At 43.0% G+C, this 59,265-nt stretch overlaps 1 protein-coding gene across 1 annotated transcript; it reads right to left on the bottom strand.

Moving 5' to 3' along the window:
* Positions 1-29,211: 29,211 nt before the first annotated feature.
* Positions 29,212-55,341, bottom strand: MTHFS (methenyltetrahydrofolate synthetase). The gene is made up of 3 exons (XM_039493278.1): positions 55,055-55,341; positions 51,342-51,603; positions 29,212-29,683 (listed from the first exon to the last, which is right to left on the bottom strand). Exons 1-3 carry the CDS (start codon positions 55,214-55,216, stop codon positions 29,460-29,462), a joined length of 648 nt encoding a protein of 215 aa, XP_039349212.1. The 5' UTR covers positions 55,217-55,341; the 3' UTR covers positions 29,212-29,459.
* Between the last annotated feature and the right edge of the window lie 3,924 nt (positions 55,342-59,265).

The raw sequence follows: 59,265 nt of genomic DNA on the forward strand, positions 1-59,265 counted from the left end.
AACCCCACAAAACATCAGACCACCTTGTCACACCAAGAAATGGTAATAGAATGGTACATAAACATTGTCAGATAAGGAAGATACTATTAGGAAGTCGGAGAGCTAAGAGGGAAAATGAAGAATAAATGGCCAAATATATAAAGAACAATTCTTGAAGTGCACCAAAATGTAGTATTTTTATTGCAATAGAGACTAGAGGCCCCAATCTCTGATTGTGCTAGGCACTGTGAAAATAATAGTGAAAAGACAGTCCCCTAGATCAAATTACTGAAGACTACAGGTAGTGGGCAAATCAAGGAGGAAAAGGAGTTTACAGAAAAGCTTACATCATTTATATGTATCAGTTTTCACTATGGGGGTATGATGGGGAAATCGCTAAATTCTTCACAATCAAAGAAAGTGAGTCACTCTCAGAGGCAAGAGAAATCAAAAGGAAGTGATTGAATGATACACAAAATTAAATTGCAATAAACAGTCAGTACTGAATGGCATTCACCCAAGATCTCTGACAGAACTAAAGAGTGAAGTAACTGAGGTAGGAGCAAAAATATGCTATTTATCATACACACGGGTAGTGCACTGGAGGTTACCCAAGGGAAGCCAATATCAAATCCATCTACAAAAGGATGTTAAGATCTTGAAAACTGTAGAAATCCCTAGATTAGCATGCTGTGATGGGGACAAACAGGCATGGCTTCTACCTAGGTAACACATGCCTCTTGGACCTATTGTAATTATTTCTACAAGTGAACAAAACAATGTCTAAAGGAGAATCAATGGCTATTTATTTAGACCAACAGATATAATTTAGTTAGATTTTCAGACAGCTTTAATGTCTACCACAAAGGGCTATTGAAAAACTCAGTAACAAGAGAATGAGAGGTGAAGTCCTGTTATGGATTAAAAATCCAATCTGTATCAGACCCTATTTGCTAAACAGTAGATGAAGAGCTCGAGGGAAGGGGAGGGTCAGTAGGGAAAGACGATCGCTGGACATATGTGAACATGTTAAGCCAAAATCAGTTAATATGGAGCTTGATCCTGCTCTCATTAAAGTCAGAGGCACTGACTGATTGACTTCAATGGTTTGGGACTGGATCCATGAGGCCTACAGTAGCTCTTTGTAATCTTTGTTCATATATCCCCTTTAACATGTGCAAGGCTACATACGGTGAATAGCAAATAACATGGGTCTCAACACAAGAGAATATTTTTGCATTTCCTTTTAGGATCTCAAAATTTTTTACAAAATTTAATTAATTAATCCTAATAACTCCCTTGTGAGGTAGATCAATATTATTTACTGTGATAGGGTGTACCAACCCCACAGAGTGTCTGACAGGGTTAATGAGAGTCCATGCGTGCAATCAGCCTCACCCTGTGACACCTGCAGTAGGTCTCGAGCCTGAAGGAAGGAGTTAAAAGGACTGAACCTGCTCAGTTAGACTCTGACCAGGAGGGAAAGCAGATCTCTGGTTGTCACCCAGGAAGAGAAGTCCACCTGGAGTCAGGGAGCTGAGGTGAACAGCTGGCAGAGAGAGCTTCTGCGAAGGAAGGTACACCTGCAGTAGGGAGCTCAGGGAACTTGGAAAGAAGCAGCGAGAAGTGATCTTCCCAGGATTCTGCACACTGGTGGAAGGGCCAGCTGAGTCAGGGACTGCCCTGCCAAGGGACTGGAGAAAACTCCCCTCCAGCAGAACGAGCTGGGTGGTAGAAAGTGCTAAGAAGCTCTGCAGTGGCCTGGTGGAAGAGGCTTAGAGAGTGCAAAGCTGATAAACTCAGAGTCCAGGAAGAGGCTGAGGCAAAAGCACAAGACTGGGCAAGGTTGGAAGTGGTTCAGTAAGGCAGACAGGGGCTTGTGTAGTCAAGCCTTGGCTGCCTAGTCAAGGGTTCCTGGATCAGAACCCAGTGGAGAGAAAGGGCCTGGGTTCCCCTACCAGCGCAGTGAGGAAGCTAGAACGGAACCAACTTCTGGCAAGGGGTAAGGACTTCTGTAACCCGACAGCTAGTAGGACTAGTGAGTCCAGACTCAGACTGAAGACCCAATGTGAAGTTGATGGTGTATTATTTGTTGGACTATTAGTACCACAGAAGAGGTGGAACTGTATGGCTACGTCAACACTACCAGCGAGGGGTGTGATTCCCAGCTTGCACAGATCTACTTGTGCTAGCTCTCATCTGAGCTAGCACTTGAAAAATAGCAGTAGCACAGGCAGCAGTGGGACCAAGCTAGCTGCCCCGAGTACACACCCACCTGAACTCCGTGGGTGTGTACGCGGGGCAGCTAACCCAGGCTATCACTGCTGCTGCCTGCACTACTACGACTACACTACTATTTTTCTCATGAGAGCTCAGATGGGAGCTAGCACAAGTATGTCTATGTAATCTGAGAATCACACCCCTAGCTTGTAGAGTAGACCTGTCCTGTGTGACTTGGCCAGGGGGCTGGCTCACAAAAAGCAGCAGACCACCCCAGGCCTGGAATGGCTCTCAGCAGGGAGTGCTAAACGAGGAGAATGGGACTACGCTACACCTACCCAGTATGGGGCACGTGGGCTGGTGAGTCGCATGTTTACATGTAATCTTTGTACAGGCAGGGAATCTGAAGCATCTCAAAGTTAAATGGCTTGCTCAAGATCATATGGTAAATCAGAAGCTCTTGTGTACAGGAATTAGGTAGTATCCCTTTAAATCATTTGTGAGTCCTCTAGCGGCGCTCACTGTGTTCTGTGTTTCAGAAACCAGTCAGTGCAGTATGCAGGTAGTTAGGCCTTGTATGTGGGGATATGTGGTAAACATATTTATCTGAAACCTCACCAAGCCTGGGTATTTTTCTTTCATTGCATAAAGAACAAAAGACACAAGAGTTGCAAAGGCAGCAGTCAAAGCAGCACACCTTGCTCTTAGTCCCATTCCGATAGAAAACACATCCTCTCACATAACTGTATACAGCACCAAGATAAGGCTGCAGCCTTAATGCTTCTTAGCTAAAGAACAGCTGGAAAAACTAATCTGGGAAACATGTTCAAATGGGTCTTTAAATTCATCCCTTTTGCAAATGTTGAATGTGATCCCATATTCACAGCAGATACATATTTAGTGCATGCAAATGTGCTTTTGTACCTGCAAGTCAGGTGACTATACCTAATAAACTTGTGTCTGCAAGTGCATTTTTGCACATACAAATAGCTGACTGTGCAAAATGTGTGGGTGCAACCTGGACAATCTGGCCGTTAACATCATTTTAACACTGACCGATCAAACTGACCTCAATAGAACTACATGGAAGTCATTCAAGGAAGGAATTTGGTCCAGTGTTTGTATGAGAAAACTGTCGGTACTAACACATTGAAGAAAAACAATCTTAAAAGTCAGCCCGTCATTAATCATTATTATTAGTGTTACAGTAGCACCCAGGAGCCCCCGTCATGGACCAGGACCCCATTGTGTTAGGCGCTATACAAACAGAACGAAGAGACAATCCCTGCCCCCAAAAGCTCACAATCCAAGTATAAGACAAGAGACAACCTGTGGATACAACAAACAGACAAGAAGAGCACCAGTAAACAATGACACAATACTGGTCACCATAATAGCAGTGGTCTCGGCAGCTGGCTTGCCTGTCCATTGTCAAGTTATTGTAGGTATCCTGCCAAAGAACAACTGAGGGTGTACTGCCACGTGAGAGATCTGAGGTTGGAAGCGACTCCCAAGGGGAGACACTTGGGATCTGATCCAAATCTCACTGAAATCAGCTAAACCTTTTCAATGACTTCCATGGGCTTTGGATTAAGCCCATTGATTGGGCTGGATTGGGTCAGAGATCCTCAGATCTGGCTGAGGCAAGATGAGCAGAAGGCCCACCAAATGACTACGCGTACACAAAATGTAACTCAAATTTTATAACAATGGTAGTTGCCCTACCTCAGTGTGACCTATTGCAAATTAAACTGTCATTAAAATGGAAAGGACCCAGGCTGCAACATGGAAGTTCACTTAATGTAAAATAGTAATAATTAGAGCTGACTGTAGATGATAACTGGATTTCCGGGCAACTTTCCAGGAACAAAACCAAAACACTGAATATTTTCATGAAAATTGAGTTGTTTTGAAATGTCCATTTTTTAAATAAAAAACCTGAGGTTTCTGATTTGGGAATAGGTGTTGAAATGTGTGTGTGTGTATGAGAGAGAGAGAGAGTAGTCAGTTCTAGTAATAATGCCCATGCTTTTATTTCATATTTCAGAATATACAATTCTTGATCCTCAGACCCTAGAGCAATATAAATGTGATTTGTGTGTGCTGAAGAAATGTAAATGTATAGAGCCTAGCCAGCTCTGTGCTTTCATTTAGAGCTCCTTTGAACCAGAACTAAACTTTTCTTCTCCTTCCAGCTACTACAGCAACACTCCCTGAATGTGGGTGCCTAGTGAAAGCTAAATATGTCTCAGTGATGTTTCTCACATTACATTTGCCCACTTTGAAAAGCAAGAGAGATTTGGCATCTAAATATAGACACAACTAATTAGCAAAACCCAAAATTTGACTGTGAAACTACTTACAATGTTCCCTCTTTCCATATCACCTTCCAGATTAACATATTGTGTGGACAACTTTAACTCTTATGCTATTTTCTAGAGCTCATTGGTTTGTGATGTAGAAGCAAGAAATGGGTCCTCTAGGAGGTATCCAATGGTCACTCAGATGAGCACAGTCCTTTAAATGACCAACATTACAAATTCCCCAAAGCAGTTAGGATTCACCATATTCCCAAAAGTACCATCTCTGGATGGTGGCATTTCTGTAAAGAGATGTAATGACATACGCCAACAGGCGTTGTTCAAATTGGTGATGAAATGTGTAGTTCCACTTCCGCAGCCTCAAGTGCAGCAGTTCCAGGAAGGACAAGACTGCCCCAGGAGCTCACAGCCCCGCCACCCAGAGCATTGCACGGGCAGCGGAGCGAGTGAGCTGAAGTTGCAGGGGAGGGGAAACAGTGGGGGAGGGGCTGGGGCTAGCTTCCTGGGCCGGGAGCTTGGGGGCCAGGCAGGACGGTCCCGTGGGCTGGATGTGGCTTGCGGGCTGTAGTTTGCCCACCTCTGGATTAAGGTGTGGGTGGAGTGTCCTAGCTCTAAGTCCAATTTACAACCTCTTTCCTATCCCAGCATTTCATGGAGCACTAAGGGCAGCCCTTTTGGATCTGGCTGTAATTCCATCTCTTGGCAAAAGGTAATGTGCTTCTGAAGGGCTAGGGCAAGAGACAAAAACTGGTTGATGAGAGAAAGGCCTGTTGTAATGATTAATAAGGAATTATAGTCTCCTGACACATAGTCAGCCAATGGCTGGGGGGGATGCTGCAGGATATACACTAAAATAAAGGCACCAGGGAACTTTGAAATCTGTCATCCAGGGAGATTGATTGGCATCTACTGGCATTAAGCTTACATACACAGCTATGGGAGGGAGAGCAACAACTAAGAGAATTCCGTATATTCAACACTCCTCTGTAACGGGACTGATTCTCTACTCCTTTATGTTGATTTCAATGGAGTTTGAGCAGGGTACAAGCAGATGAGACGCCCTGATCATCCACTCTCATAATCATTTATTATTTGTACTGTGGTAGCACCTCGGAGCCTGGGGGATGGACTGGGCCTCCACTGTCTTGGGCTTTATGGAGGGTAAATGAAGTTGGAATGCAAGGAAAAGCTTTCTCCCCACCACCTGCCCTATGGCTTCTGGAGAAGGAAGAACTGGCTTACTGTGGCTTTAAGATTAAGAAGGAAATGAGTATTTAAAAAGAAAAAAATATTCCTCCTGGGTAAATATAAAAGACTGTTTCATTATTGCCAAGGACCAGTAGAAATAAAGCCAGCACGTCATGAAATTCACAATACACTGTTACATCTAATTGAATCTTCTGCATCTATTTTTAATGAGGAGCTAGTTTGTTTAATGCAATGGCTAAATAATTACGAGTGTGAGTTTGTTCTCTAGTTGGGACACGTTGGGTCTTATGTGATGGTATTTAATTACTATCTCTCAAGGAATTATGAGAAATACTCAGCCACGCATATTGAAAAAACAGTGATTGCGTCCTCAACCAACTTGTCTGAGCAGCCTGCTAAATGATTTATGTCCTGGATATCTCTGTGGGCCTCACTGAAGGACTGGGGCCTTAGACTCAGGTTTCTTTTCATTAAATAATAGTGTGGGTCTTTAGATGGAAAATAACCCATCAGGACACTGATACGAGCATAATTATTACTGATCAAGCCTTTTCTTTAAAAGGAAAAGGAAACCTCACATAAAATAAGCAACAGTTTAATGCAAATCACTTCAGAGCAACAACTGCTGAGCGATTATAACCAATGTAATCCAGCTGTTGAGAGTGAAAGAATGAGAATGCACATCTGTTTTTATTGTGTGTGCATGGCACTATTTTCACTATAATAATGGGTAGGGGAAGGTGCAGATCCCGGATCTCTAAGGTAGTTATTGAGGCTTGAGCAACTTGGCCCGGTTTCTATTTCTCAGATCTGTGCTCCGCTGCTCTTTCTTGCAGTTTCTCCCTGCTAGACATTGCTACAGCATTTTTTCAGTTGTTCTGCTCCAGCAGCTGATTATTTACAGAGCGGGGTGGCAGAGGAATGGAACTGAGGGAATTATTCTTTGCAAATAACATTTGTTATGAATGTAGCCCTTTTTCCTTCTTCACACACCATTAGGGAAATGCAACCTAGATGGAGCTACTATAAGGTGGGTTCAAAACTGGTTGGAAAACCATTCCCAGAGAGTAGTTATCAGTGGTTCACAGTCATGCTGGAAGGGCACAAGTGGGGTCCCGCAGGGATCAGTTCTGGGTCCAGTTCTGTTCAATATCTTCATCAATGATTTAGATAATGCATAGAGTACACTTATAAAGTTTGCGGATGATACCAAGCTGGGAGGGGTTACACGTGCTTTGGAGGATAGGATTATAATTCAAAATGATCTGGACAAACTGGAGAAATGGTCTGAAGTAAATAGGATGAAATTCAATAAGGGCAAATGCAAAGTACTCCAGTTAGGAAGGAACAATCAGTTGCACACATACAAAATAGGAGATGACTACCTAGGAAGGAGTACTGTGGAAAGGGATCTGGGGGTCATAGTGGATCACAAGCTAAAGTAACACTGTTGCAAAAAAAGCTATCATCATTCTGGGCTGCATGAGCAGGAGTGTTGTAAGCAAGACACGAGAAGAAATTCTTCTTTTCTACTCCATGCTGATTAGGCCTCAGCTGGAGTACTGTGTCCAGTTCTGGGCGCCACATTTCAGGAAAGATGTGGACAAATTGGAGAAAGTGCAGAGAAGAGCAACAAAAATGATTAAAGGTCTAGAAAACATGACCTATCAGGGACAATTGAAAAAATTGGGTTTGTTTAGTACAGAGAAGAGAAGACAGAGATGGGACTTGATAACACTTTTCAAGTACATAAAAGGTTGTTACAAGGAGGAGGGAGAAAAATTGTTCTTTTTAACCTCTGAGGATAGGACAAGAAGCAATGGGCTTAAATTGCAACAAGGGAGGTTTAGGTTAGACATTAGGAAAAACTTCCTGTCAGGGTGGTTAAGTACTGGAATAAATTGCCCAGGGAGGTTGTGGAATCTCTATCACTTGAGCTTTTTAGGAACAGGTTAGACAAACACCTGTCAGGGATGGTCTAGACCAGTGTTTCCCAAACTTGGGACGGCGCTTGGGTAGGGAAAGCCCCTGGTGGGCCAGGCCAGGCCGGTTTGTTTATCTGCTGCGTTCGCAGGTCCGGCCAATCACGGCTCCCATTGGCCGCGGTTCGCTGCTCCAGGCCAATGGGAGCTGCTGGAAGCGGTGGCCAGTACATCCCTCGACAATACTTAATCCTGCCATGAGCGCAGGGAACTGGACTAGATGACCTCTCGAGAGCCCTTCTAGTCCTATGATTCTATGACTATGATTCTATGATTTGTGAACTGATCCTGATTTCTGTGACTGTATTGGCTATCTGTACATATTCTCATAATTAGTTTGGATGAATAATTTTTTTAGCCCTGAGGCTAATTGAGAACTGTTTGCTTTGCTCCTTTGCTGGTGTGTCTCCTGAGTCAAATGGTATTGTTTCTGCTCCCTGACTGGATGAATGACATTTATGAAACTAGAGAATAACATCATAATAATAATATTCAGTTATTATATAATCCAGTTACTGATAATGACTAGCCAATAGCACGCTTCCAGTGTGAATTTTTGAAGGAACATATTAATTTTGCTAAAATTCACGCAACTTTCAGGATTTGTGTATATTTCCACAAACCCTGACAACTAAAAGAATATTAATAAATAACAAGTAATAGGACCTCATCAATAATGGTGAACAGAACAAAGAGCTTTGGCTCAAAATATATTCATAGATCATCATTTTTAATATTTGGCCGGCTCTACTTAAAAACAGAATCAAGACTCTTGTCAGATCTGAGTGAAATATTTGAGGGGGAAGGGAACCACGTTGTTTTCTTTAGTGATATACCTGCCTATCCAGGCCACCTTCCCTGAGACACAGCAATGACACAAGCTAATTGCAAAATGATCTGGAGATATGATTGTGTTGATATGAATTACTGCAGAATCACTATTATTTCCAACAAGAGTTACACTGGACGTACCACGAATAACTATATAAACTGACTTGTGAAAACCCAGTTATTGTCCTACTTTTGGATCCCATGGAATATTTTCCAGATAATAGAGCCTATTGTTGGAAGAGGTTTCGGAAGTACATTTTAATAAGACTAGAGAAGATTTACAATATAGGCAAAATGAGAAACCCCACTGACATTACAGGAACAAACCCTGCTACTTTACTCACGCAAGTAAGACCGTTACATTTAATGTAGCTGTTTGTGTTAATGAAGTGTACATATATGTGCCACTGCTATATGTACACAGCCGCAGATTTCTCCTGCACAGTGCTTGAGTGGTGCCTTGAGTGAGATCCAGTTATGAATGACATTGGATATCCTGATGGTTGGCCTTATAAACTATTCCATGCCATGTAAAATATAAACAGAATTATTATCAGACTTCTAGGGGGAAGTAGGATGGCCAACAGCCATTTTTATAGCATCTTCTGCTAGCCAAGTTCCTTTCTGGAATGACTCTGAACAGGATCTTAAAGGTGTATAGTCTATCCTCCTAACTGCAAGAAAGACTCAGTAATGCCAGGAAGTAAGAGGAGACGGGATAGAGTGGAAGGAGGGGGATGAAACAATAGCTCAGACTGGCAGTAAAATATCACATCCAATGCCTGAATAGTCCATCAGCTAAGAGAAGATTAGACAAATGAACGATAAAACTGACAATTGCATCTGGTCCTCACTGGATGAAAAAGTAATGAAAATCTCATGAAAGATAAATGGAAAAGTTAGTTTTAAATGGATTTAATAAAAGTAAAGGAGTACAAGTGTTCATTCTGGTCTTCTGACTTAATCTTTCTATATTTTAGTCTTCCTAACTGAGTTCTATCTCATTAGCCATAGTTTAATAAAGGGTTACATATTCAGCTGAAATCTAAGCAACATTTAATACATTAAAAGGAAAATAAGATGTCCTTGGCTGGGTTCTTGCATATTACAATGTGATCTTCAAAAGCAAGGGGTTTTTTGTTGAGAGAGAGAAAAAAATAATTCAAAAAGTGTTCCATCTTTCTTCATTCGATTGGGAATAATGCAAAATCTAAATAAAAGGAATAGAGGTTTATTGTAGAAATTTAGGACGGGAAGGGACCTTGAGAGGTCAAGTCCAGTGCCTTGCAATTTAAACAGAATGTTATAAAATGAAGATAAGTGTTCCAAAATTAGCAGTATTTTTTTTCAATTCTATATTCTTTGTCTTACAGTTTCTCACAAACTTTGGAATTGAGCTAATTTATTTTCCCCCCTTTGCCTCTCAATTGATCAGTTTGAAGTCAGGTTTGCTCACAGTTAGCACTGTTGAACCCCTGCTCAGAAGGATTCTCAGTAAGCTTGTATGGTAAGTAAAAATATGGAAATATATTCCACCTTTTTGTTCTGTTTGTACAGCACCTAGCTCACCGAGCTCCTGGCCCACGACTGGGGCTCCTAAGTGCTACTGTACTATACACAACAATACCGAATTCTGAGCACAAAATAGAACTCAACCACTTAGATGTTCTGGAAGGAAGGTCAATACAATGGGCGAGATCAGATGAAATGTGTTTCAAATTTGTATAAATGATCAAAAATTCTCACTAAAGCAGGACGCACAATATAAACTCAGCCCAAGCTTCCCCTTGCTCCTTCCATCCGACCTAGCTCCACACCATCTCCCGTTCCCTGAGCTTCCCCAGCTTACTGCAAGGCCTCCTGCCTCTGGCAGTCTCAGGGAGCTGCTGGAAGCGGCGGCCAGTATGTCCCTCGGCCCGCGCCGCTTCCAGCAGCTCCCATTGGCCTGGAGCGGCAAACCGCGGCCAGTGGGAGCCGCGATCGGCCAGACCTGCGGACGCGGCAGGTAAACAAACTGGCCCGGCCCACCAGGGGCTTTCCCTACACAAGCAGCGTCTCAAGTTTGGGAAACACTGTGTTAGGAATAAATCCCAAATCCAGTGTTTATCTGTTTAAAAAGGAAGTTTTCTTCTTCAGCTGCATGTGCATGATATTGTACCAATTTTCATCTAAAACAGGCCACACCAACAAAAATAATTGGATACATTTTTTCAGGCAACCCGGAACATTTCTGATCTTAGATAAATATTGCACAGTAATTCCACTCATGCCTGTCTGTTGTGAGAACCAGGAAAAATCTTTGGGGATTTTTTTTGTTTGTTTTGTTTTAAAGAAAGTCACTATTTTTGATGGGTTACTGAATATAACCTGCTGGTCTGAACAGAAATGGAATAACTGCAAGGGAAGTCCATAGGGAATAATAACCACACACATTAAAAACGAGGCTCCCATTCCAAATGCAAATTTAAAAAAAATAAACTCTAGGATCTATTTGAGTAGTGCCTTCTAATTAACTTCCTCTTAATCACTGCAATTGCCACAGGATATTGTAATCCTGATGTTTGTGTCTGTGCTGATCCTTTATGATGTACATACATGAAGGTTGTCGAAATAATTATCAGCACATATTTCACTTACTGTACATATTTTCTAGCAGATGAACAAGAACAGAGTGAAACTTTGGGGGTGGATTAATTTGCTGTTCTCTGGCGGAGAAGCAAAGCAGCATTAGAGCTGATTTTAATGTTATCATTCTCAAAGTCCTCAGTCAATAGGACTATGACTCATGATGCTAGTAACCTACTTTCTACAGTCATACAAATTATGGGAGGGGAAAGAAATCCCCAAACTCAACCTGTTATAGCCACCGCCTTGAAATCAGAGTTTCCTAATTTAGTGTCCTGGGCATGTCACTATTACTATTTCTTAGGCTGAAAGTCATTATCTTGTATGCCTTGCAGCAGCATTGTTCACTTGTTAAACTGAGTTTATATTTAGCAAAATGTTGTATATAAAAAGCATAGCACTATAGCCATTTGGGCTATGAGATTCAATAGGACAGAGTCAGGAGTGATGAAGGTTTAGTATACACACTCACCTTGTCCCACATTTAAGGCTACAAACAACAAACTGTTGTGTGGAAGACCAAATAGAACCAATGAACAGCAAACAAGGGCCTCACAGAGATGCAGAACGATGACATATTACTATTACATTATTTCCCTTGGGGCCTGCTACAGCCAGTGTATCTTACCGTAGCCCTTGGGGAGTTCTAACCTATGCTAGGGGCTGGTCAATGATCAGAAGAGTGGAAAAGTGGATTAAAGCCACCTTTCCCCCTCCAACACTCTAGGTCCCATGCCGCTCACAGAGTTTTCCCGTGTCTAGGGGCAGTGGTTTGTGGATGGCTGAGGATCTGGGAGCCCAAGCCTTTTCCTAATCCCACAGTTCTTGAGGATTCATGGGGAAAGCATTTTTTTTAACTGGGAGGTAGGAGCTGCTCTGTAGGGATGGCTGCTGCTCCAATGACCCAGTCCTTCTTGGCAGCATGGCTCCATCAGCAGCCGTGTGGCCAGAGGATGTGTCCTCACATATCTGCTCAATGGCCCTGTGGAGAGAAAGCAGAGGGACATAATACAGCTCCCTGTTGTATTAGCTCCCGCTTGGATTTGTGTATGGAAATGCAGGAGAAGAGACTGGAGTGTTTTGGAGATCAGATCCCTCCTTCCCCTTCCTCACTACGTCCAAACACACTGGAAGGCTGTGAAGTGCTAGCCATGGAACGCTCCACCACAGCACCATTCAGCAAGGGAAGGGAGGAAAGGTATTACCACAGAGGCAGTGCTCACCACTTCCTCACAAAAGATCCATGTGTGGGAGAGGGGCTTCTGTGCTGGATCAAGGTAGGGATGTGGCTGTTTGGTTTTAGCCCAATTGGATCTATTGTAAGACAGCTGCAGTGCACTCACTTTGCTGAGTTTAGCTGTCAGAGATACGCATTGCTCCAGTTATAAAGCACATCTGCCAACAAGGCAGGCAATTGAAACTGCCATTTCACAGCCTCCTACTGGCAGCCACCATGCTGATGGACACTGGCAGGGTGTGGCACCCTGTGTCAGAGATTATCAACCATTTTCTACCCTGCTTTCACAGTGATCTAGTGATCAGAGGCAGAACTTCACTGCTTAATATTTAAACAGCGACTTTCATATTTAGACAGTAATTTTAATTGGTGTGCCACACATGGTTGCCAACCCTCCCAGATTGCCCTGGAGTCTCCAGGAATTAAAGATTAATCTTTAATTAAAGATTATGTCATGTGATGGAACCTCCAGGAATACGTCCAACCAAACTTGGCAACCCTAGTGCCACAATAGTGTGCAAGCATGGTGGAAACTGGTTTACAATTGGAGATGTCCCCTGTTACAAATTACAGCAAATCAGGCCCAAAAGTTCTAATTTTAGCCAAAAACTTACTTTAAAATTGAATTTACATTTATTTTCTACAAACCAACAACTGCCTTGTTCCCACTGCTCCGTGTGTTATGTATCCCACTCTGTGCCTGATTCACAGAGAAGGCGAGTCTATTACAGCCTCCAGCTACCGCTCTTGGCTTCTTAACTTAAGCTGTGTGGAAATCTGCACTTTCAGCTCCCAAGGTCCCTGATTCAATGCCTGGGGCTGGCCGAGATGGTGGCTGTCACGTAAGTGGTTACTGGGAGCTGTAACAGACCCATTTCATTTCAGGAGGCAGTGCAGAGCAAAACAATGAAAACAGGCATTTGTAGAGACTTCTAACCATCGAAGTCTCTACAAATGAGGCTGAGGGAATTGCGATTGTTTAGTCTGCAGAAGAGAAGAATGAGGGGGGATTTGATAGCTGCTTTCAACTACCTGAAAGGGGGTTCCAAAGAGGATGGATCTAGACTGTTCTCAGTGGTACCTGGTGACAGAACAAGGAGTAATGGTCTCAAGTTGCAGTGGGGGAGGTTTAGGTTGGATATTGGGAAAAACTTTTTCACTAGTAGGGTGGTGAAGAACTGGAATGGGTTACCTAGGGAGGTGGTGGAATCTCCTGCCTTAGAGGTTTTTAAGGTCAGGCTTGACAAAGCCCTGGCTGGGATGATTTAGTTGGGAACTGGTCCTGCTTTGAGCAGGGGGTTGGACTAGATGACCTCCTGAGGTTCCTTCCAACCCTGATATTCTATGATCTCAAAAGTATTTTACAAACATTAAATAAAGAGGCTTTGCTATTAATTCTGAGAGCTCAGTTACCCACTGGGGACACTGAGGCAAAACTATTAAATGACCTCTCCAAGCCTACATACTCTCAAAACAGAGAAAACATATTAAAGTGAAGTCACTTTAGGCAGCAAAAGTCTCAGGGAAACAAGCCCTTTCTTCTACTTAATAAGCTGTAATGATGCTTTTTACACTTGCAGAAAGAGTGGTATTTATCCTGAAACTGAATGAGTCGTGTACATCTGCACACCAGGTTCTGTGAGGAATCGCCAGGCGGCGATTTGCAGAACAACTAGGAAATGACTTGCTTCAGTTCCCCTCCATCTGTTTGATTTCTTGGATTTCTGGTTTTTTTACTGTCTCTAATCTTTTTAAAGGGTTGATGGGTTCACAAAATGATGCCCCCTAAAGGTTATTGATCGTATCCCTCCTCTCTCTGAGACATTATCAAAAAACCCTAAAAAGAAGATTGACGCGGTAAAGAACTAACACTTCTGTAGCCCCAGATGACAGTCAGCCTCAGTTACCAGAGCCTCAGCACAGCCTGATTGGATGGCGCATCTCCATAGAGGTTATAGCAGCCCCAAGGAAAGCAGCGAGAGGAAATACAGCACAGCTTCCTAGTGTGTTGTTAACATCTCCGCCTGAAGTGTCACCTTAGCCACGGGGTTAGATGAGTCTGAGCTGCAGCAGGTTTCTGGCACGAAGGGCAGGTTCCCTCTTTTAATGATGAATAGAGAGAGCAACTCATAAACTGCAGCCCCAGGCCTGGGGAAACAAAGCCATGGTAGATGATTAGCCAGCTGGAAGGATGATGGTGGTCTTGGTCTCCACTGACATAGTGCGCTCAAAGTGTGTCTTTGTTACACTGTAATTGATTATAATGGCTCCAGAATGATTGGTCTTTTAGACTAGACTTTTAAGCAGGCTCCTTCATAGCTTGTGTTCGGAGACTCATCTGCTCTCCCTGCATTTGTTGTTTTTTTATACGTAGATTTTCCAGTCAGGGTCTCTGTCTTTTGGCTTCCTTCTCTATGGGGACTAGGAGTCACTTTAAAACGAGACAGAAATCTGTGGCATTTGCTGTTTATCCCTTTTTGGTTATTAAACTCCATTTTGTTCATGTGACTGTTTTAGTGTTGTTGTGCAGTGATTTATGGAATTGCTATCTGAGACAATAACAGCAGCAGAAGGTATGGATGGCCCAGGAGCTTGGGATAGAGGCTTTCAGCCCTAGTTTGTATCCAACCCAAGCTGATTGTGACCAGAAGTCACATCTGATGACCATTTGCAGGCCTATATAAGTTTAGTGGTCTCTGTCCAGTTCCCACACTACAAATGTCCACATGACAGAAACCATTGCTACAGCTAGCAGTAATTAGCACTATCATTGGAGGCCAAGGTTTGTACTTATGAATGAGAGAGAACTAGCTGCTCATCTATTAATTAATGACTATAGCGCCTACCAGCCCTAGTTGTAGACCAGAACCCCATTGTGGCATGTACTATATTAACACAGAAGAAAAAAATCCCTTACAATTTAGATCATCCCTACGATTCAGAGCTAAAGCACATTGATGGAAGCCTGGAGCAGAAGATAGGGCTTGGGAGTGGAAATCAAAAGAGCCGGGTTTTATTCCTAGCTATGCCACTAACTAGCTGTAATATCCTGAGTAAGAAACAACTTCTCTAGGCCAGTTTCTCTATTTGTAAAATGGGCATCATGATACATCCCCACCTTTGTAAAGTACTTTTATTGGGCCTGATTTTCCACGGCTTTGCATCTTTCTCAAGTTATTTGCCCTTGGACAAAGTAGGTTTAAAAGCAACTGGTGTGAATGGAGGATTCTGATTTGTGCTCATTTTGCATAGGTGTAAATATCTACATTGTTTGTAAGGCTTTGGAGAATCAGGACTATAATGTGCAGGGAATTGGGGGAAGCTGCCATTGTTCTGTAGACAAATAGAGTCATACAATTTTCTTCTACATGTGTGTATGGATATTACTAGCATACAGCTGCACATATACAGCATACCATCTGGCTATAACACTCAGGTATACATAACAACACCCAGCACAAACAAAAGTGACATCATTCAGGGATAGAAAAAATCTTGAGGTATGTAAGGTCCAAAAAAAAAAAAAAAGTAACAATTATATGCAAGGAAACAACAATCTTGATTAAAATCCTGACAAAGTCCTGACAAGAAAGAAATTCAGACAAAAGCATGAAGATTTGTAAAAGGAATTATATAAATCCAATATGGATTGTATTTCTATCTAAATCCAGAATGAAAAAGTAATATCCAATTTAATCGGTCTCGATAGCAATTATTCTATAAACCTGTGATAGTTAATAGCAAATGATCCTCTTCAACAGTTTTATTTTTAACTATTTCAATAGAAAGTATATAATTCTCTATTCAATTATATAAGGTGGTAACAAAAACCTGTAGAAAGGCTTTTCATTTTTATTACATTCTGTAGGACATTTCCATATGTATTAATATAGATCTGCCATTCCAAGTAATTAAATCTCTTTGTTTTCAGCTGATAACATTCAAGCCATAGAGTGCTGTCCATTAAATAACTGTTCTTCAAATGTGTGTTGCATGCACTTTTCATTTGTCACTTTCCCATGAATAAGCTAAATTATAGAAATGTTGGCATGCCTTTCTTATTCCCTCAGGTACTATTGGATGTGGTAGAATAAAATACGTGTTTATTTTATGCACCATAATCTTGCAGTCAAAGCTATTCTGAAGTCGTCAACATATTTTGTTCCCTAAATATGCATCAGAGCAGTCTCACAGGGACTGTAGTCTTCTCCTGGAATTGATAAGCCATTTAATGCATTATCCTGGTGACAGACAAGATGGCATTTGCTACAAGCGTTTTTCTTTTCACGATTCAATAGTTTTCAGAAAGGCTGAGAAACTAAGCAGCAAATTTACACCATAACAAAGTACAAACTAAGATCTCAGCTACCTGATGAATGACTAAGCAGCTTTTGTGTGTCAATTTCTATCTGACTTGCTTGGTGGAGAATTATTATTTGCATTACAGCAGCCCCTAGAGGCCACAATCAGAATTGGCATTGTGCTGGGCGCTATGCAAACAAAGGTTATGTCTACACTACGAAATTAGGTCAAATTTATAGAAGTCGACTTTTAGGAAGTGATTTTATACAGTCGATTGTGTGTGTCCCCACTAAGCGCAATAAGTCGGCGGAGTGCGGCCACAGTACCTTGGCTAGTGTCGACTTTTGGAGCATTGCACTGTGGGTAGCTATCCCACAGTTCCTGCAGTCTCCATTGCTCAATTCTGGGCTGAGCTCCCAATGCCTGATGGGGCAAAAACATTGTCGCGGATGGTTTTGGGTACATGTCATCAGTCGCTCCTCCCTCTGTGAAAACAATGGCAGACAATCGTTTTGCACTTTTTTCTGTGCAGATGTCATACTGCTTTCAGCAGACGGTGCAGTAGGAATGCTAACTGTCGTCATTCAACCACTGCTTCCACTGCAACTCTGCTCTCCTGGTGCCATGAATCCACCTCGCACATCCTCTCATTGTTCTTTATAAATATCTAGTCTCGTGGCAACCCGTCGTCATCCACTGCTTCCGCTGCAACTCTGCTCTCCTGCTCGTGTCTTGATAGCGAATTTCTCCATGTTGTCTGTCATTGGCTCCCGGGAACATGTGTTCTTCCTTGGGAAATGTGCGGAGTGCTAAACGTCGCCCTCCACTGCTTCCGCTGCAACTCGGCTCTCCTGGTGCCATGAATCCACCTTGCAGGTCCTCTCGTTGTTCAGTATAAATATCTATTCTCGTGGCATCCATTGTCATCCACCGCTTCCGCTGCAACTCTGCTCTCCTGCTCGCCTGCAGACGCCATACCACGGCAAGCATGGAGCCTGCTCAGCTCACCTTTGCTGTTGTGAGCATTGTAAACACCTCGCACATTATCCTGCAGTATGTGCAGAACCAGAACCTGCAAAAGCAGGCGAGGAGGCGATGACAGCGTGATCATAATAGTGATGAGGACATGGACACAGACTTCTCTCAAAGCATGGGCCCTGGCAATTTGGACATCATGGTGGTAATGGGGCAGGTTCATGCCATGGAATGCCGATTCTGGGCCCGGGAAACAAGCACAGATTGGTGGAACCGCATAGTCTGGGATGATCCCCAGTGTCTGTGAAACTTTCACATGCATAAAGGCACTTTCATGGAACTTTGTGACTTGCTTTTCCCTGCCCTGAAGCACAAGAATACCAAGATGAGAGCAGCCCTCACAGTTGAGAAGCTAGTGGCAATAGCCCTCTGGAAGCTTGCAATGCCAGACAGCTACCGGTCAGTCAGGAATCAATTTGGAGTGGGCAAATCTACTGTGGGGGCTGCTGTGATCCAAGTAGCCAAAGCAATCACTGAGCTGCTGCTATCAAGGGTAGTGACTCTAGGAAATGTGCAGGTCATAGTGGATGGCTTTGCTGCAATGGGATTCCCTAACTTTGGTGGGACAATAGATGGAACGCATATCACTATCTTGGGACCGGACCACCTTGGAAACCAGTACATAAACCGCAAGGGGTATTTTTCAATGGTGCTGCAAGCACTGGTGGATCACAAGGGACGTTTCACTGACATCAACGTGGGATGGCCGGGAAAGGTACATGACGCTTGCATCTTCAGGAACTCTGGTCTGTTTCAAAAGCTGCAGGAAAGGACTTTCTTCCCAGACCAGAAAATAACCATTGGGGATGTTGAAATGCCTGTAGTTATACTTGGGGACCCAGCCTACCCCTTAATGCCATGGCTCATGAAGCCATACACAGGCAGCCTGGACAGTAGTCAGGAGCTGTTCAACTATAGGCTGAGCAAGTGCAGAATGGTGGTAGAATGTGCATTTGGATGTTTAAAAGCTCACTGGTGCAGTTTACTGACTTGGTTAGACCTCAGCGAAACCAATGTTCCCATCGTTATTACCTCTTGCTGTGTGCTCCACAATATCTGTGAGAGTAAGGGGGAGATGTTTATGGTGGGGTGGGAGGTGGAGGCAAATCACCTGGCCTCTGATTATGCGCAGCCAGACACCAGGGCAGTTAGAAGAGCAAAGCAGGGTGCGCTGCGCATCAGAGAAGCTTTGAAAACCAGTTTCATGACTGGCCAGGCTACGGTGTGACAGTTCTGTTTGTTTCTCCTTGATGAAAACCCGCCCCCTTGGTTCACTCTACTTCCTTGTAAGCCAACCGCCCTCCCCGCTTCGATCACCGCTTGCAGAGGCAATAAAGTCATCATTGCTTCACATTCATGCATTCTTTATTAATTCATCACACAAATAGGGGGATAACTGCCAAGATAGCCCGGGAGCGGGGAGGGGAGGAGGGAAGCACCGGGTGGGGTGGTGGATGAGGGGAGGAGGGAAAAACAAGGCCACATTTCACTTCAAAATGTATTGAATGCCAGCCTTCTGTTGCTTGGGCAGTCCTCTGGGGTGCAGTGGTTGGGTGCCCGGAGGGCTCTCCCCTCTCCCCCGCATTCTTGGGCATCTGAATGAGGAGGCTGTGGAACTTGGGGAGGAGGGTGGGCGGTTACACAGGGGCAGCAGCTGCGGTCTGTGCTCCTGCTACCTTTCCTGCAGCTCCACCAGACCCCAGAGCATATCAGTTTGATCCCCCAGTAGCCTCAGCATTGTATCCTGCCTCCTCTCATCGTGCTGCCGCGCCTCTCATTTTGCTCCCGCCACCTCTCATCTTGCTCATCCCTCCTGTCCTCGCATTCATTTTCTGCTTTCCTGGACTCTGACATTGTTTGTCTCCATGCATTCTGCTGAGCTCTTTCAGTGCAGAAGGATTGCATGAGGTCAGAGAACATTTCATCGCGAGTGCAGGTTTTTTCACCTTCTTCTCTGCGCTAGTCTCTGGGATGGAGATGGGATGGTAGCGTTGAAACAATTGCAGCTGCATGAGGGAAAAAGGGAGAGTAGTATTTAAAAAGATACATTTTAGAGAACAATGAGTAGACTCTTTCATGGTGAACCAAGCTGTTAACATTATATAGCACATGTGCTTTCAATACCAGGTCGCATTTTGCCTCTTATATTGAGGGCCTGCCGGTTTGGTGTGAGAGATCACACATGCAGGGCTGGGCAACAGAATTCGGCTTGCAGGCAGCCATAGTAAACCACAGTCTTTCAGCTTCTTCAACCTTCATAACATGTGGGAACGGTTTCAAACAGCAGCGCCCTCCTTTCCCATACCAAGCACCCGTTGGGTAGGCCATTTAAAAGGAGGGGCTGTACTGGCTGCGAATGCATCCCAAGTCTTCTGGGAAAAATTAATCATTAAATATGCTTGCTTTTAAACCATGCATTATATTTACAAAGGTACACTCACCAGAGGTGCCTTCTCCGGCTTCATGGTCTGTGAGCCCACCTTAGGAGGGTTGGGAGGGTATTGGCTCCAGGGTGAGAAACTTGTTCCTGGCTGTCGGGGAGAATAGTTTATCTGCTTGCGTGCTGTGCGCTATCCTCATCCTCCTCCACCTCATCATCTTCCTAATCCCCAAAATCCTCACCCCTGTTGCATGAGACCCCCCCCTTGCAGGTATCCACAGACAGGGGTGGGGTAGTGGGGTAGTGGAATTGCATGCAGCTCATCATAGAAGCGGCATGTCTGGGGCTCTGACCCGGAGCGGCCGTTTGCGTCTTTGGGGTTTTGGTTTTGCCTGAGCTCCTTAATTTTCACACAGCACTGCTACGGGTCCCTGTTGTAGCCTCTGTCCATCATGCCCTTGGAGATTTTTTTAAATATTTTGGCATTTCATCTTTTGGAACAGAGTTCTGATAGCATGGATTCATCTCCCCAAACAGTGATCAGATCCAGTACCTCCCGTTCGGTCTATGCTGAGCTCTTTTGTGATACTGGGATTGCATGGTCACCTGTGCTGATGAGCTTGCCACACTGGCCAAAGAGGAAATGAAATTCAAAAGTTCCCGGGGCTTTTGCTGTGTACCTGGCTAGTGCATCTGAGTTGAAAGTGCTGTCCAGAGGGGTCACAATGGAGCACTCTGGGACAGCTCCCAGAGGCCAATACCACTGAACTACCCCAAATTAGATCCGGTGATGTCAATTTCAGTGCTAATCCCCTGGTCGGGGAGGAGTACAGAAATTGATTTTAAGAGCCCTTTAAGTCGACAAAAATGGCTTTGTCGTGTGGACTGGTGCAGGGTTAAATTGATCTAACGCTGCTAAATTCGATCTAAACTCATAGTGTAGACCAGGGCAAAGAGGAGAAGATGAACCCTGCCCCAAAGAGTTTACAGTCTAATTAAAACAAGAAACTACGAGTAAGTGCAACAAACAACTGGAAGGACCGGGGGAAGGAGAACAAGGAAGAGAGGAATAGAACATGCATTTACATAGGTCCATAAATAAGATAAAAATCAGACGTCCCTACTTAATTGCCTGAGTTACCAGCTGACAGTTTCCTTTTGACATCACAGTAGAAGTGGGTCTTATGGAGGAATTTGAAGGACAGGGGAGTGACATTACAGGCGAGCTCTGGAATCACGTTATGTGCACCAACAGACGAGCAGACTCAGTAGTAAGGGCTGGCTCATCCTCTGGCAAAATATATGAGATTTAGATGTTTCACCCTCCTCTCCCGAAGGGTGGCAGGGCCAGGTACACAGTTCAGGTCTCCTGACTTCCCGTTCTCCTCCTCAAAGTGCTAAATCTCTCTGCCTCCCTTCAAGAAGTGTTCAACACCTGAGAAGCTTGGATGGCAAGTATCCCAACCATATCTGTTTGGCAGAAGAGGGCAAAATAGCCAAAACTCACCCATTTGCAAGTGGATGAACCAGCCATTAACATTGTGTCTGTCTATCCACTGGCACCCAGCCACCTCTCTTTATGTCCATCTGTGATCCCATATCCTGCAACGAGCTCCTCACAAGCCAACATCTGCACCATTGCAAAGCCCCAGTGAAGTCAATGGGGTCCCAGGTATATGCAAGTGTCCATTTGCAAGAAGCTCACTGCAGGATAAGGCCTATGAACCTCAGCCAAAACCCACTGAGGTCAATAGGAGCATTGACTTCAGTGGCCTTTGGATCAGGCCCATGAGCGTATAACACCAGGTATATTATTGTGCTATACAAACAACTTTTAAATCATAAATAATTTAACCTCCCGTGATTTTGCCTTACATTTGCACCTCACTCACAGAATCTGCACCTCGCATAGACAGGAATGTGCTTTTAAAAAGAGCCATTTCCAACCTTTAAGTTAATTTGTCTCTTAGGCCTTTCTTTTGGGGAGAGGGTAATTAAACTAAAATAGCTTGGAAAAGCCCCTTGCAATAAAAAAATGTACAAGTTTCTCCCCAGGGACAGTTTTTAATTTTAACTCCTCCATTGGTCAGATCTTAGTGAAAACTCTGCGATGGCATTCTCTGCTGGGATACTGAAGTATAATTAACTTATTCCTTTGGTAATGATATTTTTCCTTCAGCTATCCATTTCTTATGCAAGGCAGGCAAACTTGTTTATAAACAAGGTGGAACTTTACTGCTTTGAGTGCTCTGTCACGAGAAGAGCGATAATGATGTCCACTGTATTTGAAGACTGAAACAGACCATAGCTTACCCATTTGGGGAAAAATTAAACCATTTAGAACACATTTTTATAATTCCTAACAGGACATTCCAGCATTAACGGATACTGTAGAAGAATCAGTCAATTCAGTTTTGGCAGCGTGCCCTGCTCCCCCAAGTGATATTGGATGCTGAGTAAACTTAAATCATTCTGACGTGCATGCCAGTTCCTTAACTCTGTCCCATGGAAACATGGTTATATGCTATATAGCTGACAATGATATCAGGATATATGGGGAAAAGAGTGACAGCGGGAAGGCTTGGATGTCAAATTAAAGCTGTTGCATTTATTTAGCTGCACCAGGGCCATAACCAGGACAGGACGAGCGGGGCAGTCACCCAAGGCGCAAAGCCGTGGAGGTGGAAAAATGGGCCAGAGAAATGAAGGGAAAATACAGTAGGGGATACAAATATGCTTGCTCACACCGGGTGCTAAAATGCCCTAGTTATGGCTCTGAGCTCCACAATTGTCAAGATAATATAAGTTTGTGTTTTTCTATCACCATATCGAAAGAGTCACCCACAATAACCAGTGTCCAGTGGTTCCCAAACTGTGGCCAATGGAGCACTGTTGGCCTACAAAACACCAGGTGATCCGCTGAGAGCTGGCTAAGCACACAGTGCTAATGTCTCCTGCTTGTTCCGAAGCAAAAACACATGGAATGATTACATGGGAAAGTATTAGGAAAGCAACTGCTGTAATAGCCATGGAATGGTTTGCGACTGGGAGGGAAAGTGTCTATGGGAGAATCTCGGTACTAAAGCGTGGTCCGCAACAGAAGAAGTCTGAGAGCCCCTGATAAATTATGGCCCCAGTCATTCCAAGACTTACACATGTGCTTAACCTTGTACACTAGGTGGTTGCATTGACTTCTGCTGGCTCTTGCAAGTAAAGTTAGGAGTATGCACGAGTCTTTGCAGGATTGGGGCCTATATTTTTAGTTCAAATTCTTGCATTTTCCCCCTCAAATTTCCACATGAAAAACAAAACAAAAACACGAAGTAAAATCTATAACAGAGCCCTTAGCTCCATCTCAGTACTTTGTTCTTGTGCCAAGTAGTTTGTGCTGTCCCCAGAACCCATTCATCATATAATAGTTTTTTATACATGGTTGCTTACCTATTATCATCTGAATGGAATCTGTACCAGTCAGCCTGGCCATTATTCATTTATTAAAGTTAACAAATCAACTCTAGCCAGTCAGATAAGAGTTTATTCAAAAAGGTGATAGTAATCTTGTGAATAAACAAATATCTAATTGGCTAGGTACAATAATCAATCTCTTCTATAGAGAATGCTGCAGGACATCAGTGGTACACCCTGAAACCATTATTACACTGGGCCAACAGGCATCAGATAAAATGTTTCAATCTACAGCAGTCATCCTGTTTAAATGAAATAAGTCATTCTAATAGAACATGGTCAAAAGATTATGATGTCCTAGTTTGAAAACAAACACCATGGCTTTGCCTCAGCATTTATGAAGCAGCAGGAAACCATTATCCTCTGACAATGTTCTGTTTCACTGGCGTGATATCTTAATTTTATGTATAATATGAAACTGCAATGGAATCTATGCAGTTAAAATTAGGTGTCTCTAACAAAAAAGGCAAAACTGTTGTTTTCAAATCCTGATTCAGCAAACCATCCCTAGTCAGCAAAGCACTAAAGCATTTGCAGAAGTCCCATTGACTTTAATGGGATTTAAGCATGTGCTTTGCTGAATAAGGATAGATTCTGCCTGAAGTGTTTAGCTGAACTACGGTCTCAGTCAAACAAGTGCGGACACATTGACTACAATGGAGCCAAACCAATATAACAGAGAAAAATTTGCTCCCAAACTTCTAACAGCTGAGTGCTCACAAGGAGTTAATGAGCAGTGTGCATCAGTCTGAAAAGGGAAGCTAGAATTCTACTCCTGCACGCTAATGTTCACAAACATGCTGCAATCATTTTTTCATATATTAACATAAGTTCAGTGATGGGGAAAGGATTAAAATAGACAGAACAGGAGCTGTACCAAATCAACATCTTCTCACTCAGCATGTCTACTCCATGTCTTGAACTGTATCTGCCTGACTTACTGACATAACCAAGTTTGTACAGCTGCCAGTCAATACAGGTATGGAACAGCAAGCTCGAGACTATTCTCCTTCAGGCATCATCACCAAAATTGTCAGCTAACCTTCTGGCTGCAGTCTTTATGATGCAAGAAACAGAAAGATCCAGCTTGACTTTCAGATCCCAGGCTGAGTTAGCAGAATGAGAAGTTAGAAAAATCATCTTTTCACTGGTAAAGTGAGCCAATTTGGCATGAAAGTGATTGAAGGCAAAGAAATATGGACATTCACTGGGTTGTTTTTACAGACTATGTTCATAGTTGAGTGTTTCGGTTCCATTTCCTGAGTCATTTCTTAGAGCATATAAAATATATTAACTGAATCCAAATCCTCAATATTCTAAAGTGACTGTATATGAAATGGCAAAATATCCATTTCATTACAACACCATTAATTACATTTTATTAAATTGCATCCAATAATGCACAAGGCTGACATTAATCAAACGCTATGCATTACATTAAAAACATGCATTTCCAAAAGATCATCAGCACATCAAAAGCCAAACAAAGGAGTTCAATGTACACAATAAAGTGGTGCATAATCCATCTTTCATAAAGCGCAAATCCTCTCTCATAAAATCTATATACACTCAGTTTACAAAACTGAACAATAAAAAACAGATACTAATGCACAGGAGCCATAATTTTACTAATTATATCATACCAGAAATTGCTACCACTAACTCTGTTAGGTCTTGCACCATCTATCCATCCATCCACCCACCCACAAACAGGAACCTTAAGGAGCTCAAACTGTTTAGCTTATACAAAAGAAGTTTGAGAGGTGACATCACTCTGGGATGTATTAGCAGGAGTGTTTTAAGCAAGACACAAGAAGTAATCCTTCCGCTCTACTCCGTACTGATTAGGCCTCAACTGGAGTATTATGGCCAGTTCTGGGCGCCACATTTCAGGAAAGATGTGGACAAATTGGAGAAAGTCCAGAAAAGAGTAACAAAAAGATTAAAGGTCTAGAAAACATGTCCTATGAGAGAAGATTGAAAAAAAATGGGTTTATTTAGTCTGGAAAAGAGAAGACCAAGGGTGGACATGATAATTTTAACATAAAATGTTGTTACAAGGAAGAGGGAGAAAAATTGTTTTCTTCAACCTCTGAGGATAAGAGAAGAAGCAATGGGCTTAAATTGCAACAAGGAAGGTTTAGGTTGGACATTAGGAAAAGCTTCCTGTCAGAGTAGTTGAGCACTGGAATAAATTGCCTAGGGAAGTTGAAGAATCTCCGTCATTGGACATTTTAAAGAACAGGTTAGACAAATACCTGTCAGGGATGGTCTAGATAATACTCAGTCCTGCCATGAGTGCAGGGGACTGGACTAGATGACCTCACAAGGACCCTTCCAGTCTTATGATTTTGTGATTCTGGCTACCCATGAGACCCCGACCCACCCATTCTGACTGCATTCTATGGTGTGTAATTATATCCACAGGGAGAAAATACCAGGTATTAAAAGTCTCTTTTAACCTAGCTGAGAAAGGCATAACAAGAACCAGTGCCTGGAATTTAAAGCCAGACAACTTCAAATTAGTGCTAAATGCAAATTTATAAGTGAGCGTGATTAGCTATTGGAACAAACTACCAAAAGCAGTGAAGGATTCCCCAGCTTTTGAAATCTTCACATCAAGACTGTATGCCATTCTGGAAGTTATGCCATAGTCAAACACAAGTAAATGGGCTCAGTACAGGAGTAATTGGGTGAAATTCCCTGGCCTGTGTTATACAGGAGGCCAGACTTGAAGATGTAATGGCCTTCTGGCTTTAAGATGTATGAATTAATCTATATATTTACCTACCCAAAGATAGAGCCTTTAAATAGACTCTATATGAAACAATGAGCATTGACACAAGAGCTTAATATTATATACACAAGTTTTATTTCTGAAATTTGTCAGCTTGCTAATGCTGGAAGAAGGAGTTATGTTTGGACACAGGCAATGATAATACAACAATATTGCTGTGCTGCCCAACAATATTATCAACTGTGGTCTGTCAGGACTGCCTCTAGGTGGCCTCAAAGTCCTTCATTCTCCATGTTTCGTCCATTATTGCCTTCTTAGCTGAGACTATCAGTGAGATCACCAGCTCCTACCCATTAAAGGGCTGACTTTATGGCAGGGGCATCAGTTCACTAAGAACTAGCCTGAGACTGCTAATTCATTTCTGATAGGTCTCCACATAGCACTCATGCTTATCAGTCAGTTTATCAGCACTTATTTGCAATGATCTGCATAATTGACTTGTTGCGTCAGCGTTTGTGGGTAATGTGACCACCCCAAACTCATGTTAGTGCATATTTATCCAGCACCCTCATGTTCTCTCTCTCTGAAGATTCCATTTTCTAGAGGTACAACTCAATTTCACTTAAAAATCCCATAAAGGTCCTTCTTTGGATGACAGTATATTACTATTACTCATTTCTTCTTCAAGACAATTTTGCCCTTTTGGTTAAATTCAAGATGCAATCCTTACTTACTCAAGAAATTTGGTTGAAGACAGCTGGGTTGTATCATTAAGCCCTATATGCATTATCAGCTGATGCACCCACTATTTGAGGAGCTCTATCTATTTTGGAGGTTGAACTCAATGGGTTGATCATTTTTTGCAGCCACAAATCTTTCCAAAGAGCTGGTCAGCAATGCATCTGAATTGGGACTTTTTAAATGCAAATATCCTCCTGGGCTGTTTCAAAACAGAGAATTCTGTCAGATCTCTTTGTGGGTGCTTCCATTCCATGGATACCTTCATTATATTTGGGAGGAATTTAACTTCATCCTGAAGCAAATCCTCAAATCTATTGAATTTACAATTACATAGGATTTTTTAACATGTAGTTATTGAGTTACTATGGTATCAAAAATAGAAGTGAAATTGAATACAACAGTTCTAGATTAAAAAGCCCATGTATATTGTAGGCATGATTTAGTTAAAAATTATCTGTGAAGTCTTAAGGGCTTTCTGTTCTGTAGTCAGTGCTTGAGAATTCATAGAATTTTTAATGTGCAAACAGAGTGAATTGGTTAAAATGAATGAAATAATGTGCTGGTTGAAAGAGAAATTATACATGTACAAAAATGTATTGAAGGAGGCCAGGGTAGGATTGAAAGAAAATGAAGATTGTGTTCCCTTTCATTATTACCTTCTGTTTATCTTTAATTCCCATATCTGAATATTACATTAAAACACTAACTACCACCACATCCTTTCAATGGATATGTTTCAGTGTTCACACATTACTTTGGATGGTGCATAGAGCCCAAGACTGGGAATATTTTGGTGCACTCCAATTCTATTTCTTACCTAGGACATGTACAGATAGCTATCTGGCACAGTGCTACAAAAAAGCTAGGTGCTGAATTGTGCACAGACAATTTATAAATCTAAATACCCACAGGATGGGCTAAATCATGACTATCGGATCTGTCCTGAGCCAGGGGCAACATCCTATTGTACTGCCACTGGAGCAGCCCGCTAAGGAGAGAGCAGTGTTCCTCCCACTCTCCATGCTGCTCCAGGAAAGGAGGAAACCATACCGAGGTCTATACCCAGTGTAGCTTTGCCAGTAAGAACATCTCCATACTTTCCCACCCACCTACACAGAGCAGCTCTGCGCTGCCCACTTCCCTTCCTGCACTGCTACCTGTAGCATAAATCGCCCACGGAAAAGAGTAAGAGTCTTCCTTCTCCCCGCTCGCTCCCTTGCAGAGCTTTGCAAGCGGGGTCGTGATTCAGCCCTGAAGAAGCAAAGAATTGTTATGCATAGGAATAGATTATCTGAAGCCAGATCTCACTGAAATCAATGGAAAGACTCCATTATCTTCCATTTGCTTTGGATCAGGCCCCTAGTCCTTTTTCCATGATAATTAATTAGAACAATTTATTCTATTCTCACTCCCTTTGTCAGTTATTCTGCATCCCAAAAACATTCCCTTCCACCATCTCCAATAACCCCTTTCACCAATTTGTACCTATTAAATTGCTTTAACCTTTTCTGATTCCATCCCTTCTAAACCCTATCATCCTATAGTAGTTGCTCTCCCTGCAATTCCTCTAGGCTTCTCTCTTGCCTTTCTTCAACATATTGTACCCAAATTTCATGCACTATACCAATACATTATGAAGTAATGACCTGGAAAATTATAGGTCTTAAATCAAAACCATTTGAGTTATAGTTTAAAAAAATGTTCAGCTTGAGAACCCATCTACCAAGTTTCTGCCCAAGGGAAATTTTTATGGGTTTATATTTGAAACATGGAGATTGGGTATATATTAAAAACATGGCCAGATCCCTAGCTATGCAATTGCTAGCATACAGATCTTCTATAATTAGATAATGGTTTAACCACCAAGTATGTAATCTAAATTGATTTTACAATCAAAGTCTTTTTCTATTCACCCCTTTGTGATCATGTTAGTGTGCGGCTTACGTGGTGATTTCTTGGGTACTAATATTTTGTTGATGGTTGTGCATAATTGTTAAGTACTATGGCCATATTTGAAATTTTGCGGCCAATAAATAGTTGCTTTCAGATTGGATCATGAAATCTCATGAGTAACTGACCTCAATTTTAAAACAAGGCAATAAAACGGTCATGTTAAATTTTGGGTAATTCAACAAACAGAAACATGATCAGATTAAATTATCTTTATTTTAATAGTCACCCATTCTTGTTTCTATTGATTCTAGAATAAGACTTAACAATAGATATTTGCTAATTAGACTGAGATCAATACAGTCTTTATTAACATGACTTTTTTTGTTGTTGTTAAAAATAGTGTATTTTATTGCTACAAAAATAATGTATGACTATTACAAGTTTGTGCCTTCATATGAAGTCTTTGGTTGGTCAGTTTGTAGTCGGCAGTATCCAGATGCTTTTAGCTATCTTCATAAAGGATTTCATCTATTTGGATATCATTTTCTGCCACTGGCACTGAGTCACAGATCTGTTCCTTGAAAGCCAAGGCAATCGTGTAAGGTTTTCCTTTGGGATGATGCATGCATCGTTCAAGGAAGATATCATAGTATCCTTTCCCTCTTCCCAATCTGTTGCCGCTTTTATCAAACCCAAGGCCTGGCATGAGGATGAGGTCAAGGCCTCCTGTTGGAAAAAATACATCAAATGAAATAAAGATAGTGGATTAACAAACTAGTGCTGTGGATTTCCTTATGACTTAAATATTTACACATATCTGCCAACATTAAGTTAAAATGATGGTTTTATATTTTGCCAAATGCCTCCTTTTTCTTGCACAGATTAAAAATACCTTGAATATTAAATCTGTAACTTTACATAGTCACCTTATCCAGTGACTATTAGATCAGCAGCAAAATAATTAGGCCTATGAAAAGCCTGAAGGGAAAAAAACACCTATCTTCAAACAAACCCTAGTAAGTGTGGGAAGAAGCAGAAAAGCAACCTATAGTACCAGCCACAAAATGAAGAAAAAGAAATTAAAAGAAAAAAGATATAGAGGGAGGAAACATCTTAACACAGCGGTAGAATTTCCTGTAATTGAACCACCCCCTGGCTTCCCATAAACCAAGCAACTGGGATGTGGTATGTTCTAAACATAGGCCACTGTGACAAACTTGCTACCTTATATCTAGGACACAGTGTATGCTCTTGTTAGCTAGGTCAGGGTTTTTTAAATGATTACTCAGTTATTGGGTTGGGGGGAAAAACACTGGTACTAGTAATAATCTTGCTTGAGCCATCGCTGTCGCTCCCATGGCTCAGTCTACAACCAGGTCCCTCTTACTCCCAGTCTCCTTGATTCATAAACTTTGGCTTATATGCTATAGGTCCCCGTTCTGTGATGGGGAGCAAAGGCCAAAGAGGGGCTGAGGTATGGAAATGGATGCATGCTTCCCCACCCTCCCCAAGGGTATCTGAGTTTGTGTGGAAGGGGGCACCATCATGGAGCAGCCACTCTGTATGGCATGTTCCCCAAAGTTCAAAGGATTTGCAAGCAGAAATGTACATAGGACGCAATGCTACTGTAAGCAGTATTAATTCCTCTCTTTGGCCTCTCCTTTCCTGAGAGGCATTTGGGTGGACAACAATGAACAGCTGCTAGGGGCTCCAGGCAGCAGCACAAAGGTGTTGACTCTCCTTGTGGTTGCATCAGGATCTGTCAGCTTTGGTACTGAATTCCCCAGAGCCTGAGGGTTTCAAGGCCAGGCCCTTGCCCCTCTGTGATGCTCACATTCCTCCCCAGTGAGGGCATTAGTCTTCTGATACCCCAGAAGTTCAGCCTCTTGAAATTCTATAAGAGCTTTTTTCTCTACATGTTTTTCCCATGGGAGGGGAGAGTTTATACTTTCATGACTGAGCTTCTAATCCCAAGTGGGTTAGCAGTTAGCTTGGACAGGAGATAAACCAAACTGCTGTTGGCTAAGAAGTCATTCTCCTAAACAGATGTGTGTTCTAATGTATAAATGGTAAAACCTTTACAGGTGATCCACCCAACCAGCCTAGAAAAAAAAGCACAGTACATTCAGGATCAGATTAACCGTTTTTTCCAGCATTAGTAACACTCTGGAGACTGATGTGGTCTGGGGTCAAAGCAGTAGGGTAACTAGAATTTAGAGTCTTCTGCCCACCTTGTTTTGGCAGATGATTCACGTCTGCCAGGCAGAAAAAGGAAACAGACAATGCTGAACTGCTGCCAAGTTTAGAGGCAGACAACATGTAGAGCACCACTGCTTGTCCTGGGAGTATGAAAAGTCCTGCAAAGGTATCTTCTGAACAAATAACCCTGGCTAAGCTAATGCTGCTCTTTGGAACCATGAGCATCACACTTATTGTTTCACAGTGTAAGGAAACAGTGTTCTGTCCGATGCTGCTGTGGCAGAAAAAAAGATTAAAATGAGGAAGACAGAAATATATGGTGAAGCCTAGAAAACACAGCTGAACTGAAAGAATCTGGATAGGGCATTCATTAACATCCTGTTTACTGTTTCCTATTTGCATCCCAGTCATGGTGTTTCAGCAGGGGTGTTTTATTAAAGTTACTTGGTTACTGTACTTGTTCCAGGTATTTTTACAGCTCGTCCTAACTGCAAACTAGCATCTGCCACCATCTTGAACTGCATTGTTCTCATCACAAACCAACATCAAAACGGGACACCTAGTAGACAGATAACACACTGAGTCAGGGATGAGGCTCAACACACAAAGCAGTGTAGGGAAGGTTACACTGGAAGTGCTACAGCTGAGGAGGAATGTTTCCAGGGTATCCACCTGATACACTCAGGCCAACTCATTTGCACATACAGAGCAGACTGCCAGATTTCCTTGCACTGCTCATCATTATTGAAAAAAGAATTACCGGTGTGAATATCCATCCATTCTACCCTTCTGACTAATTAGAATATAAAAAATGCAAAGTGAGATAGTGGAAGCTGTATCTCACAAATATGGCTTGGGCCAGTTTAGTCAACTTGCTTTCAAAAAAGCCCAGGGAAGAGCAGCAGGGAATTGGCCAATGAGAGGGCTGTGAAATGTTTACTGGTTCCCTCCTACCTGAAATAAAAGGGGAAGTGAGAACACTGTAGAGGTCTGAACATTTTGATTTAAAAGGGGAGACAAATGGCAAATACGAGTAAAATAGGAAAACAGAAGAGCTGGACAGGAGGTCTTAAAATGCAGTTGTACCTTAAAAAGTGAAACTGTAAAAACAGCATCATTAGGTTCCACGTTTTATGGTGTCTCAGCCACTGGAGATCATATGTGCTCAGTTTACAAGTCAAAAGATACATTTGCTGGCAAGCCTGCAAACTCAGTCTGGGATCTAGGGGTACATCTACATGGCAATTAAAAACCTGCATCTGGACCATGCCAGCGGACTTGGGCTAGCAGGGCTCAGGCTAAGGAGCTGTTTAATTGTAGTGTAGATGTTCGGGTTCGGGCTGGAGCCCAGGCTCTAGGATCTGAGCTGGGACGGTCCCAGAGCTTGGGCTGTAAACCAAGTGTCTACATCATAATTAAACAGCCCCGTGAGCCTGAGCCCTGTGAGCTTGAGTCAGCAGGCACAAGCCAGCTGCAGGTGTCTAACTGCAGTGTATACATACCCTAAGATTCAAGTGATCTCTTTCCTCCTTTAGCATTGTCACCAGAAATAAAGGTCAAATTCTCCCCCGAGTTACCCCTGTACAGCCCCATTCCCTTCAAATTATGCCTCCGGTAACTCTTGCCTTTCATTGGGACTGCGTGAGTATAAATGACTGGCCCTGCGACTGGAACTTAAAAAACAATTCTGCTGATGATGCACAAGGAATAGCCTTGAGCACACTCTCTCTCAGCTGTGTTGAGCTCATAGGGTAAAGAGCAGTAAAAACGTCTTTTAGTCACTAAAGTCAGCAGATATTAATATATGCAAGGGGCAAATCTCCAGAGTAAGAAGGTGCATTTTACACAGCCACTTTCATTTTACTTTATCTGTATATTGCAAGCAGGAAGAAGGTAAGCGAATGGGAGTGCTGTGGAAAGAGGGAATTGGCAGGGACAATGCTGGGAAGAAATAAATTTTCTGTATCACTTCACTGATGGCACAAGCCACACTTCAATGAATTTAGATGTATTAGTTTAAGAAATTGTTGGGGTTTTTTCTGGGATCTCTAGAGAACCAGAATCTGTTCTCATGAGTGTGCCGCTCTGCAATCACTGATTTTATGCTGAGTAACTCAAACAGATGAGTCTGCAGATGATATGGTGAATACCCACTCTTTTGATGCATCTGAAGAAGTGGGTATTCACCCATGTCTCTATAAGGTGCCACAGGATTCTTTGTTGCTTTTACAGATCCAGACTAACACGGCTACCCCTCTGATACTCAAACAAACTTGTGCAAATCTTCAATATGAAAAATGATGCTGTAAATACTGTAATAGGCACCCTCACACTTTTCAAGATGCCAGAGTGCTGTAGAATTTCTTTGCCCTGACTCACAATGTACTATCTGATTTCAAAACAACTCACGCAGCACAAGATTAAAGTAAAATACCAAACAGGATTTCAGTAGAAAGATGACATGCCATAAGTGCTACCCTGAAAGGAAACTAAAGTCAGTTCAGGTTGCATTAGCCCCAAATCCTGTCCCCAGATCCCAATCTCTGTAATTTGGCTGAGTGCTAGAGAGCTCCATCAGAGAAGGATCAGAGGTGCAACCATATACTAATTCACACAGGGGTACCAGGAATGAAGATGCATAAGACCACCATCTGCACTGAACAGGGCCTCAACAGGATAGTACAAGGATGGGGAGGGAAAGTCCCTCTCACCCCCATAACGCTTGCCCCCATACATAGGATCCTTGCGGTAACAGTGACACCTCCAGGCCTGCCACCCAAGTAGCTGCCACTCATGGACATGCTAGCACCTCCTACCCCCATAGAACCATGCTCCACCCAGTATGGACCCTTGCGTCCTATTTCCCTTTTCCTCCACACACAGATGGGTCCACGTCCACTGAGGGACAGGGTGGGGATTTGGGCTGTACTATGTAAACAATGATTTATTTTTATTATCTTTCAAAACCTAAGTGCAGTTTAAACTGGAAAGGAGAGAACAGCTGCATGCCCCATTCATTTGCCTTTCCATATAGACTTTTTCCTCCTTCTCTGCAATGTCCACAAAAAAGACCATTATCAATGTCAAATATGAGGCTCCCAAAGTAGGATTAAAAATCAGTGAAAGGAAAATGAAAGTCATGATCTTTGAAAGAGGAATCAGCAATTATGGTGCGTATGTGATTGAGAGTGAAGAATACAGCAGAGTTAACAAGTCTGTATATCTTGGAAGCACAAGCAGTGCTGATGGCCATCTCCATAAGGAGGTGAAAGCAAGAACTGGAAAGGCAAGTGGAGTTTTTCAAAACTGGCCAATATTTGGAAAAATAAGAAAATTCATACAAGATAAAGATATACGGTGTTATTGTGATCATCACATTGTTACTTGGCAAAAAGATGCTAGTGGAGAATACTTGGTGTCAGCTGGTGGGATAAAGTAACTACAGCAGAACCTCAGTTACAGACAGCGCGGGAATGGAGGTTGTTCATAACTCTAAAAATGTTCGTGACTCTGAACAAAACATTATGGTTGTTCTTTCAAATGTTTACAAATGAACATTGAGTTAATACAGCTTTGAAACTTTACTATGAAGAACAATGCTGCTCTCCCTTTATTTTTTTAGTAGTTTATGTTTAACAAAGTACTGTACTGTATTTGATTTATTTATTTATTTGGGTCTCTGCTGCTGCCTGATGGTGTACTTCCAGTTCCAAATGAAGTGTGTAGTTGATTGGTCAGTTCACAACTCTGGTGTTTGTAACTCTGAAGTTCTACTGTAATGGTGATGTGTTACAAAGGACTGGCCAACAGACTATCCTTCTTTCTCGGATCATTGTGACTATAAAGCAGTTTGGCCATGTTGTATTGATGTCAAAAAACCTGTATTCCTAGACAAAACATTGATTGGATACCACTTGGAGGAAGAGGGAAAAGAGGAGGACAACAGATGACATATGAGAACACCCTTGAGAAAGATGTTGCTGTCACAGAAACAGACTACGAAGAAGCAAGAAACATGGCATTAGACATACGGAGGAGGAAACACTAGGTTGCCTCATATGTCACAAGGCATGAGAACATTTAATAATAAAATTATATATAAAATATATAATCTGCCGTATTCATGGCCTACTTCTACAATAACACATTGCACTGATATAGCACCTTCCTTTCAAGGACTTTATACCTTACAAACATTAAATAAGCTTCACAGATGCCACCGGCAGAAGGGTGATTTTCTTTTTTGGTGGTTCAGGTTGTGTAGTTTCCACACTAGGGTGTCGCTCCTTTAAGACTTCTGAAAGCATTATCCACACCTCGTCCCTCTCAGATTTTGGAAGGCACTTCAGATTCTTAAACCTTAGGTTGAGTGCTGTAGCTACCTTTAGAAATCTCACATTGGTACCTTCTTTGTGTTTTGTCAAATCTGCAGTGAAAGTGTTCTTAAAATGAACAACATGTACTGGGTCATCATTGGAGATTGCTATAACATGAAATATACAGCAGAATGTGGGTAAAACAGAGCAGGGGACATACAATTGTCCCCCAAGGAGATCAGTCATAAATTTAATTAACACATTTTTTTTTTAAAACAAGTGTCATCAGCATGAAAGCATGTCCTCTGGAATGATGGCAGAAGCACAAAGGGGCATATGAATGTTTACCATATCTGGCATGTAAATACCTTGCAATGCCAGCTACAAAAGTGCCATGCAAATGCCTGTTCTCACTTTCTCGTGACATAAATAAGAAGAGGGCAGCATTATCTCCTGTAAACATAAACAAACTTGTTTCTCTTAGCAATTGGCTGAACAAGAAGTAGGACTCAGTGTACTTGTAGGCTCTGAAGTTTTACATAAATGCACGCAAAAACAAAACAGTGTAACAACAACAACAAAAATCTACATTTGTAAGTTGCACTTTCATGGCAAAGAGATTGCACTACAGTACTTATGATGTGAATTGAAAAATACTATTTCTTTTATCATTTGTACAGTGAAAATATTTATAATAAAAAATATACAATTTGATTTCAATTACAACACAGAATACAATATATATGAAAACGCAGAAAAACATCCAATATACAGTCAAACCCCGCCATAACGCGTCCCGCCATAACGCGATCGCAGGTTGGCTCCCTTTAAGGTACAGTATAATACAGTATGATACTGTACCAATGGTCCCCAATACCATGGCAGGGGAGAGAAGCTGCAGCCTCGCACCTGCTGGGGAGAGAGAGCAGCGGCGCCCACAGCCCCGGAGTTCTCTGTCCCCGGCAGGCGGGGGGGCCACAGCTCCTCTCCCCTGCTGGGCACTAGGCACCAGGGGCACTAGGTGGTGCACCTTAATGCACCGCTTTGGGGACCACCTGACTGATTTGAAACCCCGCTATACCGCGACCCCGCATTTAGCGAGATGGGATTTTTTTGGACCCCAAAGGTCGCGTTATAGCGGGGTTTCACTGTATTTAATACATTTCAATTGGTATTCTATTTAACGGTGTGATTACAACTGTGACTAATTGCAATTTTTTTTAACCGAGATTAATTTTTTTGAGTTAATTGCATGAGTTAACTGCAATTAATTGACAGCCCTAATTCCTGTAACCGCACAGAGGGCTTTGCGGCTTGTGTAATATTTATTTGTTATACAGTGCTTTCAATCCCTAGATCACACATTGATTTGGTAGCATTTGCCACCCACTTTCATAGCTGTGAACGACTGCAGATCAATGGAGAATCGAGCCCAGAGGGCATCATTTACTTTTGTGTTTAAGCCATCCTCCTGAAAAAGATATTCTCTCTCCATAGAATGGACACCATAAGCAACAGGAGACTAGAATATGCACCTGCCTTTTTGACACCACTCAATGCTGACTGCTTTTCAAAACGTATCCAACATCGGGGAATGAAAAGTTTCTCTGATCTCAGAGTTATGCAGCTCAGCTGGGTGACAGATCACAGAAATAAAAATATCTACATTTTATTTTTTTTTGTAAAGCTTCACTTTTCAAACAGGGAAAAACTCTAGCTGCTTGCTGCCTACAGTTCTATTCTGATTGCATAGACACAAAAGTTAACACACTCAATTGCCTTCAACATTAAAGATATCCATCCTGGTGGCATATAAAGCACAGAAACGGGTACCAGCAGCTGGAGACAGGGCTTGCTTAGCTTGGGAAAGTTATAACACTAAAGGCTAAGTGCTTGCAAAGGATCTATGCACCTCATCACATACTGAAATTCTTTATTTCCTTCTAAAAATAATCTCTCTAAATTTTAGCACAAGATTCATTTAAATATGGGCAAAATTTTCAAAAACATGTAAGGCCCAGATCCTAAAAGATATTCAATGGGAGTTAGGAAATATCTTTGAGGATCTGGGACTAAGTGACTTAGGGGACTATGACTGGACGGAGGTGGGAAATACACAAAGTGCTACAGAGTCACTAGACACGGAGCCAGATTTCCAGCAGTATTTAGTAGCTGTCATTATGGCTCTTACAGACAAGATGCTGAACCCTTTTAAAATCTATCTTCTAAAACCTGGCTACTTATTTTGGTGCCTAAATGGAAGCAGAGCTCTTTTGAACACCTGACCCAAGACATCATTTGTACTGACATCCAGGGGATGAAGTTTAGATGACCTGTTATGGATTGGAGGATCCAGTCATGGGTACTAATGATGCGAGTAATCTAGGAGTGCCTTTTAATAGTGGGGTAGTTCCTTTTGAGCCAATTAGGGCACACTCGTGGTTATCACTTAACCTCATTCCTCATTCACACACAAAGTTGACTGACATTTATTTGGAAGTTTCATTGGCTCCGAGACTCACTTATCTCCAGTGCTGTGCTTTTCCCCATGCTAGCTTAGCCCCAGACTATCTTTGGTATAAATTTTCCTAGCTCTGCCACTTGTTTGGTGGGGTTTTGGGGGAAGGACCAGGGTATGTTCTTGGGCATGACTGGGGGAAGGTGAGAGGCTTTTCTGGAGTATTTGTACTTCTGTTGACTGAGGTATATTGCTACCTTTGATTAATGAAGTTAATTTATTTATATATTAGTATTACTGCTTCTGGGTGGTTATTGCAAGTTTAATTATGGTCAGGGTGCTTGGAGCTTTTGTATGGGCATTCCTTTTTAAATGTAAGGTCTTTAGGGCAGGGCCTGTCTTTTTGTTCTGTGTTTGTACAACAGCTAGCACAATGGTGCCCAGGTCCACAAGTGGGGCTGTTAGGTGTTACCACAACACAGATAATAAATAAATAAATAGATAATAATGTTATATCTAAATAAATCAATCATTTGATAAGTAGCAGTGATGCTAGGCTGAGGGGTCTTTTCCCTGCATGCTCTGGATGGGGCCAGCACAGCTGCTGCAGTTGTTAATAATGCTAATACTTCAGCTCTAATCTTTGAATTCAAAAGCAGAGTCTTGGGTCATTGCAGAGGTTGCACTATCTGAGATGATGGGTGTAAATGAGAAACCTGCTCACGACAGGGCCCAATCCTGAGCATGTCGAGATCAACAGGAACAAGCCCACAATCCTGAGCTGGGAACATGGTCCCAGAATTGTAGGGCTCAGTTTCAGAGACAACCCTCTGCCTGATCTTCTGGCTAAATGGTAGGGAGGAAACAACAGTTAAAGCAATCAGCACTGAGAGCAAACTTGAAGGACTCTGAGTGTGGAAAACCTATAGCTATGCTGCACTTTCCCAAGTCATTGTGTCTGGGACCCGAGTTCTGTAGTACACACATTTAACAATGGGAGATGTATTGTTTTTATCAATCTGCCCTGCTCTAATGAGAAAGGAGACAAAAACATTGCCCTCTGCTGCAATTAATAAGCCATTTGAAAAAAAGTTATTCATCCAGAACCAATTATGCTGACATTTACCAATAATGCAAGTGATTACACAAACATCAGCAATTATGTATCTTGACTTTCCCCCAGCCAGTCTGCTAAAAAGCAGGAAGAATCCCCTGAACAGAAAGAAAATTCATATCGAATAACTCACGTTAGCTCACACAATCAAGCCCTTGAAAAATCAGTACCGGTCGCTCAGCAAAAAAGTCACACCTCCCTGGAAATAGTAAGCTAAAGCACAAAGGGCCAGAACCTCAGCTGGGGTAAATCCACATAGCTCCACACTGTCTCCACTTTGCTGTGCTGACATAACGAACTACACGTGAGACACAACAAGTTACCCATGTGAGAAATATCATTGGTTCTTTTTCTGCCATTTTAGGTATTTGCTGGGGTGGGGGGTTAAGCCGCTCTTCATATAGACATTTCTATAGTTCTCACTGCCATAGTTCCCTTACAACCTCAAACACATTTGTATTATGGGACTAATCTTCAGATCTGGTTTTATTTGAAAAAAAAAAAACCACAGCTAAATTTAAATGGTGACTATTTAATTGCCTTTCCCTCCAGATGTGCGATCTGCAGTGAATGTTTAACAATGCAGTATTCCAGGCACCTTGGCAGCATTTATTTTGTTTATTAATAATCACGCTAATTATTCTAAGTAGCGATGTCTGGTTGTTTCTTTGGAATGAGGTTCCAAGAGAGACCTACCATTTATTCAAACACATGCCAGTAAAGGGTATCAATTCAAAACGAACTGCTAGATTAGGGTTGCCACCCCTGTATTTCAAAAATATGGCAGAGACTACAGTCTTCCCTTGAGCCTCTAGGGGTGTGTCCCGTCTCCTCCCCGGTCCTTCCTCGGGGCTCTCTCTCTCCAGTGCTGGATACTGCAGAGAACCCAGGACCTCAGGCAAGTACCAGGAGCAGAGTTGGAGGCTGCAGTTGCTGGTCTCTGCCTGCTGCTGAAAGAAGCGGTGGGGTGTGGACTGGAGGAAGCTATGCCTGCAATCTTCAGGGACACGGTTTCAGATTTCAATGGGAGGGGTAACTTGCAGTGGTGGTCCAGAGACAGAGGGGTGGTAGGCCAAATTTGAGTGGTGGCGTGACCTGGGGCACCAGGTCAAGTTGCCAATCAGCAGCGCTTTGCAAAGTGAAGTGCTTCTCCTTGCTGGATTTCAGATACTGGAGCAACACACTGGACCAGTATGACAGTACTACAACCCTGGTTGAAATATGGGATAAAAGGCATGCCATACTGGTTTTTAGTATGGACAGCTTTTTTTTTAAATGAGGGATGTCCCTTATAATAAAAGGACAGTTGGCAACCTTATGCTAGATAGTGACACCCCAATTCAGTAAACCATCCCTATCGAGTAAGGGCCTCCTTCCAAAGACCACTGAAGTCAATGGGCTGTGGAACAGGCCCTAAAGCACATGCTTAAGTCCCATTGACTTTATTAGGACTTAAGTACATACTCAAATGCTTTGCTGAACTGGGGCCTATCAAAGTAGAAAGTACTAGATAACTTATTCCTCCCTCTACTCTCCATGTGAATCCCAGCAATTGGGCACGCTGCTCAGGCCTGTATTCTCTTGATCAGTTTATTGGCACTTGGATTTATTTACAATGTTAATCAGCATCCTGAGTTTTAAAGGGCTACAGCTATAATTCTTCCTTAAGCACTCCAGCCCAGACCCTTCCTCCAGCACAAAAGCCCACGTCACTGCACTGTATGCTGAGCAGTTCTTTGGAGCCTGGAGAAGAACTCCTTACCACCACAGCGCAGGATGATTCTGCTACTTCGTAAACACTGCTCCAGACCTCAAGGCCAGAACAGCCTCTGTGGTGCCTGTGCACCACTCCTCCTGCAGAAGGGATGGCCAATGAATTCACATCACAGCAGGTCCACAGTCCTTGCTACGGCTGCTTCCTCGGCCCACCTCACTGTCAAGTCCCCGCTGCACAGGGAGTTCTGACAGAGCTGGGCTCTGTAGCTCACAAGAGGGGCTCCCCTGGAGCCCCTGCCCCCAGCAGTGGAATCACACTGGTTACACTGCAGGCAGGGCCTCGTGCATGTCCACAAGAGGTGCTGGTGACCTATGCGGACATATTCTCTATGCCAGTGTTTCCCAAACTTGGGATGCCACTTGTGTAGGGAAAGCCCCTGGCGGGCCAGGCCAGTTTGTTTACCTGCCCCGTCCACAGGTCCAGCCGATCACAGCTTCCACTGGCCAATGGGAGCTGCTGGAAGCGACGCGGGCCGAGGGACGTACTGGCTGCCGCTTCCAGCGGCTCCCATTGGCCTGGAGCTGCAAACCACGGGCAGGCTTTCCCTACACAAGCGGCAGCCCCAGTTTGAGAAACACTGCTCTATGCAATATCGTTCACTCAGAAAAATCCCAGTGGAATACTGTCCCTTTATACATTAAGATCCCCCAAAAGTATATCCATCCAATACAATCACTCAGAGTAAGTTAAATATTTTTTGTTATTACTTCAATAAAAATATTTTTCAGAAAACAGAATCATCAGCGGACTCTACAAACAGGTATTAAGCAACTCAGCATTTATCCATCTATTCATTCATGTCAATGTTTTGTGTCAGCACGAAACATTAGTCTTCACAATTCACACTTGTTCTGCTGAACTACGGCTTAATAAAATATTTACACCTCTCCCTGAGAAACTACATGATCCCCATCAGTCATACAGGTGACTGGTAGTAATTCTTTCATTAGTAAAGTTGCAAAAATACACTAATAATGCCCTTTGCTCAGCTTCTATTCCAATATGCTGAGATAAAAATGGAATGAGAATGGTTATTTATATTCCCTTTTTAAAAAAATACATTCTTGTCAATTTTGTGCCCAAGAATGGGAAAGGCTTACAGCATTGGCTGGAGCCAGATATGGAGTACGTGTCCGTACTGCACAGACATTCCTACTAGCTTCACCAATAAATAGCCTTTCATTTACAATCAGGGCCTCTGGTGGCATCATTTTAAGACTTGAGCCAAAACTGTACCTGGTTTCATAATATGAAAAAGACTATAGTAGGGATCAGACTGAAACCATCACATGCTGCCTTTCACTTGTGGTTTAAGCTATATGTCAGCTCAGGTTTAAAAGTTTAGTACGTTCCCTTTTCAGAATTTGCTAGGAGAAATGCCATTTAGTTGGAATGGTTCTTTGAAGTATTTTCATAAAGTACATTATGTAAGCAAAGCACGTAAGCTACATTCCTCACTTAAAGCCATTTAAAATACTTTCTGGTTTTGCGAGTCCAAAATAAAAGAAATCATTGCTTAGAAACGTTCTGGTTATCTGCTTTAATATTTACTTCTTTGATAGGTGAGTTATTTGCTCCTGTAATTCTGAGCAAAGAGGCTAGAATAACTTGACTGGGAAAGCTTTCTGGCACTAAGGGGTTGCACCTGGGTCAAAATGCAAAGTTAAGACAGCAAAATACAGAGCACCTGCTAAGGAGCCAAAAGGAGGAGGACAAATCTGTGCAAGAGCAACTTTGCAACATGTTGATACCTTTTGTTGGATCAGCAAATGCTAGTCACAAAGCTTCTGCTTTAAAGAAACTTGCAACAGCACTGACATTTGAAGTGTTCATGCCCGAATGGATCTTACACTTGTAAAACATTAGAAAAATATGAGGATTTTAGGCTTGGTCTACACTGCCAACTTGTTTCTGTACTACTACGTCACACTCAGAGGTGTGAAAAATCCACACCCCCTGAGCGACACAGTTATACTGACCGAACTCCTGGTATAGACAGTGCTATGTAGATAGGAGGTCTACTCCTGTTGACATAGCTACCGCCTGTTGGGGAGGTGGAGTACCTACGCTTATGGGAGAAGCTCTCCTGTCGGCATAGATAGCATCTTCATTAAGCATTGCCGCTGCACCTCTGCAGTGCTGTATGTGGGGACAAGCCCTCAGTGTAGATGACATTTTCAAATCTTATTATTCTGCTTCTCTTTAAAGTGTACAGATAATAATGATACGATCAATAAAAATGACTAAATCGAAATATGACAAATAGTTTATAGTTTGGGGATTTTTTTTTTAAAAACAGATTATGCAGTGTTACTATCAATATTTCTACTCCACTGCTGGAGCAACTAAATTGCCTGTGAAATATAAACCATTAAGATGTAAGCCATTAATTTCTTCTTTGATGCATAAACATAACTCCCATAAAGAGTTAGTCCACAGGATAGAAAGGTTAGGAATGTTTATCTGGCAGGGTTTATCGTGCATGTAGTCAGCAGGTAACTGCACCACTGCCATCCGTGTCAGACATGTTTTATCGTCACAATGACTGAGAATGGCTGCTTTCTACCACTATATTTCTTACACACAAACCTTGTACAGACGATCGGCTTTATAAAAATGACCACACCTGGAATCCCAGCACCCACTCTGCGATTGCTCATTTTTTAGACATTAGGTTGGAACATTTGCTCTCCCTTGTGTGTGACTGCAATCCTAAACAAGATTTTAATTATAGGAGACAGCAAAAATGACACTAGCTCAAGCTACTAAATCTGTAGATTCCTGACACCTGCTGGTAAAGGGAAATCATTGCATCACTTCAGAGCACAAAAGTGCTGGCTTGATGGGTCTAGTCCTCGCATCACAAATACTCAAAATAATTACAGTCAGCACAAGCTGGAATTGTTGAACCAGAATGTGATGCTCCCGCTGAGTTATAGCCTTACTCACATTATGAAGCAGTAGGAGAATCATCCCGCATTCTGGCGCTGAGGAGTTCTCCTTCTCCAGGCTCCAAGGTACTTCCCAGTGTACATGATGAGGAGGTGATAGGAGTTAACTGTATTACAAACGGGTCCACTGCTAGTCATCCCAGCAATGAGGACAAAGATTAAATGGGCCAAGGAGGGAGATCTTCTCTCCCTAGAGATGGTCCATCCAAGACCAGGCTGAAGCACACTCTTGGGCAGCATGGAGACATAGCCACTCCTATTGCCCATACTATCTCTACTCTGTGGACAAAGAAAGGGGTACAGGCTCCAATGCTGCCAATCCAGCTCTACATTTACTCCAAAAGTCATGAACAAAAATCATCTGTAAGAATAAAAGCAATGAAGATAAAATCTCTCTTTAAATTAGTCTCATGGAGGTAGAAAGTAATACTCGCATGTTCAAATTTTTCTCTTAAAACTCTGATGTAGGTCTCAGGCCATAATCCAGAACAACCTGTTATTTGCTTTTGAAAGACTTCTGTTTCTAGGAGACAGTACCAAGAAAATAACAGTGTTATTGTTCACATTGTAATAAAATTAGCCCTCTTTGAGACAAAACAACACTTCAGAGCCACTTGCAGTGAATTTACAACTTTTTACTACGCCATTTCCACTCTCCTTTACACTTCAATTAATTACAGAAGAAGTAATCTTTCCAGTTGTTTTCCTGAGTGAGAGAGATTAACAAGGACATTTTATGCAAGGAGAATAGTGATACAACACTTAAAGTGGGATTAAAAGGAACAGCAACCTTTTAAAGAGTTAATGAACTTTACAAAAGTGAATAGCTTTAATATTCCAAAAGCTTTTAGAACTTCAACAACATGCTGTTGGTTAGATGTGCGGCTAGAATTAAGCCATCCCATCTTTTGTTCATGTTCTACAGGCTACACAGAAGGAGTTTAGAGTAAAGAAGTTTAAAACATTACAAAATGATGCCAGTGAAATCCACCTGCTTTTGTACTACAGCAGTTCATTTATTTATTACATTCCAAAGAAAGAGAGCAGCAGTGGTAAGGGAAATGGGACTTTAGTATCATATGTGTTTCTGAGCACAAGAAAAGCTAAGGGCACAACTAAAAGTGCACATAAAAATCCAGAGGAGTGGGTGCTGATTGTTACTAAACAGGCTCAGGTAGCTGCTAGAACAGGGATGGGCAAACTATGGCCCAGGGGACGCCTCTGGCCCTTCGATGTTTTAATCTGGCCTTGAGCTCCTGCTGTGGAACCGAGTCCAGGGCTTTCCCTGCTCTGGTGTTCCAGCTGGGGAGCGGGGTCAGGGGCTTTCCCTGTTCCGCAAGGCTCCTGGAAGCAGCAGTATGTCCCCCCTCCAGCTCCTACACGTAGGGCAGCCAGGGGGCCCCAAGTGCTGCCTCCACAGCTCCGATTGGCCAGGAACTGCAGTCAATGGGAGGTGAAGGGGTGGCACCTGCAGACAGGGCAGTGTGCAGAACTGCCTGGCCGCGCCTCCACGTAGGAGCCGGAGGAGGGACATGCCGCTGCTTCGAAGAGCTGCTTGAGGTAAGCGCCACCTGGAACCTGCACCCCTAACCCCTCCTGCACTCTGACTCCCGCCCCCTACCCTGATCCTCCTCCCACCCTCCAAACCCCTCAGTCCCAGCCAGGGAGCACCCTCCTATACCCCCAACTCCTCATCAACAGCCCCACCCCAGAGCCCGCACCCTAACCTCCTGCTCCAGCCCAGAGCCTCCTTCCACACCCTGAACTCCTCATTTCTAGCTCCACCCCAGAACCCGCATCCCCAGCCGGAGTCCTCACCCCCTCACACACCCCAATCCCCAATTTCGTGAGCATCCATGGCCCGCCATACAATTTCCATACCCAGATGTGGCCCTCGGGTCAAAAAGCTTGCCCACCCCTGTGCTAGAAGCTAGTGTAGGAGCCAAGATCAAGAGCAGGCAATTTTGTATGACTCATGTCCTCAGTCCAAGAGCCAGCTGGTCGAATGTCATATTAGGAGCTGGTGGAAGCCCCCCATCTCTCAGCCAAAGGATGGAAAATAAAAGAAGGCCGGTGGGACATGGCTGCTATCATGGCTGGGTCTCAAACCTGTACTGTTTTGGCTACAGGTGTTATTCCAGCCTTACCTATTAGGAAAGCTCGCGCCAAGCTAGTGCAAGTCTGTCTACCCAGGCTGGGAGGCTCACTCCCAGTTACATATCGTATAAGAAATAATGTATGGTTCTCTGTGATGTATTTTATGGACCTAGAGGATATGGAGGGTAGTTTTTGTAACAACTCAGGAAAAAGGTCTGGGCATCCATATGGACTTCTCAATGGGCAGAAGCAGTCAAAAAGCAAACATTAGGGTGTATAAAGAAATAGAAAGGAAATAATACTGAAAATATTATACTGCCATTACATAAATCATATTACATATATCTTTGCCTCAGATACTAGATTCCATTCTGGTCACCCTATCTTTAAAAGGAGACAGCAGAAATAGAAGGGGTTCAGAGACCAGTGGGAAAAAATATCAGAGGTCCAGAAAAAACTGTTATGAAAAGAGACTGGAAAGACTGAGATGGTTTAGTTTAGAGAGGAAAAAAACACAAAGGTGAGATGACGGAGCTTTAAAAGAACAATTAATATTATAGAGAAGGTAAATCAGGTGGTCATAGTTACCCTCTCATAATACAAGGACAATAGGCCAGTTAATTAAATTGAAAGGTAGCAAATTTAAAATGGATACAAGGAAATATACTTTTACGTTATACATAATTAACCTGTGGAACTCATTGTCACCAGGCAATATTAAAGCAAAAAGCTTAGCACAATTCCAAAAAGGATTAGATTCTTATAATAATGATGAGAAAGAGAGAAAATATGGACACATTATTACATAGCTACACACTCAGGGGTTTCTCACACCTTTCACTGAAGTATCTGACATTAGACACTGTCAGAAACAGGATGCTGAACAAGACGCAACACTGACCTTATCTAGAATGACAATTCCTATGTTACAAGAGAGGAAGAATCATCTCTTCACCAACCGACCCACTAGAACTGAACTGATTCTTCCTATGCAACAAAATACGATGGCTCATTGTCTTCAAGCAGAAGTTCAATCCAAAGTTTAAATCATTTCATTAAAAAATAAATTACATTAAGAGCTAAGCCTCAATTTTCAATTTGGTTTCATGCCACGGTCTCAGCTTTTCTTTTTATGACCATTCTAAAGAAATTTCAAATTATAATCTATCCCTTGGCATATATTGTACTGTAAATTTTAATCAAGTCTCCCCAAAGAGAAGACAATCTACTAACACCCTCAATCATTTTAAAATCTTGTTTGGAGCATTCCGTTTTCCCACTATGCAGTAATATTTAACATCATTGCTTCCAACATATCCATTTATCTGACATTCAGAACATATTTTCTTTCAGTCTGTCTCAGTAACCCCCAGAATATTGTATGCAATGTGTCTTATTTCAAAATGCTTAACACGGTTTTATAAGTTACCATCATATTTTCATGTATAGCTGTTGAACAACTAGTGTGTCTGAAGTGACACACAAGACATTTACTCTGCTTTCAGTTATACTATTTTCCTCTTATATTGTTTTCTATTTCTAAACTCTTGTATATGCCTCATATTTCCAAGTTCTTATTCCTGGTGCACTGTTTTTAAAATTCAGCCTCTTATCTTTTTCAAAATGCCATCTTTCTTTTGTAGCTAGGTTTCATGTGATCCTCTCAATAATATATTGCCAATCCATATGTCCCAACACTAAAGGCTCTATATATTTTTAAGTTGTTAAGAATTCTGAGCTGACTATCACTACCAAAGTCCTGTGTGCAGTGAGTGCAACAAAAATAAATAGTAGGACTTTAAAGGTGGCTAAAACAGTGTATTTCCAGCTAAAAATATTTCCGCAAGGTAGTTCCCAATGGCAAACTTTGAAATGGGGCGAATGCTCCCTCGATAACAATTTCAAAGTACTTACCAATGGGTTGCTGCAATTGTAAATTGAAAGTATCCATTTTCCTTTCAATGGGATCATGCTAACTGGTGTAAGCAGCTCTACTCAACCCTAACGCATCCCCAGAGCAGGCCCATCCCGTGCACTGAATTAGACAGGAGTTTTGTGTTAAAAATAGTATGTTATCATGTAACTAAAGACTGACTCAAAAAGCAGACTCCCAATGGGGCTGAACTTTGACTTTGCCACTGTTGCACATTTGCTTGTTTTATTGCTTAGTATGTAGAAACGCCAACGGAAAGCAACTTTTTAAACGACAAATGATCTGTGTCATTTTTACGTGGTAGAGAGGATGAAAGACTTCCTCTTAGAGAAATTGTCTTGATCTATTTTTACATCAATAATGTGTGTAATGTTGTGCACTACCAAGATGAAAAGGGATCTAACAGAGAAAGGACTACAATTAAAGGGAGTATCTATCTGTTAGAACCTGGAATGCATAGCCAAGGTTTAACAACACCATTCATAGAATAGATAATGAGCTAGCCTCCTTAAGAGTCAGACCTGTGAGAAGCAAAGTTTTACAGATAGTCTGGATCTGAGCTTTCTGTTTTGTCATGTATAAATGAATATAGTCAGTGGTGACATAAATAAGTTATGTACCTGCAAGATATTTCATGGAAATTAATAGCAATATATGCAAGCAATGGGAACTTTACTATTAAAACACCATGTCATCTACTCATAACAATGTAAACACCATTCATCACGACAGTATTTGATAACATCATGGAGATAAAGGATTCAGACATTCATAATTACAATGGATGATAAGGGTGGTAACGAAGCAGTTTGGCATTCCTGCAAATGTACCAAAGTTTAATAAATATGGCAACAACATTTTGCACAGGTTCTGTATGTTTTTCTGTTAGGAACAGTCTGTCTACTTCATGTCTCATCATCCAATAGCCTCAAAGAGTTTAAATGCACTTTCTAACCTTCCAAAAGCTATTCAGGGGAAGAGGAAGGAGGTCTGCATTTCCAGTCTCTGAACAGGATAACCCCTGAACTCATCTAAAGATATCACAAATAGATAATAATAAGGTTCCATACAGGAAGACTGAAGAGGAAAACTCTACCCCCTCAACCCAGAACCAAAACATGTGTTGCCATGCGCGTGCGCACACATCGGTCATTATTACAGAGAACCGAAAAATGGGGAACATTTTTTCCTAATTCTTTTTTTAATTCAAACTTTAATCAAAACATTGAAATTTGAAAAACTCTGACCATCTTTAGCTACTATTCCAGCCCCTCTGGCACTACTTGAAGTGAGAGGTACAGGATCGATGTAAACATGCCTCCCCGGGCTGCCCTATTGCAGACTTCTGTGCCAGGCTTCTTCCACAGTGCACAAGAGCTACAGTGGTCCCTACATTACCCCTCCTTGCCAGTCACCTCCCCCCAACTGTAGGTGACTTTCATCCTACGATTTTCCTGTTTTCTCATTCTGATCTCTAACTTAGGCTTGTTAAATGCAACTAACTACAGTTCATCACATGTAGTAAGTGGTCTCTTATGGCTGAACTAAGCTTAACTAAATAAAATGTTAAGATGTTTTAAGAGCCACCTTCCAAAGACCTCAAACCTGCTGATTAATGATTTACAGAATTTCATGTAAGACAGACAACAGGAAAGGAAGTAACAACAAAAAATGCTGGATACAGGGGAAAGAAAGAATGACCATAGGAGGTAAATGAAATCACCTGCCATCTAACGTGAATACAGAGAATTCTAAAGTGAGAAAGATGGACAAAAGAGAAGAAATTAACAAGTCAATCAACTGAAACAAAATAAAATGAAAATTCTGATAAATGGAGACTTAGTACTGATGCTAATACTGATAACACTAAATGACCAAAGAGAATTCCCATGAAAAAAACTAATGCTTCTGGGAAAAGAACATGCTAATAAGAAACATTTAAAAATCCAGTGAAACTGAATTGGTTTGAATTGCTGCAGTATCCAGCTTACAGGAGCTGTTGGTGACTTCACACAATGTGTGCAATCTGGTAAGTCTCTGTATAGGTGAGCAACTCTCAGGCCTTGTCTAAACTTGCAAGTTTCTGCACAGTAAAGCAGCTTTCTGTGGTGTAACTCCTGAGATGTACACACTGCCAAACCACTTAGTGCTCAGAAACTCCTCAGCTGCAGTGTTGCAAAAAAACCATCTTGACGAGAGTCGGAAGCCTTACAGTGCAGAGGCTCCAGCACTGTACTGGCAGTGTAAACACATTACAGAGCAGAAAGCAATCAATTGGCCTCCAAAAGTGTCCCATAATCCCGCAAGTGGCCACTCTGCTCATTGTTTTGAATTCGGACAGCTGCCCTGAAGGCATGTGCCCCTCCCCTTTCAAAGCTCAGTTTCTGAATGCCCTTGAAAAGCAGCTGGCAATGTAGTAGCATGCCCATGGAACAATGTGATTGGGAAACCTGGATCATGTGACGCTGTGCCTGCCCCATGAGGCATTGTAAACCCTTCCCAAAGTACCCTGCAGCCAGCTGCACAGTGGGATAGCTACCACAATGCACTGCTATCTTTGCCGTTGCAAGAGCTGCTAATGTGGATGCGCTCCATTGTCACAAGGAGCAGTGTGGACACGCCACAGTGGTTTAATTCCAGCACTTTAATAAAAGTGGTATAACTTGTTGCGCAGAAACTCACCACCGTAGACGTACCCCCAGAATCAGGTTTCCCACATGAATTCAGCATTTGCTTTCCATTAATATTCTTAAACATTTCTGCCAGTGAAGATGTTCACTGAAATATTTGCTGAAAGCAAACAAAGAAGGAATGTGAACAAAGGCAAAGCAAGTTTGTTTATAATTTGTGGGCAGTTGGAGAGGGTTCTATTGAAGAGCTGGATGTGGTGGGGTTTGATTTGGAGGTCAAATGGCAGTAAAATTAGTTTTCTACAGACTAGAATTTTTATATGACTTATAAAACTGACAAACTTTTAGATCTTGTAAAGTGCCAAGAGCCTGAGGCTGAAATGAATAAACAAATGAAAATGTGAATGAATGACAGAAAATAAATTGAAATATTCCCCCAGCTCTAGTAGAAAGTGCTTTTATTTTGCAGTCTAAGACCTCAATCCTAAAAGCTGTTCTACAGGCTCTGCGAAGACACTAGGATACTTCCACACACAACAACATTTAGGATCCAGGATTCTATAAAAATTCCTACATTCCAGCTTACAACTTCCAGAAATTATGATATCAGGAACCAGAGTGCATTCTAACAGACTGTCCTTCCCTTCTAACAGCTTCTTATTGATCCCAAGCAACTCCTGCTCATTGAGTCTGAGGATGGGGCTACACTACAACTTAAGTCGTCTTAAGTTGTGTCACTCGGGGATTGAATTAGCTACCCCCTTGAGCAACATAGTTTACGCCAATTGAAGTGCCAGTGTGGACAGCGCTACGTCAGCGGGAAAGCTACCGTCAGTTGAGAGGGCTGGAGTAAGCTCTCTAGTGTAGGCATCGCCTGAGATTCAGCATCAGAAAGAAGGAAACACTTACCCCCAGACAAAGCTTCTTCCCTTACATCATCATCACAAGGCTGATGAATGTTCCAAGATGTCAAAGGAAGTGAAGAAATTTCTTCAGCGGATGTTAACTTGACCATATCCATGTGAGTGCTCCGGGGCTTGTACTGTGGAATGAAACACTCCTTCCCTCTCTGAAATATGTCCTTAATGATTTCTTCTGTCTCAATTTCATCTTGCGTACTCAGAAAGATTGCAATTCTTTGGGACTCTTGGTACTTGGAATGCCCAATCACCTACATGGGAAATTATTGCAATGAGGTTTAAAAGCTTATGAAAAGATCCACTTATTATTTTTACTTAAAAACTCAGGTTTAAGCAATATTCTCCATGAAAAGGTTGAAAATATTAAAGAGAGAGTTTATGTTTCACATCAGGAACACTTTTGCCCCCCACCTCGGTGTTTACTAAAAGTGAAATTAACATAGATGATTTTGTGTATTCAGTTTATAAACCGTATTAGCATTACTGAGGATATAGCAACATAGCTTTGGGACAGCATTTGTGAGATACCTCATGGATGGAACATTTCCCTCTTGTCACTAGCACAGGACCAGTGTTCAGTATATTTTGCTGATCCTATAAGCATTTGTACTTTATGCATTTTTTAAATGTATAGTGCAAGCATGTCCAGACAACCAACATCACTGCAGAAAAAAGTGCATGGGACAGGGAGATGTTAGTCCACAGAGCAGAGAAAGTGTTTGTATTCCTCATTTATGTTTTAAGTCATACATTTGGTCCCACACTTGGGTCTTGGCAGGTGAGAAGTACGTCAGTGACAGTGTCAATGTCCAAAACTCAAAAGAACAACCTAAAAAGCTTTAGCTCAGGCAAAGAGTTGTTTCCTTCTGCCTACCTAGGAAAATAAGCTGAGGCTCAATGCCTTGCCAGATCAGGCCCTTAGTTCTTTAGCTCAAACTGAACTTTGTAGAGGAGTTTGAAGTCCCAAAAGTGTTTTCCTAAATGCTTCTGCTGATAGGCAGTCTTACTGCTGCCCACTCTCCTAGCTGATCTAGGGAATGTAGGAGAAATTGCCTTTGCACTTATTTGATCTAAAAGAGGCCCTCTAGACCAAAAAGCTGGACAAGGGCTGAACCTAGGAAGAGAATTAGAAATTGCATATGTGGTGTGCGTGATAAAATGTAAAAAGTTTCAGATCTTGCATAACACCCTCCTGAACCACACTGAAATTTTTTTAAAGGGTTTTTAAGGCCAGGGTCCTGATTGCTCTGCACCTTGTGTCATCACTTACAACAGTACAAAGCAAGTGTAATATGCTTCCATTCTGATTTGAAAGTGATTTACACTCAACTTTGTAGTGGTGCAAATGCAAAGTGCAAGGCAATATAGGGGCTACGCTTATTAATTTAGTCTTATTTAATGGGACTGGAGTATGCAGACCAGAATTAGAATTCTCTTTTGTGTGTTTGTATAATCCTGGACTAACTGCCTTTCTATGCTTTGACCCTTGTCACTTTCCTTTTTTTTTTTTTTTAATAGTTCTCTAATTCTCACCTATATTCCTTTTTCTACTTGTACTTGTTTTTAACCTTTACTTAATTTTTCTCCCTCCCCTCTGACTAAATCTCTTACATTTATTTAAAAAGCCTAGAGTTATTTAGCTATTCCCCACTTTGTGTGTGTGAGATATATAAAAACTAGATCAATTGTATCTCTTTATTGACTTTTAAAAAAATAACTATCCCTATCCCATTCCCATTCCTCTCTCTCTCTAGGTTTCCTCTTCTACCTACTTCTCCCTTTCCACAGTGTGGAAAATTCATAGTGTGATCAATGCATGGTGCAGTTACATTGTGCCCTTGAAGACAAATACAATCAGTCATTCATTCACATTAGTACCAACAGCCAGAAGATGTCTCCCTGGCCCAGGCAGTAGTTCCTGCCACACAACAGAAGTTTCCAAAGAGAAAACGCTTTGGCCTTTGTACATTAGCTGATGACTATTATTGCAGAATCAGAGCATGCAAACAGCATGACTTTAATCAGGAACACAAACATTAAGCAAGCACAGTCACGCAGTAGCTAATTAAATACTAGTAAGAAAGTCAGCCTAGTGCAGCTATTCCAATTTGAATTTAAGATCTTTCCAAGACGGGAATTTATGTAAAAGCATTCTTCAAGTTCTAAGTAAAGTAGTCAAGCCTCTTTTATCCTTCTCAACTGCAATTCCTATCTTCTGTTATGAAGATAATTTTTCAGCCTTTGCTCAAGATGTTTTCTCAACATTTTCAAACACTTCTCAATGCCCACTACACTAGTCTCCTGATAATGAAGGTAATTCTTTTATCTCAATTTACCACTGACAATCTGTTTGAAAAGAGCTTTGGATTTAGATTTTCACTGTATATTTTGCAAATATTTAAGTCCCTGGCCTTGCAAACTCTTACACATGGGCTACTCATGGCAGTAAAGTTAAACACTTGTGTGTTTGCAGAATCAGGCCCTAGTCAGTTTACATATTCTACTGCAAACTAGACAGTGGCCCAGTATCTTCCCTTTAGGCGAACCCACCTTTATCACTTCTGGGTCGGATGTTCAAAACCTTTCAGCATTGCCATAATTCTGCCCCCACTGATACCAACAGGAGTTTTACTACTGAGTCCAATAGGACCAGAAGCTGAGCACATGCACAAGTGTTTGCACGATCAGGGCCTCACAACTCAGCCCAAATTCATTTATGTTATGAACCTTCTGAGCATACCTATAGCTTCTCATTAGTTTTAAAATTATGCGTTTAGCAGCATCAGTTTAGTTGGTGCTGTTCAAGACACAAACAGCAGTCAGTCCAAAGAGCTCTCAGTAGAAGACAGGCTATGGGCTTGTCCACACTGGAATAAAAGGTGTATATTTATAATATGCTAGGTTATAATATAACAGGTTTTTAAACCCTAAGGGAGACAGGGCAAGTTGTATTTTAACATGTGTTAATTAGATGAGGTGAACTCTATGCTCCGCTATCCTAGCCACACTAGTGTTTAAAAATGTGTTAGAACACGTGCTAGCTTAGCTACCTCCCCCCTTTTCCTTTTTTTTTTTTTTTTAAAGAAATACTTCATTATCCTAGTGTGGCCAGGCCCCTAGTTAACAGGCTGCACTGGAAAATCCAGAGGATCTGATTTAAAGGTTATACATTATTTTAATATTATGAACTTGCAGGCATGGAGGAAGAAATATATATTTTGGGTGGGATATGAACGGGGGTCTGGCGCACACAGCCCGAGATCAGTCCACCTGCGGGGCATAGGCCTGGAGGCAGGAATGGCGAGCAGAGGTAGGGAGAGTTCTTTCTGCAGCAGATTCAGGCAGTTTGAGGCTCATCTGCACCCGGGGCGGGGGGGAGCACCCCCAAATCACGGCTGGCCCAGAGCCCCAACTTAAGGGCAGGGCGGGCCTGGCCCTGGAGGACTCGCAGGGCCCGCTCGGGGAGGAGCAGTGGGTCGGGCGTGGGGCTGGTATTCGGGGCGCGCTGGAGCCCGCGGGGCCTCCAAGGCGATCGGGGCTGAGCGGGGAGAAGGGCGCAGGCGGGGCCTTCGTCCCTGCCCCCCAAACGCGGGAAGCCCGTGAGTCACCGACCTCTGCTAGGGCGGGGGAAGCCCAGCTACAGGGCAGCCAGGCAGGGTCCTAACCCCGGGCCGCGCCTCAGCCCGGCCGCCGGGCACCCACCTTGCGGCTCAGCAGGCGGGACTGGCGCTGCTTCTCCGCCTCGCTCAGCGCCCTCAGCCGCCGCTTCAGCTCCGCTCGCAGCGCTTGCTTGGCGGCTCGCAGCGCCGCTGCCATCTCGCTGGACTCGCCCGCCGGGCCGGGTCCCTCCCCTCGGCTCTCCATGCGCAGAATGAGCCCCCGGCTCTCGGCTGCTCTGCGCACCGCCTCTCTCCCCCGCACGCAGCGCCCCCTCCCCCGAGGCCTGCTTCTCACGGGCCCTGATCGCTAGATTGCTCAGAGGGACCCCCAGCGCCGCGGCCCAGGTCCCCGCTGCCCGATTGGTTCTGGTTCCCCGGGCCCAGGGGGATCCACAGCGTCCGCAGGCCCCCGCTGCCCGATTGGTTCTGGTTCCCCGTGCCCAGGGGGGTCCACAGCGCCCGCAGGCCCCCACTGCCCAGGGGGATCCACAGTGCCCAGGTCCCCACTGCCCGATTGGTTCTGGTTCCCCGTGCCCAGGAGGGTCCACAGCGTCCGCAGGCCCCCACTGGCCAGGGGGATCCACAGCGCCGAGCCCCCCGCTGCCCGATTGGTTTCTGGTTCCCCATGCCCAGGAGGGTCCACAGCGTCCGCAGGCCCCCACTGCCCGATTGGTTCTGGTTCCCCATGCCCAGGGGGGTCCACAGCGTCCGCAGGCCCCCACTGCCCAGGGGGATCCACAGCGCCGAGCCCCCTGCTGCCCGATTGGTTTCTGGTTCCCCATGCCCAGGGAGATCCCCAGCGTCCGCAGACCCCACTGCCCGATTGGTTTCTGGTTCCTCATGCCCAGGGGGATCCCCAGCGCCCAGGCCTCCGCTGCCCAGGGGGATTCCGGTAGGTTCCCTGTGCCAGGGGGATCCCCAGTGCCCACACTCCTGCTGCCCAGGGGGTTTCTGACTCCAGGGGCCCGGCACCCAGGTTCCCGCTGCCCACAGTGCTCTGAGGCTGCTCACATGCTGAGGGTTAAGCCCCTGGAAGTGTTTGCAGGACAGGGACCTAATGGCAAGGCGATACATGGGTCCAATGTGGTTTTGTAATGTAAACTCTTCCTAGCTGTTTTTAACGTGTATTACCGTCTTTAAAACACGGAAGCTCTTGCACAGGACTCTTCTGGAACAAAAATGATTAAAGGTCTAGAAAACATGACCTATGAGGGAAAATTGAAAAAAATTGGTTTGTTTAGTGTGGAGAAGAGAAGACAGGGAGGGGTGATGAAAACAGTTTTAAAGTACTTGAAAGGTTATTACAAATAAGAAAGAGAAAAATTGTTCTCCTTAACCTCTGAGGATAGGACAAGAAGCAATGGGCTGAAATTGCAGCAAGGGCAGTTGAGGTTGGACATTAGGAAAAAACTTCCTAACTGTCAGGGTGGTTAAGAACTGTAATAAATTGCCTCAGGAGGTTGTGGAATCTCCATCACTGGAGATTTTGAAGAGCAGGTTAGACAAACACCTGTCAGGGATGGTCTAGATCAGAAGTGGACAAACTGTGGCCCGCGGACCAGCGACCATCCTGCCCAGCCCTTGAGCTCCCAGCTGGGGAGGCTAGCCCCTGGCCCCTGCCCTGCTGTCCCCCCACACCCTCAGCTCGCCTGGGCAGCAGGTAGCACAGCTATGAGAGCCACTGGCCTGCCCCAGTGCTTTAGACTGCGTGGCGGCATCGCTGGCTCCGGCCGGGCGGCGTGGCTGCCAGTCCTGGTGCTCTGAGTGGCATGATAAGGGGGCAGGGAGCAGGGGAGTTGTATAAGGGGCAGGAGGTCTCGGGGGGCAGTCAGGGGACAGGAAACAGGGGAGGTTGGATAGGTGTGGGAGTCCCAGGGTTCCTGTCAGGATGAGGGGGTGTGGATAGGGGTCAGGGGAGATTGGATAGGGTGTGGAGTCCTGGGGGAGTGGTTGGCCCGCGCCACTTCCAGCAGCTCCCATTAGCCTGGAGCAGCAAACTGCGGCCACTGGGAGCCACAATCGGCTGAACCTGCGGAGGCAGCAGGTGAACAAACCAGCCCGGCCCACTAGGGGCTTTCCCTACACAAGCGGCATCCCAAGTTTGGGAAACACTGCTCTACACCAACATGCTACACAAAGATGGACTACAAGCCATCGGGAATAGCATCCCCGATACCATCACGGCAAACCTGGTGGCTGAACTTTGTGACTTTGTCCTCATCCTCAACTGTTTCAGATTTGGGGACAATTTATACCTTCAAGTCAGCGGGACTGCTATGGGTACCCACATGGCCCCTCAGTATGCCAACATTTTTATGCTTGACTTAGAACAACGCTTCCTCAGCTCTCGTCCCCTTATGCCCATACTCTACTTGCGCTACATTGATGACATCTTCATCATCTGGACCCATGGGAAGGAGGCCCTTGAGGAATTTCACCAAGATTTCAACGATTTCCACCCTACCATCAACCTCAGTCTGGACCAGTCCACACAAGAGGTCCACTTCCTAGACACTACAGTGCTAATAAGAGATGGTCACATAAACATCACTCTATAGTGAAACCTACTGACCACTATACTTACCTACATGCCTCCAGCTTCCATCCAGACCACATCACATGATCCATTATCTACAGCCAAGCTCTAAGATACAACCGCATTTGCTCTGATCCCTCAGACGGAGACAAACTCCTACAGAATCTCTATCAAGCATTATTAAAACTGCAGACTACCTGGTGAAGTGAAGAAACAGAGTGACAGAGACAGAAGGGTACCGCGAAGTCACCTACTACAAGACAGGCCCAACAAAGAAAGTAACAGAACACCACTAGCCGTCACCTACAGTCCCCAACTAAAACCTCTCCAGCGCATCATCAAGGATCTACAACCTATCCTGAAGAATGATCCTTCACTTTCACAGACCTTGGGAGACAGGCCAGTCCTCACCTACAGACAGCCCCCCAACCTGAAGCAAATACTCACCAGCAACTACACACCGCACAACAAAAACACCAACCCAGGAACCAAACCCTGCTACAAACCTCGGTGCCAACTCTGTCCACATATCTATTCAAGGAACACCATCATAGGACCTAACCGCATCAGCCACACCATCCGGGGCTCTTTTACCTGCACATCTACCAATGTGATGTATGCCATCGTGTGCCAGCAATGCTCCTCTGCGATGTACATTGGCCAAACTGGACAGTCTCTACGCAAAAGAGTAAATGGATGCAAATCTGACATCAGGAATCATAACATTCAAAAACCAGCAGGAGAACACTTCAGTCTCTCTGGTCATTCAATAATAGATCTAAATGTTGCAATTCTTCAACAACAAAAACTTCAAAAACAGACTCCAACGTGAACTGGAATTAATTTGCAAACTGGATACCATTAGATTAGGCCTGAATAAAGACAGGGAGTGATTGGGTCATTACAAAACCCAAATTTAATTTCCTCAATACTAATTTCTCCCTACTGTTACTCACACCTTCTTGTCAACTGTCTGTAATAGGCCACTCTCTTACCACTTCAGAAGTTATTTTTCCTTCCTTGGTATCCTGCTGTGAATTGATTTATCCCATTAGACTGACCTCACACTTGGTAAAGCAACCTCCATCCTTTCATGTATTTATACCTGCTCCTGTATTTTTCACTTCATGCATCTGATGAAGTGGGTTCTAGCCCACAAAAGCTTATGCCCAAATAAATTTGTTAGTCTCTAATGTGCCACAAGGACTCCTCGTTTTTGCCGATACAGACTAACACGGCTACCACTCATTAAACATAAATGTGCATTTAGGCTCATGCAAATTACTGTCTATCAAGATTCAACAAGGCTTTGCTGACTCTTGTGGAAACAGCCACAATGACATTTAGATACTTAAAATCAAGGAAAATTAGACTCCACGCTTGAACTTTAGGCCAAATTCTGCTCACTGTGTAAATCTACTACCATCAACTCAAGTTTTACTTTTAAAAATGTGTGGAAAAAAAAGTAGGTTTGGGGGTTTTTTAGTCTAAAAAATGTGTATCTTTTCCTCCCAAAATAACTGAAAACCTGGTGACTAGAGATTCCTCAAATAAGAAACAGAAAACCGTCAATTACTAATAATAAAAAGACAATTGCTTGACACATTGAAACACAAGTAAATCTGAGATGCAAATTCACCAGATTCACTCTAAGATGTGTGCTGCCAGGAAGTCTTTCATCACCAACTCTCATTCTGACCCGTGATAGTCTCATAAGA

The sequence above is a fragment of the Mauremys reevesii genome, linkage group 10 (assembly GCF_016161935.1).
Source record: "Mauremys reevesii isolate NIE-2019 linkage group 10, ASM1616193v1, whole genome shotgun sequence".
Taxonomy (NCBI): Eukaryota; Metazoa; Chordata; order Testudines; family Geoemydidae; genus Mauremys; species Mauremys reevesii.

What these genes read in the sequence shown, in the direction of transcription:
- MTHFS (XM_039493278.1), bottom strand. Translation starts at nt 55,216, where the DNA reads ATGGAGAGCCGAGGGGAGGGACCCGGCCCGGCGGGCGAGTCCAGCGAG. An exon ending in CCCGCCTGCTGAGCCGCAAG is followed by an intron (nt 51,604 to 55,054) that starts GTGGGTGCCCGG and finishes TTTCCCATGTAG; the next exon opens with GTGATTGGGCATTCCAAGTA. An exon ending in GGAAGAAGCTTTGTCTGGGG is followed by an intron (nt 29,684 to 51,341) that starts GTAAGTGTTTCC and finishes TTTTTCCAACAG; the next exon opens with GAGGCCTTGACCTCATCCTC.